General features: G+C 37.3%; 2 protein-coding genes across 2 annotated transcripts; both read right to left on the bottom strand.

Moving 5' to 3' along the window:
• Positions 1 to 12,800: 12,800 nt before the first annotated feature.
• Positions 12,801 to 44,130, bottom strand: LOC129263967 (inositol-3-phosphate synthase 1-A-like). The gene is made up of 8 exons (XM_064101274.1): positions 43,850 to 44,130; positions 41,248 to 41,409; positions 40,665 to 40,794; positions 37,772 to 38,169; positions 36,489 to 36,731; positions 35,878 to 36,151; positions 34,905 to 35,043; positions 12,801 to 17,169 (listed from the first exon to the last, which is right to left on the bottom strand). Exons 1-8 carry the CDS (start codon positions 43,958 to 43,960, stop codon positions 16,887 to 16,889), a joined length of 1,740 nt encoding a protein of 579 aa, XP_063957344.1. The 5' UTR covers positions 43,961 to 44,130; the 3' UTR covers positions 12,801 to 16,886.
• A 21,139-nt stretch (positions 44,131 to 65,269) lies between these two features.
• On the bottom strand, positions 65,270 to 69,781 carry LOC135154364 (uncharacterized). The gene is made up of 3 exons (XM_064100506.1): positions 69,778 to 69,781; positions 68,664 to 68,867; positions 65,270 to 65,733 (listed from the first exon to the last, which is right to left on the bottom strand). The coding sequence occupies exons 1-3, from the start codon at positions 69,779 to 69,781 to the stop codon at positions 65,288 to 65,290; spliced, it is 654 nt and encodes a 217-aa protein (XP_063956576.1). The 3' UTR covers positions 65,270 to 65,287.
• Positions 69,782 to 72,089: the final 2,308 nt, after the last annotated feature.

Below are 72,089 nucleotides of genomic sequence, written 5' to 3'. Positions count from 1 at the left end.
AAAATGTTGAGCAATTTGCGATGCTATACCACAAAAATTATTCCCTGTTTAGTGTAAAAATGATAACCAATCTTGCAGTGAAGTCATTTGTAACTTACAAACAGATTTACAATATGCCCACCAGGGCCCCGTTATACAAAGGTTAGCAATTAACCTCTTAAATGAGAACGAAACCTTTGGACAAGTTGGCTTGTGTCGAAACAGAAAAATCAAAGAAAGTTTGAGAAAAATCAAACAAATAATGAGAAAGTTATGAGCATTTTAATATTGCAATCACTAATGCTATGGAGATCCTCCCATTGGCAATGCGACAAGGATGTGTGATGTCACATGTGAACAACTTTCCCTTTGATGGCCTAAAAAATACCGCCAAAATGTATCTTTTTGCTTTTTCTTATGGTAATACAAACTCTTCATCCATGATGTATTCTTTAAAAATCTGTATTACATGCCCTCCTATATAAAAAGAACACATGATCTACTGATGTGATAAAAGAGGCAATTTAAAGTGAAATATATACTAAAGTAATGGGGAGAGTTGTTCACAAGTGACATCACACATCTTTATCGCATTGCCAATGGAATGATCTCCATAGCATTAGTGATCGCAATATTGTCTGATATTTCTCAAACTTTCGTTGATCTGTTTCTTTGATTTTTCTGTTTTCATATAAGCTTTCTTGTTCCAAAGGTTTCATTCTCTAATTTGAAAGAATAAAAAATTTCCATTGGTTCCTAGTCAGTCTCATGACCCACATTGTCAGCGAGAGATGTTACAAGACACTGTTATAAGCTACTACAGCCTGCTGTTTGACTGGCCAAGATCAAGACTAATCTCATTCTTGGGTTTGTGAAACAGGGTCCGGGGACAAATAGAATAGAAGTGGAAACTGGCTTATAAGTGATAAAGAAAGATAAGAAGAAAATTGAAATAGCTGAATGAGAGTGGAAATGAGTACAAGAGCAGGGCCCCATTCCATAAAACTTGTTATATTAAAGGTCAAGTCCACCCTAGAAAAATATTCATTTGAATAAGCAGAGAAAAATCAAACTAGCATAATGCTGACAATTTCAAAATTGGATGTAAAATAAGAAAGGTATGACATTTTAAAGTTTCGCTTATTTTTCACATAACAGTTATATGCACAACTCAGTGGCATGCAAATGACAGTCAATGATGTCCCCCACTCACTACTGTATTTTTTTTTTTTTTTTTTTTAATTATACAATATTTCATTTTTTACAGATTTGACAATAAGGACCAATTTGAACCACAAAATGTTAAAACACTGCTAATTCCACTGCTCAGGGAGGAATTCATCTTTGTTTCACTTGCCAATGAGGAGAAAATTAGAATATTTCATGTAATAAATTACAAAAGAAATAGTGAGTGGATGACATCAGTCCTCTCATTTGCATACCGACCAGGATAACCGTTTTTGAGCGAAACTTTGAAATGTCATAACTTTCTTATTTTATATCCGATTTTGATGAAATTTTCAGTGTTATGCTCTTTGGAATGTTCTCTTTTAATTCGAATCAACTTTTCGTTGGGATGGACTTGTCCTTTAACATATTTGCAATAACAGTATAGATCACTGAAATCATTGGATTTGATTGGCTGATAGTAACATTTTTATAAGAATCGTGCATTTGTTATTATGATGAGACTTTATGAAGCAGGAGTAATAAAGGATGTTGGACAGAATAGAAGAGAAAAGGAATTAACACGAAAGCAGTGAAAGAAATACGAGGGCTCGGGACGAATTCAACCCCCCCCCCCTCCTCCATTAAAAAGCCCCTGATTTCCGACCTATAGGGTCCACTGTGAACGTAATTCTCTTTATAGCCAATTTTGGCTTGTGAGCTTTCAACAAGTAGCCCCCAGAATAATATGTGTGTATATTTTTTTTTGCCCTGGATGAAAAGAATAATGGCGTATTGAGAGAGTGACCTGTCTAGTTTAAGGGATACTCCGGGCTGAAAATATTTATATGGTGTTAATTGGTGATGATTTTTTTACCTGATTGCTAAGAAAGCATGAATGCTTGCATGTATAAGCAAGCAACCAGGGGACTGACGGTCCCTCTCCAAGGGACCTGGTAATGAGGATTGATGCATTTCCAAAGGGATCTAGCTTAAAGCCCCATCACACTTATTCGGAATCAGCAGGAATCAAGCAGAAGCTGGAAAGAAAAAAATATTCCAAAAATCTAGAAATTTTTGAGAGGAACTTATGAATTCACCAAACTGGAGTTGAAATTCAGTAAATTGACCAGGTGTATCATCATACACTAGTCAAAATGAACCGCAATGGAGTCAGATTGATAATTCGTGCTACATTCTTGAACATTCTAGGCGCATTCTAAATTGACTGCATTCTGAGTGCATTCGAAATATTTTTGTAATTTCATTTGGCCGTCCCAAAGGTTTTGGTCATGTTCAAAACATTCGAGGGATATTTTCGAACGGTGTTCGAAGTAGATTTAAATGACCAACTGGTGGTCAAACAATAGTCCTTTCATTCAGGCCAATTCTGCTTGATTCGGAATAAGTGTGATGGGGGCTTTACCAAGTTGGAATCGAACCCGGGTCAACGGAATCTGAAACGTACCCCCGTTGTACCGACTTAGTTATTGTGCCTCCTCGTATCTAAATAAATAGTCTAAAATTCACCAAGCACGATGCTGAAAAATTTGTCAAAATCTAATAAATTACGAAGATAATGCATGTTTAAATATATAGCAAAATGTGATTTGTTCAACTGATAAACTATAATGTTTATTCAGATAGAGGGGCATTCATGTTTTCTCGAATAGGTACTTTTCCTATTTCAGTATCAGAATACAAAAAAGGGAGAGAGAGAAGGTATTTGTCAATTAAATACATTTTTAAATATAGTGACATCATCCCACTTTAATCTGTGACAGCGAATCATTCGTTCTGGTCTTCTAGTTTTGATTATAACGCAATTTTTTTAAAAGAATTAATGTATTTTTTCTTAAATTTCTTTCTTTTCATTATTTTTCAATTCATTCATTCATTTTTCTATCAACGATTCGTTCATTATTCACATGGTCTAATTGCCACTTCGTCTAATAATATCCAGTTGGTCCAATAACAATTAAGTCCATAAACCATTTGATCTATGATAGGATAAGTGTTAATTGGGCGAAATAAATGAAAAGAAAGTAAGTATTAGATTAAGTGGTTATTAGACGAAATGGTAATAGACAAACTGGTTATTAGACGAAGTGATTATTGGACCAAATGGTTGTTAGACGAAATTTTGATTGATGCAATGGCATTAGACCAAATGAAGGTAGACCTTGTGATGAGTGGAGGAGTTGGTAATAGACGAATCTACAGTTAACCTCCATTTGTTTCTTCTGCTTAGCAGTCACAGTTCCGCTTCGGCGGCCGTACCAGTCGAAAACTGTCGTTTTATTAATTTTTAATCAAACTATACCTACATATAGCTGATACAAAAATGTTAAAACGGCTGGATTTTTACTCGCCGTAGGGGATCTGCGCCATGAATCTCTCTTTATACTGGGTAGGCCTATGTTATTCTTCGAAGGCGATTGCTGGAAAATATGAATCTGTTAGAGATTAATTCAAACAGTCTTTCTTCCCCCTCAATGGGTAATGGACTCCGCGCTGAAAATAATCATGTTTAGATAATCAGAGCAAAATGCTGATAATTTCACAACAAATATGTACGAGGTTAAGCAATTTTGTGAAAACACTGTAAGTACGTACACCGTCATGGATATAAAAATAGCTTGCAGCATCACACAGTAAGTTTTATTTTTAATTTTCTTCTCTGATAACAAAATTTGTTAACTCATTTCATAAAATACAAATAATAGATAGGGATATGGCATCAACAGCTTCTTCATTGCATATTCATGAAGACATGCATAACCGTTCCAGGGGAGCGCTTTTACATGTCATAACTTTTTTTTATTTCTTGCGTTATTTTGTTGAAATATTCAGTGTAATGTTTGTCCGTTTTTAGTTTATTTTTAATTTTTCAAATCACATAATTTTCAGCCAGTGTTATTTTGATGAAATATTCAGTGTAATGTTTGTCCGTTTTCAGTTTATTTCACATTTTTCAAATCACATAATTTTCAGCCAGTGTTATTTTGATGAAATATTCAGTGTAATGTTTGTCCGTTTTTACTTTATTTTTTAATTTTTTTAAATCACATAATTATATGTTTCTTGTTATTTTGATGAAATATTCAGTGTAATGTTTGTCCGTTTTTAGTTTATTTTTGATTTTTTAAGTCACATAATTTTCAGCCTGTGTTATTTTGATGAAATATTCAGTGTAATATTTGTCCGTTTTCAGTTTATTTTACATTTTTCAAATCACATAATTTTCAGCCAGTGTTATTTTGATGAAATATCCAGTGTAATGTTTGTCCGTTTTTACTTTATTTATTAATTTTTTTAAATCACATAATTATATATTTCTTGTTATTTTGATGAAATATTCAGTGTAATGTTTGTCCGTTTTTAGTTTATTTTTTATTTTTTAAGTCACATAATTTTCAGCCTGTGTTATTTTGATGAAATATTCAGTGTAATGTTTGTCCGTTTTTATTTTCTTTTTTTAAATATTTCAAATCACATAATTTTCAGCTTGAACCCCCCCCCCCCTTCGTTTCGTGATACTTGTTATCGTGGCAATCATAATTATGAAGGAATCCAACATCGACGATCACGTTGGACTCCCGCTTCAAAAAAACAAGGTTATTTTTTTAAGAATTCGAATAGTGTAGAGAGCATCAATCACCGCTCATATCTTATTTAACCTTTGCCAAATACTGGTTAGTAAATACATAGTATTGATCTTGTAATTTTCGATATGATATTATATTGATGATGTCAGTTATTGATTACTTCAATGGAAAAAAAAAAAGGTGAGTGATAGTCATGTATGTAAAGCGCAGTACGTAGGAATCGGGATAAATTAATATGAATTCAGCAATTAAAATATCGTGGCGGAGGGTTTAGTATGTAATCGATTACAAAATATAAATGGAGGTGCCGTGGCCGAGTGGTCTAAGGCGCTAGACTGGAGATGGGAGGATCGGGGGGTTCGATTCCCGGCTCGGCACTAATGCCCTTGAACAAGGCATTTTATCCACATTGCCGTTTTATCGTATATCAAATAAATGAAAATGCTATATGCATTACGACTACCAATGTGTGGTCTTGAAAAAATGCTAGGGAATACACAAAAGATTTTGGGGATTTTTGTTTTAAATGTACCAACGGTAACATCTCAAAATTCTGAAAGCTGAGAAGGAGATATACTAGAAGAGGAGTGTGTTTCGGCACTGAAAGAAATGAAGCAAAACAGATCAACTGGAAATGATGGGTTAACAGTTGAATTTTATTGTACATTTTGGGCTGAAATAAAGGATGTATTTATAGGGGCATTCAATGAAGCCTTTGCTCTCGGAGAACTTTCTGCATCACAAAAATAAGCAATTATTATTTTATTAGCTAAAGAAGGGAAAGACCCAAATTACGTAAAGAGGTTCGAGTTTGACAAAATGCCATTGCACATTATAGTATGTCAAATTATTTTCTTTCTAATTATGAAACATTTTTTGTTTTAACTTATTACTTTTTTAAATATGTTATATCTCTTCAATAGGCCTATTGTATAGTTTGAGTAAACTCTTTTTGAAATCTCGTTACATATTCCGACGACTGTTGAGTGTTTTTTTTTGTATTAAGTAGTTTTTATTGAGAGCTTCAAATCATATACAAAATAAAATATATATAACAAATAGAAGTTTGATGTCTTTACAAATTGATAAATACATGTACCTTGACAACTCATAAATTTAACATCATTTTTTTTCTTGAATGTTACAATAAAACACACTGTCAGACATCTTTCAATACATAATTATAAATAACATTGATGATAATAATATACATTAAGAATAAACTTCTACAATAAATTCAACATATTGAATTTTTTTTCAGTGTCAAATAAAAACATAAAAAAGAAATTTTCCAAATACACAAAAATAAATAATTAATAAAACCTAAACGAATTGAAGCCATCATCATATTTTTTTTTAAACCCATCGCCTCGGCCTCTTCACTCAAATAAATTCAATCTCAACAACAAACTCAGCCCTGGACCCTACCCCCCCCCCCCCCGACCCTCCCCAAAACACCCCCATCCCCTATCCGGGGGAGAACTGGCTCTGGGCTCCAATAAATGGTCTAATATTTAAGTTTTTGGTTAGGATCGATTATTAAACGATCACACAAAATCGATTACGCAAGACGGTCAATGAGCAGCTCATTTGGTTAGTTAGAGATTATGTTAGAATCTTCACTTCAATATTCATATTAATAATGTTAAAAATTCACAATACCTCATTTTTGCCAAGAACTTGTAAATCACGCTTGTTAGATATAATATAGTGTATTTTATTGAAATATTAACTTATTTAATTGATTGAATGTATAAATATATATTTCGGCAATCGGCTCTTTCGTTTGCACCCCTTGGCCGCTACCTACTTTAGCCGAATGAACGCTGAAGAAGCGTTCATTCATCAATTGATCTTTTTGTGACGCACCGTCGGTAATTAAGTACTGCTCGGTGCCAGTGCAAGTGTTTCTACTGAACCACGAAGGAAAATTCCTGAAATCTGGATTATTTCAAATTCATTAAACCTTTTAGCCGTTAAAAGTCAGGACTAATTTTATTATTTCATTATTTTCATTCTCATCATTATTTGCATTGCTGTTATGATTATATACAAAACAAAAAAAGTAAGTCCCCCCTACATCAAAATGCTGTAACTTTTGAATGGAATAATTTTGAAATATAATATTTCGTAGGTGGTTTTTTACACTCATTAAGCAACTCCGGGGGGGGGGGGGGTGAGATTGATCAGTTGGGTCATGCATGAGTAATCAAAGATTGAATTAAAAATGACCATATTTGAAAGTCACGAGAGTCGTTTTTCAGATTGTGTAAATACAAGGTTTGGCGAAGGATGTTTTTTGGTGAATTTTATGTTGCTAATGCTATTTTTATTATCCATCATTTAGACACTCCACTCAAAATTTTGATAACGTATGTTCATGGTTGAGTGAGCACATTTTTTTGGTGACGTATCATCAGGGGTTTATGGTAGTATCCTCTATAACTTAAAAAAAGAACATTAAAATTGTAAAATGTTAGTGGCTCCCCTTCCCCAATTGCTCGACCCCCTCCCCATTTTCAAATTGTGGATTCACCACTCACTAGTCCATTCAACTGATCCTTAGAAATTGTTAGGAAAAGAATGCATTATGCAATATAAAGAGCATTCATTCCTAAGTTTTCAAGTGTGCTCGCTCAACCATGAAAGTGTAAAAAGTTCGGAAAGTGTGTGATGATGATAAAGATGATGATGGATGATAAAAACAACAGCAATTAGGTCACATTTGAAACTGAATTTGCCCCCACTATTCACTTTATAACCCCTCAAAATGAGTCTTTGACATTGAAAATGCCATTTCTCCCCCCCCCCCCCTTTGATGTGTGCTCACTCATCCATAAATAAACAAATCGATTTCATTTTTGCACAAAATTCTGCCCATGGGTTGATCAACATTACTGCCAAATGACATTGCTAAAGACAGCTTTGAAAAAAAGTTCCACCATTTTGAACAAGGGGTTACTTATTCTGAAACATAATTATGCACCCATAGTGTACACAATGTCTATGGGATAGGAAATCAACATTTTAACAAAAGTGAAAAAAAGGGTTTGTTTCACGGACGGTTTTTGTTACTTCTGCCATCAGTTTTTTCGTGAAACTTCGCACATGGCTTCAGAGTGACACTATCCAAAAGGTGCGCACAGCATGATCATTTGATACGGCACAAAGTGGGGCCAAGGCCTTGAACTTTCTTCTCATTTGCATAATTTTCGAATATTATGTGCTCACTGAAGCATTAGACTTCGGGATTTTCATAAAAGTCAAATCAAATGAACTATGCAAGGTTTGTGACAGATATCCATAGTTAGCAATTGCATTTTTTCCAATAACGTAAAAAAGAGCTATTCACATCTTCCACATGTTCATTCAAGCGTGAATGTTTAATTAAACCTCATATTTTGAATTTCATAGGCTATTTACCCTTTATTCCAGTTCAAAGTTCTAACTACGCATGGGGAGTAAAACGTCATTTGTAATTCGATGATAATCCATAATTCTCTTTCTAAAAAATATTTTCGTAACATACTGAAGAGTAATACCTCAGTCACAATTGATCTCCGGCGGCCGTACGAGTTGAAAACAGCCGTTTAGACATTTTTTTGTATAGGCTATAGCTATACATAGTTGGTTTGAATAAAAATGAATAATACGACTGTATTCGACTCGCGGCCGTAGAGCAAATGTAACCATTGGCATTAGACAGTAACCCAAATATTTTAGTCAATGTGCCAGAGCGAACAATACCACAAACATGGCATGTTTTTTATTATAAATCAGTAAATTGTTTGCATTTCCAAACTTGATCACCCATGAACTATTCTGGTCTTTGTCTCAAATAAATTGAATATCATATGGTGCTTTATCAGGCAAGCTTATCAACTCAACTCGCCTAAACCCCGCATCACCCAACCCCCTCAAATTCAATGAAATACATTTCTCACAATGATAAACTGCAGTATATTAGTCATTATTTATTCCTTCTCTTTATACAGCACATCAATATGATAATTTCCATAATTATCACATAATCAAATCAATTACATCATACATTCAAGTATAACCATTCACATCACCATGGCCGTACGCAGTGGGGGGAGGGGGCAGTTGCCCCCAGAAATTTTCACAAATTTACATTTTTAATGAAAATTTTGCACATAAGTAATCACAGGTGTGAATAGAATTCAATTTCACTTTAGAAAATGCATTAAAGGTCAAGTCCACCTCAGAAAAATGTTGATTTGAATCAATAGAGAAAAATCAGACAAGCATAATGCTGAAAATTTCATCAAAATCGGATGTAAAATAAGAAAGTTATGACATTTTGAAGTTTTACTTATTTTTCACAAAATAGTTAGATGAACAAGTCAGTTACATGCAAATGAGTGAGTCGATGATGTCACTCACTCACTATTTCTTTTGTTTTTTATTGTTTGAATTATACAATATTTCATTTTTTACAGATTTGACAATAAGGACAAACTTGACTGAACCATAAAATGTTAAACAATGGTAATTCCACATGTTCAGGGAGAAATAAAACTTTGTTTCACAGGACAATGGGGAGAAAATTAGAATATTTCGTATTTCATATAATAAAATACAAAAGAAATAGTGAGTGAGTGATGTCATCAGTTCCCTCATTTGCATACCAACCGAAATGTGCATATAACAGTTTTGTTAAATGAAGCGCAACTTTAAAATGTCATAACTTTCTTATTTTACATCCGATTTTGATGAAATTTTCAGCGTTATGCTTGTTGGATTTTTCTCTTTTTATTTAAATCAAGTTTTTGTTGGGGTGGACTTGTCCTTTAAGTGCCCCCAAATGACAAGAGTTGTCGCTTCACTCCCTCACCATCAAATTTCTTCTAAATTGTCATGCCTCCTGCCCCCCCCCCAGAAAAAAAATTGTGCGTATGGCCATGCATATCATTGATGTGAATGGACAACATGCAACATTCACAATTAAAATTCATTTTTTAAAGAACCAACACGATACTGATAGGATTATTGATGACAAATTATCTGCAATATGTTTGAATATCTGTAAATACTAGTGCCATGTTCGAAACTGAAACTAAAATAATTGACTCTTGGGTTCTAGACAGAGACAAGAGTTGCGATTGATCAAATCAACCAAATCTATGGAAAGCCATCAGCCACGTCAACATCTAAAATGCATGTTTATTCAACTCATTTTCTAGATATGATGTATATTCATACATTCACCGTTTTCTTGACAAAATTCCAGTGTGCTTCTCTTTGTTCACAAAGAACATTGTGCAAATTGTCTGAAGAAAAATGATGACATTGATGGATTTCCATATAGTTGACGTTGATTGGATCAATCGTAACTCTTTGTACGACGGGGCCCAGCAGAATTGCATCAAGAATCATCCGAGAGACCCAGATGGGACACGTGCAGGGAAATTATTTTATTAATATGGGATGCAGTTTGATAAAAGCCAACAGAAAAAAAAAAATGGTTTTCACTCCAAAACGAAGATGATTTTGCATCATTTTGATTAGAAAAACATTGACAAGGCCCCCACCCCCTCCACAAAAAAAAAAGAATAGAAAAGTTTTCACTCAAAACGTGAATGCGATTTTGTCTATAAACAAATGAAACAAGCAAAAAAAGGGGTTATTGTTCCAAAATGACATTTTGTGGCATGCCAACTTAATTTACAGGGGATGTCGCATGTATAACATACTCGGCGCCCTCACTTCCAGGGCCATGGTCATGTGTACCACATTTAAGAAAAATAAAACTCATGGAACAAGTTCAGCTTGTGCGAAACCAGAAAAATTAAAGAATCAACAAAAGTTTGAATAAAATTGAACAAAAAATAAGTTATGAGAATATAAATGACGTTATAGAGATCCTCTCTTTGGCACTGCAATCATGATCTGTGATTTGAATATACAGTAAACATTTACCAATGAAATGCAATACATTATATTGGCCCTCAGTTATAATAATAAAAATTAATTTATTATATTGCTCATGAAAACATTCATTTAAATAAATTAATACAGCAAGGCAAAATTTGAATAACTAGAAATATTTCTTATTTTCTCTTTCGAATATTATGCTTAATTCAGCTCAATTCTCTTAAAAATTGTAGGATTTACTAAAATGGTAAATTAATCAAGAAACAAATGAGGATTTATTTCTATTTTTTGAAAATATAAATTAGTGCTGAACAGCATGAATACATGTACCCTATAAATGATATAAATATTTAAATATCCTTTAAAAAATTGCTTCTTAATGAACAATTTCCAATTCAGGAAAAAGTAAAAATTGTCATTTGGCCTAAAAAAAAAAGAGGTCCTCAAAGTCACATTAAAAAATATATATATACTGCATCCAGTTTTATTGCATTACAGAAAGCCTAAATCTTCCATGTAATGTTTAAAAACAATGAACAGGGGAAAAATCACTAAAAATTGTTGAATAGGCAATTCAATGCAGTAGTAATATTTTTTTCAAATTGAAAATTAAAAACATGATAGCGAACACAACCTTTCCAGCCTTTTCCATAATCAAATCCACAAGTGATATTAATAGCAAGAAAATATGAAGAACTTATGAATAAATAAGTAAATGTAAAAAAAAGGGTTATGCTATGTACAAATCTCTTTTAAATAGCCTTAATATTACACACACTGCAAAAAATTTGGTGTTGATTTAACACCCGCCTGGAATCTGTCCACACCAGAGAAGTGTTAAACACTATTTTCGTTTTGTTCTACAACACCAATGAGTATTAAAACAGCATAGGTTTGATTCCGAACCGGTGTTGTTTCAATACTTCTCTGGTGTGGACATATATAGATTCCGCGCTGGTGTTAAATCAACACCAGAGTATTTGCAGTGCACTTGGGTTAAATTGAAGCCAGCTAACATTGGAGTGCTAGATTTACATTACATAGAGAACATTTTTAATGTACAAGGTCCTGTTTCATTAAGACTCAACAAACGCACAATTTCTAGAACAAATTTACTATCAGCCAATGAGAATGAAGGATTTAAGAAGCTTTTCACTCTTACTGTAAATTTGTTATTATGAAAAGTCTTCAGGAAATGAGTCCAAGATCCCAGGGGCGGATCCAGGATTTTCCAAAAGGGGGGGCGACATTTTGAAAAAAATTGACAGGCAAAAAAAAAAAAAGGTCTTCACTTTTATATAAATGGCATTTTTACATGACAAATATGAATTGTGCTTCTCAAAGGGGGAGGGAACGGGTCGGCTGTGCCTCCCCCCCCCCCCCCTGGATCCGCCATTGCAAGATTCTCTTCTTAATTGCATCATGAAAATTTGCCTAAAATTGTGATGGAAAGGGTGATCTCTATAGCACTGTTTCCCTAAATTTGCACATTTTGAACTTTGAAATCAATTTTTTTATTATTTCAGGAGAATAAACATATGCAGTAATAAAATTTTTAAAGTACAGCCAGTGTTCATTGAAAGCGCAATATGAGGTCAGATAATTCTTCAAACCAAATATTTCTTGAGAATATGACTGTATCGAGTGTGTTAATGACACAAACAATAATCCACAATACTAATTTCAAGTAATTAAACCTGGTGGATGTTTCATTAATCTGTTAGTTACAATCAACTAATGAATGATTGGTGACCTTTGTCTTAAGAGCTAAATCAAAAAATGTTGGTATACGTCAATAGTGACAAGATAGGCTCACCAGGGCCCTGTCCTCCAAAGAGTTACAATTGATCCAATCAATCGGAACTCTATGGTAATTCATCACTGTCATAATTTTTTTCTATAGGAAATTTGCACAATGTCCTTGGTAAACAAAGAGAAGCACAGTGAATTTTCAAGAAAACAATGAATGCATGAATATACATCATAGTTAGAAAATATTGTGAACAAACATGAATAGATGTTGACGTTGCTGGCCGTCCATAGTTGCGATTGATCGGATCAATCGCAACTCTTTGTAAGATGGGGCCCAGTTGTTCATAACATCACTCTTAACTTACAGACAGCTCTGTGTAATGGCTCCCACTAATCATTCTGTGCTCTAATGACCACATTAAAACTAATTCAATCTTGTTTTCAATATGATGCTTGATTTTGCAGTTTCCTCTTCTTATTATTAATTTTATGTTATTATTACTATTATTTACAACTTCTTGGCAAGAGAAAGAGAGGTTTAGTTAATAATCTCAAAACCCCAAAGTCAAAATGCCCACAACGCATAATAAAATTGAGTTAAAAAAAAAAAGAATTTCCAGAATATATCATTAGCAAGGGTTATGAATACAATGTCTGTTGATATACCCAACACATTGGAAAATGCTTATTAAAGCAATGTGTTTTTCAAAGATCACAAATCTTCAAATGCCGTTTTCCCCAATCAAAGCCTGTCACTCTTAAGATCAGGATTCACAGATCAGCTGCAGTGAAATTTTCTTTTCTTAGACACCGTAGCAAGGTCTTCATGTTTTTTTTTACTGTGTTGGGAATTCATAAAGCCGGGGGGGGGGGGGGGGTCACAAAGAGTGAAGTCCAATTAAGAGTCGCACTTAAATGCCTTGTAGCGTGCGATGTAAAAGGCTTGACCACATTGGTCAGATAATGCTAAGAGGATACACACTACTGCGTATTGATCAATAAGATTGCGTGTTTCATACCTTGTACTCTTCAGCATTTAAAGGTAAAAGACAGTAGTTGCAGCAAACAACTATTTTACAAGAAAGTCACTTAAATCAAGTTCATTGTCAAAATATCTTACATCCAGATCTGGTACATTAATGCAATTTTATCTTTGTAAAATCATGAAATCTTAGCTCAAAATCGATAATTCTGATGATCACTAACACAGAAAGGCATATGAGGGACAGTGTATTAATATTGTTTCGAAAAATACCCGGCATTTGATGGATTTCCATGCTTATTTTAATAATTTCTCAGCAATGACACATTTTCTCCCAGAGCTATTTGGAACATATTTTTCATTCAATACATACAAACACTTTGGTGGTAATTTCATTGGATTCTGTTCGAACTCATTTTGAAGTCAATACCACAACTGGTATTTATCTTTAAGTGCAACTGTAAGTCATCCTTTGTGAACCATTCCCCTGGTGTCAACGAGGCTCAAAAATGTTCTATGAGGGATTCTTAAAGGAAGCTCTTGTTAACTAATGGAAAGTCCAACATTCGCAAAACAGGTGCTCGAGGTCTGGAAGCTTCAAAATCTGTTGGGGAGGATTTCTTCAAATTTTTTAAAGACTACTTGCGGACAAAAATAAATGATTTGTGCACGTTTGCCACAGTTTGGTTCCATAAAATGCAAATTGGCTATGTTTTGGCATTTAATGTCCTTTGCATAAAACACTTGTGAGCCCTAAGAAACCTGACTTAACCATTAAAAGAAATATCTTCACCAAAGGCACAATTTTCTTTCTTTGATTTTCTCTGCTCCTTCTCTTTCCACATCAAACACAATTATAATAATACACATATACATGTAACAATAAAAGGGCACTGATATCACGAAGGTTGCCAGCACTGACAATTTCACTTGAATGCTCCAGGTACGTTAATACGTAACTTGTAAAACAAAAAAAATGATGTTGAATTTCCTCTTATCCAGTCACAAAAGAAATTCAGCAGCTTACAAATAATAACAAAAACAATACAGGAGTTGTTTAGCGCACGTATCCACCTTGCTAGGTGCTCAAGGCGCTCCTATATTACCCCGGCTAAGCTAGTCTACCGATTCTGGTGCGCACAGCTTTTGAGGAATTACTTCCTGCCCGTACCCATTTACCTCACTTGGGTCGAGTGCAGCACAGTGTGGATACATTTCTTGCTGAAGGAAAACACGCCATGGCTAGGATTCGAACCCACGACCCTCTATTTGAAAGGCGAGGATCAGAACCACTAGACCACGACGCACCCACTTGTGATCAAGATAATAGCTGTCAGTGTACATCGCTTCATATAATGGTCCCTTCGGTGGTGGTTCACTAAATAATGCTTCTGGCAAGATACAAGGAGGTAGGCTTACGCACAGATTTTTAACATCATACCATGGCCCGTCTTATAAAAAAGTTACGATTGATCTGAACGGATCAACCTCTTACAATGTCCTTTGTAAACAAAAAGAAGCACTTTGAATTTTCAAGAAAACAATAATTGTATGAATGAATATACATCATATTTAGAAAATATTTTGAACATATGTCAATTTTTATGTTGACAATACTGGCTTTCCATAGTTGAGGTTGATCGGATCAATCATAACTCTTCGTAAGACAGGGCCATATCTATCCCTAACATCCCCTATTTTTTTAAAAACAAGTTAAACAATAGACATCACTCGCATACATCCATGACGTCATACTATTCAAATGTGGGGAGGACGCCTATTACTGCATACTGATCAATTTCATGAAGGTTCCTGTCAGTGACTTTTCACAGATCAATTCAAATTCAGCCAATCGTACGCAAGAATTTCAGTAGTTTGTAACAGTTGTTGGTGAAAACCCCACTGAGTGCTTCGTGAAACATCTCCCAGGTTTCACCAAAGCCAATACTGAAAACAGGAATGCCTGGAGAAGCAATACAGAGATTACATGTAATAACCAAGAGGCACCAGAGGATTCTCCTAGGAAGGGTAATAGCAAGATGTGACAGTTAATCTAAAAAAAAAAAAGCTTTATTTTTCCGTTTTCCTCTGTTGTGTGTTTTCATTAAGTCGGTTATTAACTACAAAAATTACTGGGTTTAGGGGGATAGTCACCCCCCCCCCCCTCCTTCCTAAATTCTTGTCAGGACAGAAGTTGAGTGGACAAAACCTCTGTCAAAGAAAAAAGATCATTGCATAGTGTCTTTAGAGTGATTAGCACTGACAAAATTGATCTCAGCCAATCAGATCTATGAATGTCGGGGAAATCGATGACAAATTATATTGTGAATCACGTCTTTGATAATAGCCACTGGAAAGTAGTCAAGTGGCATGAAAATATGTTGACTCTTTTATTTTTATTTATTTATTCATTTATTTATTTTATTTTTATTTTTTGTTTGGGGGGGGGGGGGCTTTGTGCCAACATTACATATCAGCAATGTTATATTAGCAATGTTCTATAATGATGATTGGATAGCATGCCCTGAAATAGACTTAGCACTTTATTGCACCAAGGTACCACCCTGTAATAACATCACTTACTGAGAAGATTGACATAGTGCCAAAAAGGTTACAATGCCAGATCACCAGATTTGGTACATTCAACCTCTGCATTTACATGATTGAAAACTTCCAAGGTATATGTACACTTAATGTAATTTCTGCACGATCTCATCTTTGTAACATGGAAAGGAATATATACACCAAAGAGCACAATTTCATCCAGCCCATGATTTGGAAAATATGTTGAAGAAACCGAAACTCAGTCCTTTTGAATTCTTACCTACCTACCAGGGATGCAGTCAATGCCGGCCTCAAGGCCACATTTTGCCAGCCTTGACCTTAAACATCGAGGCCACATTTTGCCAGCCTTGACCTTAGCCTCAAGGCCACATTTTGCCAGCCTTGACCTTAGTGTTGATTCATGTGTACAAAGTCTATGGGGGAAGGTTTTCTCCAGCAGCTTTATTGACTGGGAAGTGGGAAGTACCGACCTTGACTACGATTCCTGTACCTACTGAGGTAATAATTTGGACTCAATACAATATGCCACTGCAATGGTTAGATATATAGCAAATTGGGTTGAAATAGGGCAATTTAAATACTAATGCTTGCCCTTCGAAGAGGGATTGGTGGTGTTATTACAGCGCATACTGCCATAAACAAAATCATTTGAATTACCGATGATAGAATGTGGTCTCTGGTTGTCCCAGCTCCTCCAGCAAGACCTCAACACGGCAAGGCAATTTTATTTTATGAATCGCCACAACCAGTCAGTAATTGGGGGATTTTGAAGCCAGCAAGGGCAATCAAATTCATTGCCTTTGGGTAACACACGTCTCAGGTGGTGATGTCAGATGAAACTGCCATTCACGAGTGTATTGATATTACTGACCGTCGATACTGGTAGAGAGTCTTTGGTGGTGGTGGTCGCGTCAGCCGTAGTCGCCTCCATCTCGTTAATGAATCGCTGCCATACCATTGTGCAGAACACCGTTGCCGTTGACGAACTCGGACGTTGCGACTTTTGCTTTCTTGCTGATCGGTTCAGGCTCTATGACAAGGCTGCCATTCTGCAGGGCGTGGCCGTTTGTAAGGCCATTGATGTACAGTTCTGAGGAGAGGCCATTGGTGCACAGTTCTGAGGAGAGGCCATTGGTGCAGAGTTCTGGGATGGACTTTGGATTGCTAAGCTTGTGTTCCAGTAGCATGTTATTCTGTGGAGGAAGTCCAATACAAGCCCTGTGTGAAAGATAAATAGAAAATATCAGAAACGGGAGACAAGGTGCTTTAACAAACAAAAGATGGTCAAAATGAAATGAACTGTTTTATCCAGATGGGAAAGCTGCATAGCCACTTTGTCTAATAACCAGGGGCGGTATTCTGAAAATCGTGTTAACTTTCGTGTTAAATATCGTGTTATCTCTCTAATTTAACACGCCCCTAACATACCCCCAGATCGGTATTCTGAAAACCGTGTTATCTGCGTGTTATCTCATTTCAGCTCCTCCCACTCTGCATCTATTTAATCCAATCAAATGCACTGTTATAAAGGAAAGATCGTGCAGAATTTTTAGGGAAAAGAGTGCGTGCGCGGTGACACAAAGCCTGCATTGTGACATCATTATGTCAGCGCATACAGCTAAATAAAAGTTAGAGCTAGAAAGGGACGTGGGGAGGGGTTAGTGGCAATTAAGAATATATTATTTCAGACAGCATATGGGTACGAAAACGGGAGACAGACGCCTCGATCGATTGTGGACATGGTGGAGGGGGCAGTATATAGACGATTATCCCCCAAATAAGAGGGAGCACAGTTAATCTATATTATGTCCCCCAATTATTTTGAAAACTTTAAAAAATAAATATGCAATGCAAATTTTTTTAAAGCATGAAAAGCAGTTTAAGAAAAATTGAACCTGACATAGAAATATTATCAAACCTTAAAAATTGTAATTTTTCGGTGCGCTCCGCACGCATTTTTTTTATTATTATGATTTAATACGTAGAGTGATCAGCCCCCCCTCAATATTTTTTTTTCACTTTTGCCCCCCCGCCATCCGAAACATATAGATTGACTGGCGGGATAATCTAGTAGCATTGAGAGTTGAAAATTTTGATCATTGGAACTATAACTATTGAAAAGGGGTAAAAATTTTGTCATTAGCTAGAGAAGAGTTCCCAAATCCCTAATCCATTCTTTTTAATTGCTGTTTGGGCTTTTTAGACGGTTTTAATATTCTTCCTCTCTTTTTTGTCCTCTTTTTTAAAACGTTATTGTGGCAAAAGGGAACCAAATAAATAACTCATGATTATGATAACAATTTAAATTAATCAAAATTAAAGATGCATTTGAAGTGCATTTTCACAGGAAGTTCCGAAGAAATTGCTGTTTGATCATTGTTTGTAGAGAGAAAGGTAAGATGGAAAATAAAGCTGGAAAATGAAAGAATCTTCCAGGAAGTGCTGCCAGACAATAGCTATGCCCCTATATATGTTCTTTTATTGACGTTTGTGTCTGCCAGAAAAGTACAGCCATCGTCATTTCCAACTTAACCCCTCCTTAGCGCAGTGTTAAATGTTCGTGTTATCTTAGAACCAAATTTTAGCTAACACCATTTTCAGAATACCAAATTTCGTGTTATCTTCCTCCCTAACACCGCGTATGGGGTTGCGCGTTGCGCACTGCGCATTTCATGACCATGCGCGGTGTTACCACTTGGGCCACGTGTTTTTATGCTAACACAATTTTCAGAATACCAATCGTGTTAGCTAACACCGTTTTTGTGCTAACACGGTTTTCAGAATACCGCCCCAGTAGTCTAATTCTCAGATAGTCTTAACACCTCTATGTCCACATGTAAGTTCACTTGGTCCAAACATCACTTAGTCTACTGCTGCCAAGATCACTTAATTTCCATTACGTCTACTTATTACATTGGAATTAAGTCAAATAAAATTTGGTTCATTAACAGATCATCTAATCATATCCACTACATTGTTGTGGTAAATGGACTATTTCACCAAATGGTTAGAAGACAAACTATATGAACTAAGATTAGACACTGGGGGATGACACCAAACAGAAAGTGGTTGTAGGGGGAAGCCCCCCCCCCACGCTTCGAGCTATATTTCTGGGACCCGTCTTACAAAGAGTTGCGATTGATCCCATCAATCATAACTATGGTCGGCCAGCAATGTCAGCATCTTAAATGTACAAATGTTCAAAAAAAATTCTAGATATGACGTAAATTACATAAATTCATTGTTTTCTTGACAATTTGGTGTGTTCGCCTTTGTTTACAAAGGACATTTTGAAAATTTTATGTAGAAATAAATATGACACTGATGGATTTCCATAGTTACGATTTATTGGATCAATCATAACTTTTACAAGACAATGTCATGCCGAAAACGGCTCATTTTAATACTCAGTGAACATATTCTATGGGAGTTGAAATTCATCAAAAGGGTGATTATTTTTCATTTCAATTGGTTCGCTTAATTCATTTAGTTGCAAAATGGCTTAAAATAAATTCCAATGGAAAAAAAAACATAAAAAACACAGAAATGCATAAGAAATTCTAAAAACAAAGAAATACACGAGGAAAAATTTGGCTTTATGGAAACCTTTAAATAAGATTGCAAAGATGACATCAGGGAAAAAATGAAAATCTGAAATTAGGCCTTAAGTATGCAAATGTTGTTTTTCACAAATAAATATTCATATTTTATTCATAATACATTTAAAAAATTATTTCCAGAATTTTTTTTCTTACCGTAGTTAATGTGGTAAAGAATGTGCATGCCAAATTTTGGCGCATCGCGCAAATGGTGGCCGAGATCAGAAGGGGGCCCTCATGGCCTATCCCCCTCAGTCCTCAATACATTTCAAATAGCCCAGTCCTTTTAGGGTTAAATGCAGACCTGAATATGTTTTCAATGCAAGACCTCTGTTTGAATGAAGCATTGACGAGTGGTGTACGTTTAGGAACTAAGGGCGCTTTGCTTACCTAAAAATGTTTTCAATGCAAGCCCTCTGTTTGAATAAAGCATTAACGAGCGGTGTACGTTTAGGAACTAAGGGTGCTTTGCTTACCTAAAAATGTTTTCAATGCAAGCCCTCTGTTTGAATGAAGCATTGGCGAGTGGTGTACGTTTAGGAACAAAGGGTGCTTTGCTTACCTAAAAATATTTTCAATGCAAGCCCTCTGTTTGAATAAAGCATTGACAAGTGGTGTACGTTTAGGAACAAAGGGTGCTTTGCTTACCTAAAAATGTTTTCAATGCAAGCCCTCTGTTTGAATAAAGCATTGACGAGTGGTGTACGTTTAGGAACTAAGGGTGCTTTGCTTACCTAAAATAATTTTCAATGCAAGCCCTCTGTTTGAATGAAGCATTGACGAGTGGTGTACGTTTAGGAACTAAGGGTGCTTTGCTTACCTAAAAATGTGTTCAATGCAAGCCCTCTGTTTGAATAAAGCATTGACAAGTGGTGTACGTTTAGGAACAAAGGGTGCTTTGCTTACCTAAAAATATTTTCAATGCAAGCCCTCTGTTTGAATAAAGCATTGACGAGTGGTGTACGTTTAGGAACTAAGGGCGCTTTGCTTACCTAAAAATGTTTTCAATGCAAGCCCTCTGTTTGAATAAAGCATTGACGAGCGGTGTACGTTTAGGAACTAAGGGCGCTTTGCTTACCTAAAAATGTTTTCAATGCAAGCCCTCTGTTTGAATAAAGCATTGACGAGCGGTGTACGTTTAGGAACTAAGGGCGCTTTGCTTACCTAAAAATGTTTTCAATGCAAGCCCTCTGTTTGAATAAAGCATTGACGAGCGGTGTACGTTTAGGAACTAAGGGCGCTTTGCTTACCTAAAAATGTTTTCAATGCAAGCCCTCTGTTTGAATAAAGCATTGACGAGCGGTGTACGTTTAGGAACTAAGGGCGCTTTGCTTACCTAAAAATGTTTTCAATGCAAGCCCTCTGTTTGAATAAAGCATTGACGAGCGGTGTACGTTTAGGAACTAAGGGCGCTTTGCTTACCTAAAAATGTTTTCAATGCAAGCCCTCTGTTTGAATAAAGCATTGACGAGCGGTGTACCACTAGGAACTAAGGGTGCTTTGCTTACCTAAAAATGTTTTCAATGCAAGCCCTCTGTTTGAATGAAGCATTGACGAGTGGTGTACGTTTAGGAACTAAGGGTGCTTTGCTTACCTAAAAATGTTTTCAATGCAAGCCCTCTGTTTGAATAAAGCATTGACGAGCGGTGTACCACTAGGAACTAAGGGTGCTTTGCTTACCTAAAAATGTTTTCAATGCAAGCCCTCTGTTTGAATAAAGCATTGACGAGCGGTGTACCACTAGGAACTAAGGGTGCTTTGCTTACCTAAAAATGTTTTCAATGCAAGCCCTCTGTTTGAATAAAGCATTGACGAGCGGTGTACCACTAGGAACTAAGGGTGCTTTGCTTACCTAAAAATGTTTTCAATGCAAGCCCTCTGTTTGAATAAAGCATTGACGAGCGGTGTACCACTAGGAACTAAGGGTGCTTTGCTTACCTAAAAATGTTTTCAATGCAAGCCCTCTGTTTGAATGAAGCATTGACGAGCGGTGTACCACTAGGAACTAAGGGTGCTTTGCTTACCTAAAAATGTTTTCAATGCAAGCCCTCTGTTTGAATGAAGCATTGACGAGCGGTGTACGTTTAGGAACTAAGGGTGCTTTGCTTACCTAAAATTATTTTCAATGCAAGCCCTCTGTTTGAATGAAGCATTGACGAGTGGTGTACGTTTAGGAACTAAGGGTGCTTTGCTTACCTAAAAATGTTTTCAATGCAAGCCCTCTGTTTGAATAAAGCATTGACGAGCGGTGTACCACTAGGAACTAAGGGTGCTTTGCTTACCTAAAAATGTTTTCAATGCAAGCCCTCTGTTTGAATGAAGCATTGACGAGTGGTGTACGTTTAGGAACTAAGGGTGCTTTGCTTACCTAAAAATGTTTTCAATGCAAGCCCTCTGTTTGAATAAAGCATTGACGAGCGGTGTACCACTAGGAACTAAGGGTGCTTTGCTTACCTAAAAATGTTTTCAATGCAAGCCCTCTGTTTGAATAAAGCATTGACGAGCGGTGTACCACTAGGAACTAAGGGTGCTTTGCTTACCTAAAAATGTTTTCAATGCAAGCCCTCTGTTTGAATAAAGCATTGACGAGCGGTGTACCACTAGGAACTAAGGGTGCTTTGCTTACCTAAAAATGTTTTCAATGCAAGCCCTCTGTTTGAATAAAGCATTGACGAGCGGTGTACCACTAGGAACTAAGGGTGCTTTGCTTACCTAAAAATGTTTTCAATGCAAGCCCTCTGTTTGAATGAAGCATTGACGAGCGGTGTACCACTAGGAACTAAGGGTGCTTTGCTTACCTAAAAATGTTTTCAATGCAAGCCCTCTGTTTGAATGAAGCATTGACGAGCGGTGTACGTTTAGGAACTAAGGGTGCTTTGCTTACCTAAAATTATTTTCAATGCAAGCCCTCTGTTTGAATGAAGCATTGACGAGTGGTGTACGTTTAGGAACTAAGGGTGCTTTGCTTACCTAAAAATGTTTTCAATGCAAGCCCTCTGTTTGAATAAAGCATTGACGAGCGGTGTACCACTAGGAACTAAGGGTGCTTTGCTTACCTAAAAATGTTTTCAATGCAAGCCCTCTGTTTGAATAAAGCATTGACGAGCGGTGTACCACTAGGAACTAAGGGTGCTTTGCTTACCTAAAAATGTTTTCAATGCAAGCCCTCTGTTTGAATAAAGCATTGACGAGCGGTGTACCACTAGGAACTAAGGGTGCTTTGCTTACCTAAAAATGTTTTCAATGCAAGCCCTCTGTTTGAATAAAGCATTGACGAGCGGTGTACCACTAGGAACTAAGGGTGCTTTGCTTACCTAAAAATGTTTTCAATGCAAGCCCTCTGTTTGAATGAAGCATTGACGAGCGGTGTACCACTAGGAACTAAGGGTGCTTTGCTTACCTAAAAATATTTTCAATGCAAGCCCTCTGTTTGAATGAAGCATTGACGAGTGGTGTACGTTTAGGAACTAAGGGTGCTTTGCTTACCTAAAAATGTTTTCAATGCAAGCCCTCTGTTTGAATAAAGCATTGACGAGCGGTGTACGTTTAGGAACTAAGGGTGCTTTGCTTACCTAAAAATGTTTTCAATGCAAGCCCTCTGTTTGAATAAAGCATTGACGAGCGGTGTACCATTAGGAACCAAGGGCGCTTTGCTTACCTAAAAATGTTTTCAATGCAAGCCCTCTGTTTGAATAAAGCATTGACGAGTGGTGTACCACTAGGAACCAAGGGTGCTTTGCTTACCTAAAAATGTTTTCAATGCAAGCCCTCTGTTTGAATGAAGCATTGACGAGTGGTGTACGTTTAGGAACTAAGGGTGCTTTGCTTACCTAAAAATGTTTTCAATGCAAGCCCTCTGTTTGAATAAAGCATTAACAAGTGGTGTACGTTTAGGAACAAAGGGTGCTTTGCTTACCTAAAAATATTTTCAATGCAAGCCCTCTGTTTGAATAAAGCATTGACGAGTGGTGTACGTTTAGGAACTAAGGGCGCTTTGCTTACCTAAAAATGTTTTCAATGCAAGCCCTCTGTTTGAATAAAGCATTGACGAGCGGTGTACGTTTAGGAACTAAGGGCGCTTTGCTTACCTAAAAATGTTTTCAATGCAAGCCCTCTGTTTGAATAAAGCATTGACGAGCGGTGTACGTTTAGGAACTAAGGGCGCTTTGCTTACCTAAAAATGTTTTCAATGCAAGCCCTCTGTTTGAATAAAGCATTGACGAGCGGTGTACGTTTAGGAACTAAGGGCGCTTTGCTTACCTAAAAATGTTTTCAATGCAAGCCCTCTGTTTGAATAAAGCATTGACGAGCGGTGTACGTTTAGGAACTAAGGGCGCTTTGCTTACCTAAAAATGTTTTCAATGCAAGCCCTCTGTTTGAATAAAGCATTGACGAGCGGTGTACGTTTAGGAACTAAGGGCGCTTTGCTTACCTAAAAATGTTTTCAATGCAAGCCCTCTGTTTGAATAAAGCATTGACGAGCGGTGTACCACTAGGAACTAAGGGTGCTTTGCTTACCTAAAAATGTTTTCAATGCAAGCCCTCTGTTTGAATAAAGCATTGACGAGCGGTGTACCACTAGGAACTAAGGGTGCTTTGCTTACCTAAAAATGTTTTCAATGCAAGCCCTCTGTTTGAATAAAGCATTGACGAGCGGTGTACCACTAGGAACTAAGGGTGCTTTGCTTACCTAAAATTATTTTCAATGCAAGCCCTCTGTTTGAATGAAGCATTGACGAGTGGTGTACGTTTAGGAACTAAGGGCGCTTTGCTTACCTAAAAATGTTTTCAATGCAAGCCCTCTGTTTGAATAAAGCATTGACGAGCGGTGTACCACTAGGAACTAAGGGTGCTTTGCTTACCTAAAATTATTTTCAATGCAAGCCCTCTGTTTGAATGAAGCATTGACGAGTGGTGTACGTTTAGGAACTAAGGGTGCTTTGCTTACCTAAAATTATTTTCAATGCAAGCCCCCTGTTTGAATGAAGCATTGACGAGTGGTGTACGTTTAGGAACTAAGGGTGTTTTGCTTACCTAAAAATGTTTTCAATGCAAGCCCTCTGTTTGAATAAAGCATTGACGAGCGGTGTACCACTAGGAACTAAGGGTGCTTTGCTTACCTAAAAATGTTTTCAATGCAAGCCCTCTGTTTGAATAAAGCATTGACGAGCGGTGTACCACTAGGAACTAAGGGTGCTTTGCTTACCTAAAAATGTTTTCAATGCAAGCCCTCTGTTTGAATAAAGCATTGACGAGCGGTGTACCACTAGGAACTAAGGGTGCTTTGCTTACCTAAAAATGTTTTCAATGCAAGCCCTCTGTTTGAATAAAGCATTGACGAGCGGTGTACCACTAGGAACTAAGGGTGCTTTGCTTACCTAAAAATGTTTTCAATGCAAGCCCTCTGTTTGAATAAAGCATTGACGAGCGGTGTACCACTAGGAACTAAGGGTGCTTTGCTTACCTAAAAATGTTTTCAATGCAAGCCCTCTGTTTGAATGAAGCATTGACGAGCGGTGTACCACTAGGAACTAAGGGTGCTTTGCTTACCTAAAAATATTTTCAATGCAAGCCCTCTGTTTGAATGAAGCATTGACGAGTGGTGTACGTTTAGGAACTAAGGGTGCTTTGCTTACCTAAAAATGTTTTCAATGCAAGCCCTCTGTTTGAATAAAGCATTGACGAGCGGTGTACGTTTAGGAACTAAGGGTGCTTTGCTTACCTAAAAATGTTTTCAATGCAAGCCCTCTGTTTGAATAAAGCATTGACGAGCGGTGTACCATTAGGAACCAAGGGCGCTTTGCTTACCTAAAAATGTTTTCAATGCAAGCCCTCTGTTTGAATAAAGCATTGACGAGTGGTGTACCACTAGGAACCAAGGGTGCTTTGCTTACCTAAAAATGTTTTCAATGCAAGCCCTCTGTTTGAATGAAGCATTGACGAGTGGTGTACGTTTAGGAACTAAGGGTGCTTTGCTTACCTAAAAATGTTTTCAATGCAAGCCCTCTGTTTGAATAAAGCATTAACAAGTGGTGTACGTTTAGGAACAAAGGGTGCTTTGCTTACCTAAAAATATTTTCAATGCAAGCCCTCTGTTTGAATAAAGCATTGACGAGTGGTGTACGTTTAGGAACTAAGGGCGCTTTGCTTACCTAAAAATGTTTTCAATGCAAGCCCTCTGTTTGAATAAAGCATTGACGAGCGGTGTACGTTTAGGAACTAAGGGCGCTTTGCTTACCTAAAAATGTTTTCAATGCAAGCCCTCTGTTTGAATAAAGCATTGACGAGCGGTGTACGTTTAGGAACTAAGGGCGCTTTGCTTACCTAAAAATGTTTTCAATGCAAGCCCTCTGTTTGAATAAAGCATTGACGAGCGGTGTACGTTTAGGAACTAAGGGCGCTTTGCTTACCTAAAAATGTTTTCAATGCAAGCCCTCTGTTTGAATAAAGCATTGACGAGCGGTGTACGTTTAGGAACTAAGGGCGCTTTGCTTACCTAAAAATGTTTTCAATGCAAGCCCTCTGTTTGAATAAAGCATTGACGAGCGGTGTACGTTTAGGAACTAAGGGCGCTTTGCTTACCTAAAAATGTTTTCAATGCAAGCCCTCTGTTTGAATAAAGCATTGACGAGCGGTGTACCACTAGGAACTAAGGGTGCTTTGCTTACCTAAAAATGTTTTCAATGCAAGCCCTCTGTTTGAATAAAGCATTGACGAGCGGTGTACCACTAGGAACTAAGGGTGCTTTGCTTACCTAAAAATGTTTTCAATGCAAGCCCTCTGTTTGAATAAAGCATTGACGAGCGGTGTACCACTAGGAACTAAGGGTGCTTTGCTTACCTAAAATTATTTTCAATGCAAGCCCTCTGTTTGAATGAAGCATTGACGAGTGGTGTACGTTTAGGAACTAAGGGCGCTTTGCTTACCTAAAAATGTTTTCAATGCAAGCCCTCTGTTTGAATAAAGCATTGACGAGCGGTGTACCACTAGGAACTAAGGGTGCTTTGCTTACCTAAAATTATTTTCAATGCAAGCCCTCTGTTTGAATGAAGCATTGACGAGTGGTGTACGTTTAGGAACTAAGGGTGCTTTGCTTACCTAAAATTATTTTCAATGCAAGCCCCCTGTTTGAATGAAGCATTGACGAGTGGTGTACGTTTAGGAACTAAGGGTGTTTTGCTTACCTAAAAATGTTTTCAATGCAAGCCCTCTGTTTGAATAAAGCATTGACGAGCGGTGTACCACTAGGAACTAAGGGTGCTTTGCTTACCTAAAAATGTTTTCAATGCAAGCCCTCTGTTTGAATAAAGCATTGACGAGCGGTGTACCACTAGGAACTAAGGGTGCTTTGCTTACCTAAAAATGTTTTCAATGCAAGCCCTCTGTTTGAATAAAGCATTGACGAGCGGTGTACCACTAGGAACTAAGGGTGCTTTGCTTACCTAAAAATGTTTTCAATGCAAGCCCTCTGTTTGAATAAAGCATTGACGAGCGGTGTACCACTAGGAACTAAGGGTTCTTTGCTTACCTAAAAATGTTTTCAATGCAAGCCCTCTGTTTGAATGAAGCATTGACGAGCGGTGTACCACTAGGAACTAAGGGTGCTTTGCTTACCTAAAAATGTTTTCAATGCAAGCCCTCTGTTTGAATGAAGCATTGACGAGCGGTGTACGTTTAGGAACTAAGGGTGCTTTGCTTACCTAAAATTATTTTCAATGCAAGCCCTCTGTTTGAATGAAGCATTGACGAGTGGTGTACGTTTAGGAACTAAGGGTGCTTTGCTTACCTAAAAATGTTTTCAATGCAAGCCCTCTGTTTGAATAAAGCATTGACGAGCGGTGTACCACTAGGAACTAAGGGTGCTTTGCTTACCTAAAAATGTTTTCAATGCAAGCCCTCTGTTTGAATAAAGCATTGACGAGCGGTGTACCACTAGGAACTAAGGGTGCTTTGCTTACCTAAAAATGTTTTCAATGCAAGCCCTCTGTTTGAATAAAGCATTGACGAGCGGTGTACCACTAGGAACTAAGGGTGCTTTGCTTACCTAAAAATGTTTTCAATGCAAGCCCTCTGTTTGAATAAAGCATTGACGAGCGGTGTACCACTAGGAACTAAGGGTGCTTTGCTTACCTAAAAATGTTTTCAATGCAAGCCCTCTGTTTGAATGAAGCATTGACGAGCGGTGTACCACTAGGAACTAAGGGTGCTTTGCTTACCTAAAAATATTTTCAATGCAAGCCCTCTGTTTGAATGAAGCATTGACGAGTGGTGTACGTTTAGGAACTAAGGGTGCTTTGCTTACCTAAAAATGTTTTCAATGCAAGCCCTCTGTTTGAATAAAGCATTGACGAGCGGTGTACGTTTAGGAACTAAGGGTGCTTTGCTTACCTAAAAATGTTTTCAATGCAAGCCCTCTGTTTGAATAAAGCATTGACGAGCGGTGTACCATTAGGAACCAAGGGCGCTTTGCTTACCTAAAAATGTTTTCAATGCAAGCCCTCTGTTTGAATAAAGCATTGACGAGTGGTGTACCACTAGGAACCAAGGGTGCTTTGCTTACCTAAAAATGTTTTCAATGCAAGCCCTCTGTTTGAATGAAGCATTGACGAGCGGTGTACCACTAGGAACTAAGGGTGCTTTGCTTACCTAAAAATATTTTCAATGCAAGCCCTCTGTTTGAATGAAGCATTGACGAGTGGTGTACGTTTAGGAACTAAGGGTGCTTTGCTTACCTAAAAATGTTTTCAATGCAAGCCCTCTGTTTGAATAAAGCATTGACGAGCGGTGTACGTTTAGGAACTAAGGGTGCTTTGCTTACCTAAAAATGTTTTCAATGCAAGCCCTCTGTTTGAATAAAGCATTGACGAGCGGTGTACCATTAGGAACCAAGGGCGCTTTGCTTACCTAAAAATGTTTTCAATGCAAGCCCTCTGTTTGAATAAAGCATTGACGAGTGGTGTACCACTAGGAACCAAGGGTGCTTTGCTTACCTAAAAATGTTTTCAATGCAAGCCCTCTGTTTGAATGAAGCATTGACGAGTGGTGTACGTTTAGGAACTAAGGGTGCTTTGCTTACCTAAAAATGTTTTCAATGCAAGCCCTCTGTTTGAATAAAGCATTGACAAGTGGTGTACGTTTAGGAACAAAGGGTGCTTTGCTTACCTAAAAATATTTTCAATGCAAGCCCTCTGTTTGAATAAAGCATTGACGAGTGGTGTACGTTTAGGAACTAAGGGCGCTTTGCTTACCTAAAAATGTTTTCAATGCAAGCCCTCTGTTTGAATAAAGCATTGACGAGCGGTGTACGTTTAGGAACTAAGGGCGCTTTGCTTACCTAAAAATGTTTTCAATGCAAGCCCTCTGTTTGAATAAAGCATTGACGAGCGGTGTACGTTTAGGAACTAAGGGCGCTTTGCTTACCTAAAAATGTTTTCAATGCAAGCCCTCTGTTTGAATAAAGCATTGACGAGCGGTGTACGTTTAGGAACTAAGGGCGCTTTGCTTACCTAAAAATGTTTTCAATGCAAGCCCTCTGTTTGAATAAAGCATTGACGAGCGGTGTACGTTTAGGAACTAAGGGCGCTTTGCTTACCTAAAAATGTTTTCAATGCAAGCCCTCTGTTTGAATAAAGCATTGACGAGCGGTGTACCACTAGGAACTAAGGGTGCTTTGCTTACCTAAAAATGTTTTCAATGCAAGCCCTCTGTTTGAATGAAGCATTGACGAGTGGTGTACGTTTAGGAACTAAGGGTGCTTTGCTTACCTAAAAATGTTTTCAATGCAAGCCCTCTGTTTGAATAAAGCATTGACGAGCGGTGTACCACTAGGAACTAAGGGTGCTTTGCTTACCTAAAAATGTTTTCAATGCAAGCCCTCTGTTTGAATAAAGCATTGACGAGCGGTGTACCACTAGGAACTAAGGGTGCTTTGCTTACCTAAAAATGTTTTCAATGCAAGCCCTCTGTTTGAATAAAGCATTGACGAGCGGTGTACCACTAGGAACTAAGGGTGCTTTGCTTACCTAAAATTATTTTCAATGCAAGCCCTCTGTTTGAATGAAGCATTGACGAGTGGTGTACGTTTAGGAACTAAGGGCGCTTTGCTTACCTAAAAATGTTTTCAATGCAAGCCCTCTGTTTGAATAAAGCATTGACGAGCGGTGTACCACTAGGAACTAAGGGTGCTTTGCTTACCTAAAACTATTTTCAATGCAAGCCCTCTGTTTGAATGAAGCATTGACGAGTGGTGTACGTTTAGGAACTAAGGGTGCTTTGCTTACCTAAAATTATTTTCAATGCAAGCCCCCTGTTTGAATGAAGCATTGACGAGTGGTGTACGTTTAGGAACTAAGGGTGCTTTGCTTACCTAAAAATGTTTTCAATGCAAGCCCTCTGTTTGAATAAAGCATTGACGAGCGGTGTACCACTAGGAACTAAGGGTGCTTTGCTTAGCTAAAAATGTTTTCAATGCAAGCCCTCTGTTTGAATAAAGCATTGACGAGCGGTGTACCACTAGGAACTAAGGGTGCTTTGCTTACCTAAAAATGTTTTCAATGCAAGCCCTCTGTTTGAATAAAGCATTGACGAGCGGTGTACCACTAGGAACTAAGGGTGCTTTGCTTACCTAAAAATGTTTTCAATGCAAGCCCTCTGTTTGAATAAAGCATTGACGAGCGGTGTACCACTAAGAACTAAGGGTGCTTTGCTTACCTAAAAATGTTTTCAATGCAAGCCCTCTGTTTGAATGAAGCATTGACGAGCGGTGTACCACTAGGAACTAAGGGTGCTTTGCTTACCTAAAAATGTTTTCAATGCAAGCCCTCTGTTTGAATGAAGCATTGACGAGCGGTGTACGTTTAGGAACTAAGGGTGCTTTGCTTACCTAAAATTATTTTCAATGCAAGCCCTCTGTTTGAATGAAGCATTGACGAGTGGTGTACGTTTAGGAACTAAGGGTGCTTTGCTTACCTAAAAATGTTTTCAATGCAAGCCCTCTGTTTGAATAAAGCATTGACGAGCGGTGTACCACTAGGAACTAAGGGTGCTTTGCTTACCTAAAAATGTTTTCAATGCAAGCCCTCTGTTTGAATAAAGCATTGACGAGCGGTGTACCACTAGGAACTAAGGGTGCTTTGCTTACCTAAAAATGTTTTCAATGCAAGCCCTCTGTTTGAATAAAGCATTGACGAGCGGTGTACCACTAGGAACTAAGGGTGCTTTGCTTACCTAAAAATGTTTTCAATGCAAGCCCTCTGTTTGAATAAAGCATTGACGAGCGGTGTACCACTAGGAACTAAGGGTGCTTTGCTTACCTAAAAATGTTTTCAATGCAAGCCCTCTGTTTGAATGAAGCATTGACGAGCGGTGTACCACTAGGAACTAAGGGTGCTTTGCTCACCTAAAAATATTTTCAATGCAAGCCCTCTGTTTGAATGAAGCATTGACGAGTGGTGTACGTTTAGGAACTAAGGGTGCTTTGCTTACCTAAAAATGTTTTCAATGCAAGCCCTCTGTTTGAATAAAGCATTGACGAGCGGTGTACGTTTAGGAACTAAGGGTGCTTTGCTTACCTAAAAATGTTTTCAATGCAAGCCCTCTGTTTGAATAAAGCATTGACGAGCGGTGTACCATTAGGAACCAAGGGCGCTTTGCTTACCTAAAAATGTTTTCAATGCAAGCCCTCTGTTTGAATAAAGCATTGACGAGTGGTGTACCACTAGGAACCAAGGGTGCTTTGCTTACCTAAAAATGTTTTCAATGCAAGCCCTCTGTTTGAATAAAGCATTGACGAGCGGTGTACGTTTAGGAACTAAGGGTGCTTTGCTTACCTAAATATGTTTTCAATGCAAGCCCTCTGTTTGAATAAAGCATTGACGAGCGGTGTACCACTAGGAACCAAGGGTGCTTTGCTTACCTAAAAATGTTTTCAATGCAAGCCCTCTGTTTGAATAAAGCATTGAGGAGCGGTGTTCCACTAGGAACCAAGGGTGCTTTGCTTACCTAAAAATGTTTTCAATGCAAGCCCTCTGTTTGAATAAAGCATTGACGAGCGGTGTACCACTAGGAACTAAGGGCGCTTTGCTTACCTAAAAATGTTTTCAATGCAAGCCCTCTGTTTGAATAAAGCATTGACGAGCGGTGTACCACTAGGAACCAAGGGTGCTTTGCTTACCTAAAAATGTTTTCAATGCAAGCCCTCTGTTTGAATAAAGCATTGACGAGCGGTGTACCACGAGGAACTAAGGGTGCTTTGCTTACCTAAAAATGTTTTCAATGCAAGCCCTCTGTTTGAATAAAGCATTGACGAGCGGTGTACCACTAGGAACCAAGGGTGCTTTGCTTACCTAAAAATGTTTTCAATGCAAGCCCTCTGTTTGAATAAAGCATTGACGAGCGGTGTACCACTAGGAACCAAGGGTGCTTTGCTTACCTAAAAATGTTTTCAATGCAAGCCCTCTGTTTGAATAAAGCATTGACGAGCGGTGTACCACTAGGAACCAAGGGCGCTTTGCTTACCTAAAAATGTTTTCAATGCAAGCCCTCTGTTTGAATAAAGCATTAACGAGCGGTGTACCACTAGGAACCAAGGGTGCTTTGCTTACCTAAAAATGTTTTCAATGCAAGCCCTCTGTTTGAATAAAGCATTGACGAGCGGTGTACCACTAGGAACTAAGGGTGCTTTGCTTACCTAAAAATGTTTTCAATGCAAGCCCTCTGTTTGAATAAAGCATTGACGAGCGGTGTACCACTAGGAACCAAGGGTGCTTTGCTTACCTAAAAATGTTTTCAATGCAAGCCCTCTGTTTGAATAAAGCATTGACGAGCGGTGTACCACTAGGAACCAAGGGTGCTTTGCTTACCTAAAAATGTTTTCAATGCAAGCCCTCTGTTTGAATAAAGCATTGACGAGCGGTGTACCACTAGGAACCAAGGGTGCTTTGCTTACCTAAAAATGTTTTCAATGCAAGCCCTCTGTTTGAATAAAGCATTGACGAGCGGTGTACCACTAGGAACCAAGGGTGCTTTGCTTACCTAAAAATGTTTTCAATGCAAGCCCTCTGTTTGAATAAAGCATTGACGAGCGGTGTACCACTAGGAACCAAGGGTGCTTTGCTTACCTAAAAATGTTTTCAATGCAAGCCCTCTGTTTGAATAAAGCATTGACGAGCGGTGTACCACTAGGAACCAAGGGTGCTTTGCTTACCTAAATATGTTTTCAATGCAAGCCCTCTGTTTGAATAAAGCATTGACGAGCGGTGTACCACTAGGAACCAAGGGTGCTTTGCTTACCTAAAAATGTTTTCAATGCAAGCCCTCTGTTTGAATAAAGCATTGACGAGCGGTGTACCACTAGGAACCAAGGGTGCTTTGCTTACCTAAAAATGTTTTCAATGCAAGCCCTCTGTTTGAATAAAGCATTGACGAGCGGTGTACCACTAGGAACCAAGGGCGCTTTGCTTACCTAAAAATGTTTTCAATGCAAGCCCTCTGTTTGAATAAAGCATTGACGAGCGGTGTACCACTAGGAACCAAGGGTGCTTTGCTTACCTAAAAATGTTTTCAATGCAAGCCCTCTGTTTGAATAAAGCATTGACGAGCGGTGTACCACTAGGAACCAAGGGTGCTTTGCTTACCTAAAAATGTTTTCAATGCAAGCCCTCTGTTTGAATAAAGCATTGACGAGCGGTGTACCACTAGGAACCAAGGGTGCTTTGCTTACCTAAAAATGTTTTCAATGCAAGCCCTCTGTTTGAATAAAGCATTGACGAGCGGTGTACCACTAGGAACCAAGGGTGCTTTGCTTACCTAAAAATGTTTTCAATGCAAGCCCTCTGTTTGAATAAAGCATTGACGAGCGGTGTACCACTAGGAACCAAGGGTGCTTTGCTTACCTAAAAATGTTTTCAATGCAAGCCCTCTGTTTGAATAAAGCATTGACGAGCGGTGTACCACTAGGAACCAAGGGTGCTTTGCTTACCTAAAAATGTTTTCAATGCAAGCCCTCTGTTTGAATAAAGCATTGACGAGCGGTGTACCACTAGGAACCAAGGGTGCTTTGCTTACCTAAAAATGTTTTCAATGCAAGCCCTCTGTTTGAATAAAGCATTGACGAGCGGTGTACCACTAGGAACCAAGGGTGCTTTGCTTACCTAAAAATGTTTTCAATGCAAGCCCTCTGTTTGAATAAAGCATTGACGAGCGGTGTACCACTAGGAACCAAGGGTGCTTTGCTTACCTAAAAATGTTTTCAATGCAAGCCCTCTGTTTGAATAAAGCATTGACGAGCGGTGTACCACTAGGAACCAAGGGTGCTTTGCTTACCTAAAAATGTTTTCAATGCAAGCCCTCTGTTTGAATAAAGCATTGACGAGCGGTGTACCACTAGGAACCAAGGGTGCTTTGCTTACCTAAAAATGTTTTCAATGCAAGCCCTCTGTTTGAATAAAGCATTGACGAGCGGTGTACCACTAGGAACCAAGGGTGCTTTGCTTACCTAAAAATGTTTTCAATGCAAGCCCTCTGTTTGAATAAAGCATTGACGAGCGGTGTACCACTAGGAACCAAGGGTGCTTTGCTTACCTAAAAATGTTTTCAATGCAAGCCCTCTGTTTGAATAAAGCATTGACGAGCGGTGTACCACTAGGAACCAAGGGTGCTTTGCTTACCTAAAAATGTTTTCAATGCAAGCCCTCTGTTTGAATAAAGCATTGACGAGCGGTGTACCACTAGGAACCAAGGGTGCTTTGCTTACCTAAAAATGTTTTCAATGCAAGCCCTCTGTTTGAATAAAGCATTGACGAGCGGTGTACCACTAGGAACCAAGGGTGCTTTGCTTACCTAAAAATGTTTTCAATGCAAGCCCTCTGTTTGAATAAAGCATTGACGAGCGGTGTACCACTAGGAACCAAGGGTGCTTTGCTTACCTAAAAATGTTTTCAATGCAAGCCCTCTGTTTGAATAAAGCATTGACGAGCGGTGTACCACTAGGAACCAATGGTGCTTTGCTTACCTAAAAATGTTTTCAATGCAAGCCCTCTGTTTGAATAAAGCATTGACGAGCGGTGTACCACTAGGAACCAAGGGTGCTTTGCTTACCTAAAAATGTTTTCAATGCAAGCCCTCTGTTTGAATAAAGCATTGACGAGCGGTGTACCACTAGGAACCAAGGGTGCTTTGCTTACCTAAAAATGTTTTCAATGCAAGCCCTCTGTTTGAATAAAGCATTGACGAGCGGTGTACCACTAGGAACCAATGGTGCTTTGCTTACCTAAAAATGTTTTCAATGCAAGCCCTCTGTTTGAATAAAGCATTGACGAGCGGTGTACCACTAGGAACCAAGGGTGCTTTGCTTACCTAAAAATGTTTTCAATGCAAGCCCTCTGTTTGAATAAAGCATTGACGAGCGGTGTACCACTAGGAACCAAGGGTGCTTTACATAAATAGCTCAAGATTGAAAGTACACTGTGGAATTGTTGGTATTCACTTTGGCAAGCTGTGTGGGGACAGAGAAGAAAGTTAATCATAAATCAATGCCTTGAAAATATAACTAAAAATGACCCCCCCCCCTTCCCTGATAGACACAATCACTTGAAAAAATTTGGAAAAAAAAACAAAAACTAAAAACACCAGCAAGCCAAATAAAAACTGTGCACCGTTTCATGAAAGGACTTGTCGGGCGCTTTATTTGACATGTCCTGTTTTATCTGACAGTTACCATCGTAACAGTGCTTCTCAGCCAATCAAAATCAAGGAAAACTATGTTCATTTGGCTGATAAAGCAAACATTTGTACTTGTGAAATGTTGTGACCACAAAGAAATATAAGCTTTTACTATATAAGCTTTTGTTATATCTGTATATTGTACTTTATGATTATTTGTAAATTAACCCTTTCAGCATGTGCTGCTGGTAAATATTTATGTGCATATTTACCAATAAATAATACTTTGCAATTTTCAAGATTCAAGATTTACAAGATTAAAAACTGACTTCCTAAATATTGAATTGACACTCCTGAAGACGTTAAGTCAACCTGCGCGAAACGTCGAGTCTACTCTCTTGCTCCTGCTACTACTCTATTCGCCGACTAAAGCCAGCCTTCTCTCACCTACTCAAGACTTTTACTCACGCCTGCCTACTACTCAACTTTCCATTCCTTCTGGTTTACAGTCATTTTAAGGACTATATTCATTTAGAAAATACTATACTTTCAAACCTCCACTTTCTCGCCTTTCCAATTCACCTCTATTTCTATCCCCTTTCTTGTCTTAGCCCCTCCAGGACTTCACACATGGTGTATCGTAAACCTCTTCTGCAGTCACACTTACCTGATTTGAACTCTATTCTCTGGCACAGCTCAGTGAGAATAACCAGGTCCAAAATGATGGGGGTGGCAAGGAGGGAATCTTCACAGGTATTGTGGAGTGATATAGTGTTCCTACCGCCCATCATGATCTCGGAGGTGTATTCGTCTAGCGCCCTCTTGCTGTCTGCAACGTAAGGGACGTACTTGATGACGACACAGTGGTCGGGTTTCTTGCCGTCCGGGTAGAGGATAGGGTTGGATGCCACCACGTCATCGACGACATTCGATTTAGAAATCTGAAAGAGAAAAAAATGAAATGTTCTGATTCATGCAATCAAGGACTCTCGCCATCTGTTGCTATTCCAAGATTTAACAAAAGTAGAGTTTCTTGTGGGGACGTTATGGTCTAATAGTTCTGCATTTTGTCTTTCAATGGGGGGGGGGGGGTTATCGCCAATGGGTTTACTGTACTCCACCCATGTGAGGTAAATGGGTACCGGGCAGGATTAATTCCTTGATTTTGCACTGAACGCTGGAAAGTAGCTCAAGTTTAAGGCATGGAAATAATAAAAGATAATTTCTAGATAGATGGCGCTGTACAAATGCCTGTTATTCTTAATATTATTTACTTGCCTCTTTTGACCTGAACTGTTTAGGAGCTGATAAGTTCTTGCCATCATTGTTCCCAAGATGGTTGTAACTGACGATCGACACCGGCTTGATTCCTGCACCAACAAGAAAGTCCACCAGGACAGATTTGATCTTGGTCTGTCCTGACTTGAAGTCGTCTCCACCAATCATCACCCCTCGTCTCTCTGCCATCTCAATGACGCCCGGTACAAAGGTGTTCTGTGGAGAGCCGTTGATGTATGCAACCTGCAGCGTGAAGGATACATAAGCAATATCAACAAGAATCCAAGTTTTTATGATTCATCCCTTTTGAATAGCATGATAAATGGAATCAAATTTTTTTCAAAAAAACGAAAATGAAATTTTGCAGATAATGCCAAGGACAACATGCGAGCCAATTATCGGCACGATTACACGTTTGACAGCCAAGATCATAAGGCTAGCCTGGGAGACACCTCCCAGGCTTTATTAAAAGGGATCCAACCCAAAAAAAAACTTTTTGGTAGAGGAAAAAGAAAAATCACACAAGTTGATAAGTGAAAGTTTGAACAATATCGGACAAACAATAAGAAATTTATGAATTTTTAAAAGTTGTAAATATAGGTAATCACTATACAAATGGAGACTTCAAATTTGCCACATATGTGATGTCATAGTGATGTAAGGCAAGGACTATTCATCCATGTACTCCAATACATAAAATGGCTAAGATGTCATTTTTTTTTTCAAAAGTTTTACTTCAAATAATTTTTTTCTTTTATGAGGATATAAAACAATATACTACTCGGGTTATATTTAGATTACTGCCCCAGGGGAATGGTTACTTAGGAGAAAATCACAAATCCCTAATAATTAAGTACATGGCCTATGGGAAAGTTGTCCTTGCCCCTTGTCATAATTTACTTACCCAGTTGCCAATTTGAAATACATAGTCTGAAGGATCTCAATTTTAAAGTAGCCATAACTTTCTTATTGCTAGTCCGATTTCTTTCAAACTTTCACCATTCTGTTTCATTTATTTATCTCCTTTCCAACACAACATTTTATGACCAAGGCTGGATTCCCCTTTAACTACCAAAAGAGCCTGGCTTAGTTAGGGTTAAATCAGGGTCATTAAAGGCCCTTGTCATAGATATCCCGTTGACCGACTTTGATGCCTCTCTTATTGGCCTCCGGGATTTGTTTTGCCCTTCTATTTCTAATACATTTGTGCTGTACAAGTATAGAAATGCCTAAATGGAAAAGCAGCCTCGCCCTAAAAATATCAAAATTGAAGGCCTGTTTACCCCTTCTAATATTGAAGCTACTGCAAATAGCGTTGATGGCGACACCTCCGCAGCATTGGTCTCTATTGACCTCATGAGGGCGTGCTCTGTAACGTTCAGTCCTTCACCAACATCACAGAACCTCTCTGTGTTCGCGGTCCATAGCACTATCACCTTATCAACCTTCTGTTTAAAGTCACGGATGTCGGCACGGAGCTTCTCGACGAGCTCCGACTTCGTTCCGGAGAGGACATTGTCGGCGCGGTCCTCTTGGTTGGCTGCGATGAAGTCGGGGATATAGACGGACGGGCGGGGCTTGAGGGTCGCCATGTGTGGGCGGAGTTGTTCCTGCAGACTCCAGTCCAGGACCTGGGCCCGTTCCATGGCTTCGGCAAGATTGAGGCGAGAAATGTCCCAACCTAAACAGGGAGAGAGAGAGAGAGTGAAAGAGAATCATTTCTATTTAGGTAAAATACATGGAGGAAGATTAACAGCTTTGTGAGTGAATATTCCCTTACAATAAGGCGGATTCTCCTCTTTAATTACATGAGTCGCTAAAATTTTGTTATTCTGACAGAGAAGTAGTGGTGGATAAGACATCTAGAAGGTGGTGTCAGTTGATGTCTGTTCTGTTACAATTGAATAACATTTTCACAACTCAGATCTCTCTTGGAAACAGGCAAAAAAATGTTTTGTTTTTTTCAGGGGGCTACTTTTCACCACTTACTACATAAAGGACTTGCAACTGTTGGCAACCTTGATTTTGATTGGCTGCTGAGCCCTGTAGTTGCCATAATGGCAAAGTTACAACAGTTATGACTCTTTATGAATCGGGCCCAGCCCCAGGGCTCTTTTCAGCATTTTGGGGGCAAAATCGCCCCGAGCACCCTGCTTGGAAATTAGTTGGAATACTTCTTCACTTTTCTTCCGTTGAAAAAAAATTAGTGAAACCTATCTGTAGTGACTACCCAAGGTAAACACAAAATGTGCAGACCTGCCAACTTCTGGGAATGAAAAATTGTATTCTGTGATAAAAAAACCCTGTATTTTTCCCAAAAAAGTGTATTTCATAATAAAATGTGTGGCGCACTCGCTCATCACGGCGCTCAAGCTGTATGCAAGCTACAATGTGCACTGCTCTTGCAGATGTTAAAAAAAACATTGAAACATGTGTATATCTCACCCTGGTTTTAACAAAATGGTTGAAAAAAAAAGCAAGTTTCCTGAAATTACATTGATCTAATAACCATATTTGTGTAAGTTTTATGAAATAGAGACATATAGAGATGATTTTTCTCAATGAATTACGAATTTTTTTCTTCCAAAAACATATTTTTTTAAAGAAAAAATGTACTGCCGTAGTTTGGTTGCAAAAACGTACTAAATACGTCAAAAACGTACTGGTTAGCAGGTCTGAATGTGGCCTTCAGCTGCTATAGGCAGCATGTTCCTGTACACACAATCTGCCTCCATGGAAGCAATTTTAGTGGTCACTATAAGCAGGTGGCTGCTATAGAAAGGCGGCCACTAATTTGGGTTCGACTGTACTATACAAACAATCCATTCTTCACAGTGCCATGAAGATCACCTTCACACCAGAAGACAACAAACAAAGATATCATAATTGCCTTTATCATGGCTCATTATATTTACTTTACACTTGTCGTGTTTACACACCAAACTATCTGCACATCACGATTCATTAAATCGTGTAGATTTGTTATTGATAGCAGATGTGTAAACACAGCCAGACCCTATTTCTTTTGTGAATAATATTTTTTCTAATATGAGTGACCAGAGTCTAAATATACTTTTAAAAGTTTTTTTTACTGCATTGTTTACAATTTAAATATTATCTTTAATTATCTTAATTTAGGGGGTAGTTTGGTTAAAAGTTTTCTCAAGATCACATTCAAAGATGACACATTATCAAGCTGACTTTGTTTTTGTTTCAATTTTGTCAGGTCAATATTAAATTTAAAAAAGCCATCATCATATAGTATTCTGCCAACGAGTCCTAAAGCATTACAATCTGTAAACATACTATAATAAAGCAACCCTTGTGAATGAACATTATTATTTCTTACACTGTAAAATAGATCTAGAGCATTTTATTTGAGAAAATTCTCGAGAGCAGGCAACAGGTGGGAAATAATTATAATTTTTAGGGGCTATCTTTTTTCCGATGGGGGGGGGGGGCTTATTCTTTAATTTCAAGGGTGACTTTTTAGGGGTAATAAGCAATTATAAAGTACACTGTAAATGCAAATATAATTATTCTGCCAATTTTCCAGAATTTGATTTTCTAAATAATCTATACTGTTTTTGAGAGAATGCAAGATTTGGGGCAACCATTCTCTCTAGACTCGCCCCACAACATGCATTTTGTGGAATTTAAGGGGCGATTAGGGCAAAATCGCTGGTCGCCCTCGTCAGACCAGCCAACCTTCTACAACCAAAATAAGTACCGGTATTCTTATAAGGAAAAAAAAGTTATTTTTTTACAAAAAAATACTATTTTTAAAAACTTGTCTCAACGTCACAATCACCAGCCTGATGTAGTGAGATCGATGAAAAAACATGTGAAATGACTCCACTTGAAAACTTGATAATTCACCCTTTTAAAAATGTGCTCGTAGGCAAGAATTTACTTGTTCTTTTCATGCAACAAGTTACTGGCCTGACAGTGATTTTTACCGGTCTGGGACTGTAGGACTGGCACAAGTGTCACGTGCTGTGTATCATATATACTCCATAATCAGAAATTATTTTTTTTAAGTAACAAATCATACAAAAAAAGTATTGGTGTATTTAAAGCAAAAAAGAGGAACAAATACTTTCAAAAGGGAACAGTTGGAATGTCTGCCTTGTGTATTTCCTACATTGCTCCAAAGTAATGACAGTTAAAACTTACCATCAAAGACAATATCATTGGGGTCCACCATGGGTAATATATCTTTGAATGGGATGTTGAGATCCCCATCCGGTCCAGATCCCAGGTTTAGTGTTGATGCCTGAGTCAAGGACCCAAAGTAGTCTGCATGCTGCAAAGAAATACAAACAAAAAATGAAGTCTTTCAAAATCTGGCATTTTTTTTAACAATCTCAAAATGAATTTTTTCATAATCCAATATAATGACTACCCAAGTGCCTGTTTGTATGAATGAAAAATATGTGCCAAAGGATCTGGAAGAAACTGTGTAAATGCTGAGAAATAAGCAAAATAAGCGCGGATTTGTGCACTTCCGTCGGGTCTTTATTCCAGCAATAATAATATACACTGTCCCATGTGTGCCTATCTGTGTTGGCGATCTTCAGTGTGATCGTTTTTCAGCTTAGATTTTATGATTTCACAAAGTTCAGTTTATGTAACTGTACCAGATCTAGATCCACGATGACATAGTAATAATTAACCTTTGTTTTACAGACTTTCTCATGAAATCAGCATTTTACTGCAACTACTTTCATTTAGCTTTAATATTGAAGTTTTTTCTTACCCTAATTCCTTCTTTAGTTCTCCATGACATCTTCATCTTGTTGGCGATGACTGCTGCCGTCACGGTGCTTCCATTGTTCCCGCCCCACCCCACCAGCATCACACCCAGACGTGGAACCTTTCTCCCCGTTCTGAACTTCATTTGGACGTCGATGGGTTTCACCTGAAAATATAAAATAAAAAAGATGGCCGAGTTTGATACTATGGCCCAGCTCCACCCACGTGTTGTCAAATTTTGAAAGCTTTTTGGCACCCTCTCCTCCGTCACTCGACCACAAAAGTATTTGGTATGTGACGCGCGCGAGAAAAAAAAAAGGGGGCTTTGGAACGGGCTTATTGTAAAAATGAGTCTTCAAAATGGGCTTCGGAACTACACACGTTTGTGAAAACGGGGGTCCTTAACGGTCCGCCTGTGTGTGATTACTTATATGCATCCCTATGTAACTGGCATACGTGCATGCAGCTAGCCCGGCGGCACGGGTGCGCTTGCGCAGAGGCGGTGGTCGCCCACTTTTCACCAAAAATGCAACTCATTGTAGCGATTTTTTTCTTTTTAAAAATAAGAAAATGCTATGCTTTGGAACGGCTTTCTTTGTTCAGTGTTCTTTTTTAAAATGCTATGCCTTGGAACGGTAATGTGAGTGCCTCCGCGGCATGCACATACCCACCACACATATATACTGAATGCGCTCCCCGGGCTGTGAATTGTGAGTCCTCTTAGTCTCATGTCATGACATGTCATGAGGGCTGCTGGCTGAGCCTGGGCTGAGGCCGAGGCCCATCTGGATGTATGAATGGTTTAGACAGGAATAACCATCGTTTCTGGGGATTTATTTAACAATTTCTGACATTTTACTATGATTGAGTGGAGCCAATGCAGTTCAGCGGAACAGCCAAAATACATGTACAGAGACTGAATGAAGCTTTTTGGGATCTATTCATGGTTTTGCTGCCTTTTTAATGCTGCCTTGTTGAAGAACTTGTTCATACAACCATCATTCTTGCCTGGCCCTAGACCAAAAGCTTCGGTCTCTGTTATGTTGGTTGTTCCGCTGAACTCCGTTGGCTCCACTCACCAAAATACAGAGACCGTAGTTCTAGCGCGATCTGTACAGGGGACTCAATGCCATGGTCATATGTTTCTGTGTAAAGTTCGGATAAAATATGGAAGTGAAGTAGCGCGATAGCCGATGTAAGTCAGTTTTTTCCCCTTTAAAGTTTATTTTTCCCCGTTTTGGTGCATTTCAGGCCAAAACGGAATAATAATCTTTATTTTTGTCCAGTTCTTTAGATATATATATATTTTTATGAAATAATGACGAAAATCGATGAGCCCCGTCGGGGGGGATTTTGCATTGTTAACCCCCTATTGGTGGCTGCACGATAGCAAGCCGTCTGTGTAAGACTAAGAGGAGAAATTTTAAAAAAAAATTAAAAATGTTATTGTTAAATTAAAAAACTCCTCGAAACAGACGGCTTCCAGCTGTCTACAGTAGAGGCGCACGGCCAATATGGGAGACTCTCTCCAATAGGGGAGACAATCTCCCACATTGGAGACTTGCTTTGCAAAAGGACAAAAGAAACAACACCAACAAAAGCATGATTTTTTCCACCCAAAATGTTGTCTCACTGAGGTCAGAAGCCCATTTGTTTTGTGTGTGATTGACAATAAAAAATCCTTATCAAAACAAAAATAGACGGTGAATTTTTAAAGTAGACGGTGAAAAGGGGTAATTTTTCATGAGGAATCTGCCAATATCACATTTTTATTTGCCGCCAAGGTAATCCTTTTGCAGCAAATGTAAACAAAGGAAATTGGTATCCAAAACTGGAGACTGTCTCTGAAATTGGATACCCAAATTCTTTACAATTAAGTCTCTGATATTGGAGATAATCTCCCACATTGGTCTTGGAGACAGTCTCCAATATTGGCCGTGCGCCTCTACTGGTCTAGCCTGGCCCAGAGTGGCCCTTGACTTGTCTCAAGCTCGAGCTCACTTGGGGTGTTGCAAGAAAATATTTGCAATCAAATGAAAATTTTCTGTTGCAATTTTATAATAATCAATAGATCAATTTCAGCTGTAACTTAGGCCTAGCAAATCTTGTTTAAACAAGAAGCAGATTACTAATAAATACTAATCAATCAATCATGGATTTACACAATTAATTACAATACATATGATTGATTTAGGAACTGAAAACAGTCTTGCAATTGATTGCAAGTATCTTGCAACGCCCCATTAGGCTCATTCTTCGTTTGAACTCGAACTTGAAAAATATTGAACATGCCATAAATTGAGGCTGATGTTTGAAATGAACCGCGGCCGCGCCCACATATTCGCAAGGCCAAGACTCGACTAGCGGTGACACGGCTCAACTACCGGGCCAGCGACGGCCAACACTTAAATTGAGCGCCGCAGGGTGCTGGAGATATCAAAGTCGACTCAGGTAATGCGCGTCGGGTTTTAATTTGATATAACTGTGAAATATGCACAGTTAGCTCACTTATTCATAGCAATACAGTTTCAAAAGATTCATTATGGATCAATAGATATGGACATGAAATATAGATAACTGGAAGATGGATTTTCTGGAGAAATTACCTTAATATTCTGGCTATTTCTCTCCACTTTTGTCGTCTGGTAAACATATTCAGATTCGATGTGGTCAGGAAAATACCGAACATTCGGGCTTTCTACGGTAAAAGAAGTCATGATTCCGCTGAACACACTCTGCAAAATCTTCGATACTAATCTAAAGCTGAAATTAACCTCAATTTAGCAAGTTTCCGTACCAATTTGACGTTTTTCAGAAATTACAGTCAGCTGAGTCAGTGAGTGATAGAACGGGTAGATGCAACGTGTGAGCAGCTTCGATATGATGCGATCATGGTCGCGTCGATTCAAAATAGGGGACGCGAATATAATCAAAATTGAAACAGTATAATTAGTCAATGAATGAAAAGAAATTTCGGTATTAAATTACTATAATATAATTTAAGAATGCTATTTAAGTTAACTGAGTTTAAAAAAACCTGTCCAAAATTTTAAAATACCACCAATATAAATATATTAAGTAATTATCTCCCCTATATGTATAGTCTGATGTCGGATACCAACATTATTATTGTAGGGGTGTTTTTGGCTTTTGAATTGGAGGGATCAATGCAGGCCCTCTTTCTGACATTCAAGTTTTCAACAGCTTTGCAAAAATGGGAATGGTATTGGTCCGGGGTAGGGGGATACATGCATGGACCTGGGAAGTGGGGGTGCTGAAGGGTGCTGCGTGTATTATTTTCTGTAGGCAGCACCCCCACGAAATCAGGTTCCCCTGTATTTTTTCAAATATGTTATAATGTACATTATTATCACATCCAACAATCACAAATCATTTACTAGTACTACTACTGTTTTTCACATATTCTAATAACATATGTCCCTCCTAACGCGACTCAATCAAGCTCCGGCACACCGAAACCATGGACCTACAAGCCAGGGGCCGCGGAAGCGGGGGGGGGGGGGGGGGGGGGGGGGGGGGAAGGGCTTCATATATATATATATATATATATATATATATATATATATATATATATATATATATATATATATATATATATATATATATATATATATATATATATGTGATTATTTTATTCCATATGCCGAAGCAGACTATTTATATTTATATATGACGATATTATATATATATATATATAATATCGTCATATATAAATATAAATAGTCTGCTTCGGCATATGGAATAAAATAATCACAAATGGTTTAGAAAATGCCGTAGAAATAAAATCGTAGATTGTGTGTGTGTGTGTGTTTGTGTGGTGCTCAATGGAAAACTCAATTGTCCCCTCCCCCACGTATGAGGAGAGATTTCAGCACCCCCACTGAAAAAATCGTTCCCCAGGGCCCAGTGGCGTAGCTACGGGGGGGGGGGGGCCTGGGGGGCACGTGCCCCCCCCCCCCCCTGAGATTTGGTGTGCCCCCCCAGGTGCCCCCCCAGGTGCCCCCCCCCTGAAAAAATTGGCAGAGCAAAAAAAGAAAAAAGGGAAAAAGAAGAAAAGGAAAAAGGAAAAGAAGAAGAAAGACAGAAGAAAAAAGAAGAGGAAAATAAGATGAGGAAAACGAGTTAATGAAATAATGTGAGGAGAAGACTTGCAAAAAAAAAATCTTTCATGTTACTATAAAATTGTTGCTTGCGCTTCGCGCCAGAATTGCCTGTTCGATGAGATTCAAATCTTGCTCAATAGGCTGATATGGAGCAAGTTTTGAAGTCAATATACAAAACGTATTTTTGCTCGGACATCGAGCTTTCATTATTTGTTTTCATTTATAAATTTAAGTGCTCTGTAAAACGTCCGTTTTATGGTCAACATATCAGCTTTTCAAGCTCACGCTGCGTGGTCACATTTTGGATTTGCCAAGTTCCTATTGTCTACGTGTATTCCATAATGTTCCATTAAACAAATGTATTCAGAATGCCCAGATTCTAGGTCTGAATCTAAAACATGCGCGATAGCCTGCATGTTCTTTATTTAAAATGTACTTAAATTATCCAGTTTCACATCAGAATATCAATAATTGTCTGCTCACGCTTCATGATCGCATTATTAATGATACCAAATTAACTATATCCTATTTATGATTTACAAAATACGAATAGAGTGTCCCGCTTTTAGGTCTAAAATCTCAATTTTCTTCCTCTCGCGCTTCGCGCTCGCATCAATTGTTTAGTTACATACCTATCCCATTTATTAATACAAAAAGTGCTTAAATTGACAAGTTTTTAGGTCGGAATGTCAAAAAAATTGCTCGCGCTTCGCAATATATACCGTCTTCGTGGGTAACTGTAAGCAATCCTTAACAGGTCCCTTTTCGATAATGCTAGCCTAGAACAGTTAATAAAAATTTCTGCTCGCACTTGGCGTTCGCAGTAACCATCTAGTTACATACGAATCTTGTTCAGGATCACGCATAACATTGCCAAGAATATTCAATTTTCAGGACAAAGAACATGAAAATAAAAATAAAATCGCTCGCGCTTCGCGCTCGCACTTTTTATAAGGCTTATGTGATAATTTCATGTTTATGTTGTTTTATAAGAAATAACAAGTGACTGATCGGAGAAAATATAGGTGAAGATAATTTTGGGCCCCGTCCCCTATTGGCGAAAGTCGGATCCGCCCTTATGACACATACACACACACCGGAAAAAATGGTGCCCCCCCCCCTGAAAAAGCAAGGACCCCCCAGTGCCCCCCCCCCCAGGAAACAAATCCTAGCTACGCCACTGCCAGGGCCCTGCTGAGATCCACATGATAAAGTTGAAATGCTACCCCAAAAGTGTAATTTTCTGTTCACTCATGCATTAAAGTTCAATTTGATGACTTATGAAATTTGCTTAAACAACCAAAACTGGTCACAGTTGATCATCAGTTTATCACAACGCCCTTAGGATTTGCCTCTCAAAAACTGAATAAATTGGAAGGCTGATTCCGGCCCGGCCCAATTTTCATACCCTTTGTTTCAGTGGGCAATGCTCGCTCAAGCATGAATAGTTTTCCAACTTTTTGGTGTCATTTAAAGGACAAGTCCACCCCAACAAAGAGTTTATTTGAATAAAAAGAGAAAATTCCAACAAACATAACACTAAAAATTTAATCAAAATCGGATGTAAAATAAGAAAGTTATGACATTTTAAAGTTTCGCTTAATTTCACAAAACATTTATATGCACATCCTGGTCAGTATGCAAATGAGGAGACTGATGACATCATCCACTCACTATTTCTTTTGTATTTTATTATATGAAATCTGAAATAGACCAATAAATTTTCTTCTCATTGTCAAGGGAAACAAAAATAATTCCTTCCTGAATATATGGAATGAGCATTGTTTAATATTATATGGTTCAGTCAAGTTAATCCATATCGCCAAATTTGTAAAAAATGAAATATTGTATAATTCAAACAATAAAAAACATAAGAAATAGTGAGTGAGGGACATCATCGACTGTCTCATTTGCATTTCACTGAGTCGTGCATATCAATGTTTTTTGAAAAATAAATGAAACTTTAAAATGTCATAACTTTCTTATTTTACATCCGATTTTAATGAAATTTTCAGCGTTATTCTAGTTTTATTTTTCTCTATTTATTCAAATCAACATTTTCCTGTGGTGGACTTGACCTTTAAAAGTTGACTTTATTGGCTTCCATATATGTAAGTATTTCCACCCAAAGTGATATAGTTTTTATTTGGCAGCCATTTCAAAAGTGTAGTTTTTTGGGGACGCACTGTATAGCGGATCCGAGGCACAATTAAAATTTGTAAATGTAAAAATACCGTTAAAACAGAAGTGTGCCCCCCTTTTGAAAGTGGAGACCTTTTTTCTAATTTTAATTTTTTTTTTTACTTCAAATTTTTTCGTGGACGAAATGTCCTTATTATTTGTTGAAAAACCTTTTTTTTGCTTGTCGAATTTTTCATCTGGAAAATGTGCCCCCCCCCCCTCCCTTGGAAAATCCTGGATCCGCCCTTGGACAGACCGATTTATCCTACAACATGTATTAACTGTTGACTAATGCTAAAGTCACACCAAACCATTTCTAACCCGACCCGATGGAATGTCATTGGCAGTGCATGCATGGTGGATCCAGGTGGGGGCACATCCGGCACGTGCCCCCCCCCCCCCTTGGGAACTATGAAAAATGTACATAATTTTATAATAGGCTCAAATCTTTGCGGTTTGTCAAATTGTTCCTGACATAAATCAGCATCATTCAGGCGGGGCGTGAAGAACGGCCCGGCTGGTCAAAATTTGTTCAACAAAAATGCCCCCCCCCCCCTGGAAAATCCGCGGATCCGCCCCTGGTCATCGGTGTTTGGTAATAAAATAAAAGATTTGGTCGGTCTGATCTGGAGTAGTATCAGCAGCTAGGTTTCGTCTTTGTGATTGTGACCATGAGCTCACAGTGATGGCCATCAAGCACATCAAGAAAATAATGTACACTGCAAAAACTCCGGTGTTGATTTAACACCAGCCCGGAATCTATATCTGTCCACACCAGAGAAGTGTTAAACAATACCAGTTTGGTTTTGGTCTAACACCAGATATGTGTTTATACTTTAACACCAATTAGTAATTAAACAGCATCGGTTTGATTCCAAACTGGTGTTATTTCAATACTTCTCTGGTGTAGACACATATAGATTCCGGGCTTGTGTTAAATCAACACCGGAGTTTCTGGACTGTAGTGTAGTTACCAATTAAATGAAAGCTTTATCAACGAGTCCAGTTGTCAAGCTCATTGGCGGCGGAAGCCAAAATAAATTTTAGGGGGTGACCACCAAAAATTTTTGACAAGCAAAAAAAAAAAAAAAAAAAAAAAAAAGGTAATCAGCTAAAAATTATTTAGGGGGACACGTCCCCCCCCCCCCCCCGCTTCCGCCGCCTATGGTCAAGCTCAAAGCAAAGGTAGGCGCTTATTGTGTCCGATCATTGTCGGAGCCGGGAATTAATATTGTTAGTGAGAGGGTATTTCACGAAGAATCTTCACAGTGATCTTCATGACAACCGTGTTACAAGCTATCAATATCCTTGCATCTGATTGGCCGGTACCAACTTTGTCAATGTAAATCACTGACGTGTGTCGTGAAAATCTCTGGTATAATTATTACAACCGGGACTTTTGAATTGAATTCGGTATATAGGTCGACGTAAAGGCTCCTATAGGCGATGTACAGCTTCGATATGCTCTCTCTCAATTAGCTGATCCCTCCACTATTTGGAGATTCCTAGGGTCCAAGGAAAACAGATTTGTTCCATATACACTGTCATTCTGGCTTAGGAGGTTTGAACCATATCAGAACGGAATACGTCAATATTATTTTGTGGAGAAAAAAGAATAAAAGTACGTGATCTTCTCCTTCGTGACTCATTCATCTGGTGTCAATGTAAGTCAACTCTCATCCATGCACTGTATAGGCCTATCGTAGTTTGAAAATATAGGCCCACTAGCGTACCTAATGGGGGAGGGTAGGGGGGGCAGACTGCCCCCCCCTGATGAGTCACAACTGATGCAGGGGACGTACCCCTGCCCCCCTGACGAATCACAACTCATCCATTGGACGTGCCCCCCCCCCCTTTGAGAAGCAAAATTAATAATTTGTAATGTGAAAATGCAATGAAAACAGACGTGTGCCCCCTCTTTTATTGTTTGTCATTTTTTTTTTCTGGTACGAAATTTCCTTTATTTGCGGTTGAAGACTTTTTTTTTTTTGCTTGTCAACTTTTTTCCTGGTAAGAAATCCTCTATTTGTGTGGTTGAAGACCCTTTTTTTTGCTTGTCAAATTTTTCGCGGACGAAATATCCTCCAAAAATTTGCCCCCTTTTGGAAAATCCTGGGTGCGCCGCTGTATAGGCCTATATATTCATTTAGAGAGAGAGGGAGGGAGGGATCGAGATGGGGAGAGGGGATCCTGCACTTATCAAATGACAGTTTTGCAGTCTCTCATTTCATCATCACCATTGTTAATTAATTGATATAGGCCTACGTATACATAGGCCTATAGGTACAGTTTTCGAAAATCATGAATTTCCCAGGATTTTAGGCATTTTGATCCTTGTTTTATTTTTTAAATACTTTATTGCACATTATGATAATTTAGTTGATTTTGCAATTCATTTAGACCGTTGCTTTTTTTTATATATATATGCCCACTATAGCTCACTGCAACCATCCTTCCTGTGGGGAATCTACAGGAAGGACTATGGTATGCCAATGCTGTACAGAGCACACACTTTAAAAAATCATTAAAATATCACTTTTGTGCTCAAAATTACTAATTTCCATACAGTTGCAATTTATTTTTCATTAGTAACTAATTGGGAATAATTTTTGTATTCACCAGAGCGCTCAAAAACTTGAATTTTTGGCATATTTTTGTGTACGCCCTCTATTGGTGGAAAATAATATGGCAAGAAAATTTTCATTTTTCAATCTCTATTTTTAATTATGAAAAAAATAATTTAAAGAATCAAATTTACTTAAGAGCCATTGCAAGTTGTATGATGAATAGGTGTAATGGAAACTGTCAGTGTAAAAAATCAAGCATTTGTCCTAAAGAAAAAGAGAAAATAAGCCAAACATTGCCACCCTTATTTTGCCACACATGGAGATATAACAGAGAACAAGGTTATATCATATTAAACCTTGTTCATTATCGAGTGCATAGGCCTAGATAAAAACGGGCCTACACTGTAAAAACGCTGTTTAAAATTTTAAGCACGTTGTTTAAGCCAGTCACTCTAACAACTACTGTTTAAACTTTTTAAACAACTGTTGTTTGAAAATTTTAATCAATTACATAAAGTTTAAACAAACAACGTGCTATTTTTTTTTTTACTGTGTATGGTATCTAAAAGTCCTTGTCATTGGAAATTATTTAATTTCATAAAATATTCAATCTTGTTATGGTTTCAGAAAACAGTGTATGGAGACCACGGTGATAACATTTTCCAAGAATTACTAATGATTAACATATAATGTCAGTTAATGACATTGAAACAATTTTCATTCCTTTTTTCCATCAAAGTACCATGAATGTATTTGTTTGTGCAGAAATATATATCCACATTTTGTTGTCGATTTTAAGGTATTCATCTGTATGGAAATGTATCAGACGAAAATAACAATCACTTACAATTATTATGTTTTCTAAGATAATAGGATTACTTGAATATTGGCATAAATTCCGGGAGATGGGGATATTACCCCCCCCCCCTCCTCCACCTTTGGTAATGTCTTGTACACCCCTACACTTTCGAGACAGAAACGACAAATTTTAAAATCAAATGATTGATACTACAGATTCATCTGCCGTTATGCTGCTTAAATTTATCAAATTTTGCATTTATCAAAATCGCAAATTTCTCTGGCAGTCTCTAGCATGTCTAGCTGTATTTGGCCATTGGAAAGGTTACTTACAGCATCGTACCACTGTAAAAACTGTGGTGTTAAAACTGACACCAGTTGGTGTTAATAGAGGACCACACCCTGAGGTGTTAAAATTACACCCTAGAGATTGAACATAACACCAAAGAGTGTAAATTTAACAAGCAAAGGTGTTGTAATAACACCTATAGGTGTTAGACTAACACTGTCAATTTAACACCGGTGTAAAATAACTGGTGTGGTCCTCTATGTACACCGGTTAACACCACAGTTTTTGCTGTGTGGTTGTATTGAGTCTTTAATGAATAATATGTTAAACGAATTTTAAATAAAGTTATAATTTTACACATAAACCAATCGAAGCATCCTTTAAGTAAAAAGGGGATCATATCATCATGATCATGGTATATGTAGGAAGGCACGGTTCCAAACTATTTTTTGGGGGGGTGCGGGGGGCGAAATTATTTTTCCCACCGTGTTCTGGACCGACATATGAATATTCATGACTTGCGTCTTCGGATTGAGAGTACGCATGCGCGTGGACTTGGCCTCGACCAGTTAGTGCCGATCGTAAGCATTCACGTTGCTCAGAAATAAATTAGCATCGTCAAATTACCGGTACCCTTACATAGTTACATAGGCCTTATAGGCTTAAATCTATATATACATCCAATTCTTAAACACTTATCAAACTAGCTGCCATTAATGGGAAGACATGTGCTAGGGTAGGGCTAGCTTAAGCTAGCGCATTAACTTTACCTCAAATCTGGACATGTCTAATGCCTAATATATACTAATAGGAATAGCCGACTAATGCCATGGTTAACTTCGAACTTGTTAATTCCGAACTTTACGTTTGATTAGGTTTGGACCAATATTAGCTTATTTACCATGGTTTAATATGTCTATAGTCCGTATACAGAACCAGTCCTAGATCTAAAAAAAAATCTTAGTTCTAGTCTAGTCTATAGATCTAGACTCTGATCTACGCGCTATCAACATGGAACCACTAGTGTACCAAAGGGGGGGGGGCAGACTGCCCCCCTGACGAGTCACAACTGATCCAGGGGACGTGCCCCTCCTTGAGAAGCCAAATTAATAATTTGTAATGTCAAAATGCAACGAAAAAAGACGCATGTCCCCTCTTTTGAACGTGAAGATCTTTTTTTTTTCTTGTCAAATTTTTTTCAGCTACGAAATCCTCAGTAATTTTGGGTGAAGACGGTGATCAAGATCACTGACGTTAATTTGTGCCTGACGTTAGAATACGTTCCATGCACGCACTGGTGTACCTAGGATTTTCCAAAAGGGGGGCAAATTTTTTAGAGGATATTTCGTCCGCGAAAAAATGTGACAAGCCCCCCCCAAAAAAAAAAAGGGTCTTCACCCCAAATTATGGATTTCTTAGCTGAAAAAAAAAATTGACAAGCAAAAAAAAAAGAAAAGATCTTCACGTTAAAAAAAGGGGACATACGTCTTTTTCATTGCATTTTTACATTACAAATTATTGATTTGGCTTCTCAAAGGGGGCACGTCCCCTGAATCAGTTGTGACTCGTCAGAGGGACAGTTTCCCCCCTCCCCTTGGTACACTAGTGGTTCCATGCTGATACAGCATAGATCAGAGTCTAGATATAGAGACTAGACTAGAACTAAGATAATTTTTTTAGATCTAGGACTGGTTTTGTATACGGACTAGACATATTAAACCATGGCAAATAAGCGAATATTTGTCTAAACCTAATTAAACGTGAAGTTCGGAATTAACCAGTTCGAAGTTAACCATGGCATTAGTCGGCTATTCAGTGTTGTAGTCAAGGCTCAAACCTCCAAGGCCAAGGCCAAGGCTTTAATACCCAAGGCCAAGGCTTCAGTACCAAAGGCCAAGGCCAAGGCATGGAAACCCAAGGCCAAGGCCTGAAAACCTCAAGGCCAAGGCATTTCAAACTTACGATATACAGAACAATGAACTAACAATACTTAGGCGGCAGACATCACACATGTAAAATGTATGTGAGCGAGGGGACTGAGCGAGAAAAAAAAAAACCTTTGTACATTTAAAACAAAAATAATTTCATGATAGAGACATATTAAAATAATGATATAGTTACCTGTGTACACATAATCAATAATTTTTCTATAGGCGATTTACATTGCAATAATTATTATTACCACGGTCATCTGATCCTGGCATTCTCAACGTATGTTTTTCTCCACTCCCTGGGACAGGGACAGCAGACAAATGATTATGGGGGGGGGGGTCAACGCCAAAAAGGCACCCATTTATCAAAATGAGTTTTTTTGTGCAAACAGATACATGTATTTTCAAAATGAGATTATGAACTGCGTGAAGTAATTGTGTGTTTTATAGAAATTAAGTTGAGCAAAGGCTTTCTAAAGTGATTTATAAGATAGATATTTTGTTTTAGGTTTTACTTCTCAGCGAGAAAGCATAGCCAGCAAGCGGTTTTGAAAAAAAAAATCCATTCTGATGTTGTAAAACTTGATTTATGGTCAATTATGGGGCTAATCATTGTTGAAATTTCCTTGCGCGATGTTGCTAGCGCGAATCACCAGCTCAAACTTCTTGACATGTCGTGTAATAAGACATGGAGATTATTTTATTCTCAGCTGGTTTTGTAATCATGAAAAAGATGTGTATTTAACTAAAAATAACTTTGCGCTCGCTAATTCTTTTTATATACTGACCAGTAAAGGAAGCAGTTAATTAAGCAGTTAATTACTGCATTTTAAATAAGATACATAACTCACCAATAAAAAATAATGCGAGCGCAAAGCGCGAGCTCAAAAATTTGTGATATTCCAACCTGAAAACTGGACATTCTAAGCATTTTTTTGTGAACGGGAAGAGAACGTCTACAATAATTGATGCGAGTGCAGGAAGCGAGCCAAATATTTGTGATATTTCAACCATAAAGCAACATTCTATGCATTTTTGTAACCATTAGCAGTACTGTACTAAACAATAATTGATGCGATTCAAAATCTGTGATTTTCGAACCTAAAATGTATTATGTTTTATTATTAAAGAAGGTATTTCTATTTTAAAAAGGGCATATTTCATTTGGAAAAAAAAATCATACAGGGATTTTTTTTTTTGGGGGGGGGGCAAGAGAAAACAAAGCGCAAGCTAAAATTTTCAAATGCTTAAACTGAAAATGAGTCATTTTTAGGACTCTTGTCAGTTTTCATATTTTTTTCTGCTTACAACCAATTTTATTAAATAGTTAATTAATCATTAATTATCAATACTTATTGATAATATTAATAATTATTTAATTATTTTTTGTTAATTATTATTTCTTGAAACCATATTGACACAAAAACAAATACGTTGTTTATTTCCTTGAAACTGTAGAGAAATGAGATTCAATGTTGAACGATATATGATTAAAAAGAAGTAAAATTTTTTTCCCCTTTGTTTTGTCAATCTGACCCAAAACAAATATAAAATTTAGAAGAGAGATATTAGAGAGAAGAAGAAGTCCCACCACCAAGAATAAACTTAGACAAGGGGGAAAGGGAAAGGAAAAGATGGAGTAAATGTGATATTATTTTTTAAACAATCTATTGCAAAATTAGCTTTTCTTATAGAAAGAGGGGGACAAATTTTGTTCACTCGCTCGCTTCAATTGCTTTCTTCTTTTTTTTGACAGAAAATTTGCTCTATATATGCCATGCTTGGCCCCTCAAAGTTTCTGGCTCATCATGCCATTGACATAACCCATTTGGATATGACAAAATTGGAGACTGTGTTCAAGTTTACCAAATCTTTTCAGAATATCATTAAGACTTAAAACATTCTTGTTGGCCAAAGAAAATAATACAAGGAAAATCCTAATGGAATAGAAATCAACCTTGTTATCGTTCTTTAGAGTTAGCTATGTTTAAAGAGAAATTCCAGTAGTTGCAGTAAACACTGATTTCATGAGAAAGTCTGTAAAACCAGGCTTAATTGTCAGTATATCATCGAGGATCTAGATCTGGTACAGTTACATAAACTGAACTTTGTGAAATCTTGAAATCTACGCTGAAAAATGTTCAGACTGAACTTCCCCAACACAGATAAGCGCACGTGTGACAGTGTATAATTATTGCTTTGAGCGTCGGGCCCGACGCTCTACCCGAATCCTGTGCTTATTTGCTGATTTCTCAGCAATTACACAATTTCTTCCAGAATCCTTTGGCACATGCGTTTTATTTATACAAACAGTTACTTTGGTGGTCATTTCATTGGATTCTGTACGAACTCATTTTGATATCGTATGAAAATTGTTGTCAAAATTGCAGTCAGATGTAAAAATTATTCTTGTCATCAAAGCACTATTATCTTGATCATGACCATTATTATTTACTGTCATTATCATCATATATGATTACAACACATTACCAATACATAATGCTATTTTTCATAACTGATGTATTCTTTGTTTGAATTTCTTGATAATGGTGACAATTACAATTGATGACACTGCTAGTACACTTACTACTGCTGCTGCTACTGTTACTGGTGATTGGTAGTATTGACCATTAGTGTTATTAAATATATATTTTAAAAAAAATTGAAACATTTATAATTACTTATTTAAAACAAATGAAAATACAAAATGCCTTGAAAAAGCCTTGAAAATGCCTTAAAATTTCAAGGCTCAAAATCCTCAAGACCAAGGCCCTCTCAAGGCCAAGGCTTTGAAAAAGTAGCTAGGCATTTACTACAACACTGATTAGTACTAGGCATTAATTAGACAGGTCCAGATTTGAGGTAAAGTTAATACACTAGCCTAAGCTAGCCCTACCCTAGCACATGTCTTGCCATTAATGGCAGCTAGTTTATTAAGTGTTTAAGAATTGGATATATATATATATATAGATCTAAGCCTATAAGACCTATGTAACTATGTAAGGGTACCGGTAATTTGACGATGCTAATTCATTCTGAGCAACGTGAATGCTTACGATCGGCACTAACCTTACTGGTCGAGGCAAAGTCCACGCGCATGCGTACTCTCAATCCGAAGACGCAAGTCATGAATATTCATATGTCGGTCCAGAACACGGTGGGAAAAATAATTTCGCGTGCGGGGGGGGGGGGCTTATGCACTGCAAAAACTGCGGTGTTGATTTAACACTAGCCCGGAATCTACATATGTCCACACCAGAGAAGTGTTACACAAGACCTGTTTGGTTTTGGTCTAACACCAGATATGTGTTTATACAACACCAATTAGTATTAAAACAGCATCGCTTTGATTCCGAACTGGTGTTATTCCAATACTTTTCTGGTGTGGACATATATTCCGGGCTGGTGTTAAATCAACACCGGAGTTTTTGCAGTGTATGGTTGCTTTAGGAAATTTTGACATTTACAAATAAACTACCTGCCATGGGCAGCGTGGGGATGGGAGACTATACCCACTGAGCGGATGGAATTTGTGTCTTGAATACAAGACCGCCCCAATGATATTTCAATATTAGTCACCTTTTCATTTTAAAAATCGTACATACACAACAATAATAAAAGCAAATAATAATTGTTGCATGGGAAGTGGAGTCTTGCAGGGGCCATAGATATAATGTAGCCTTTAATCTGAATGCGAACGATACGCCTACATATTTTTTTTAAGGACAAGTCCACCCCAACAAAAAGTGGATTTGATTAAAAAGAGAAAAATCCAACAAGCACAATTACTGAGAATTTTATCAAAATCGGATGTAAAATAAGAAAGTTATGACATTTTTAAGTTTTGCTTAAAGGAAAATGAAACTCTTGGAGCAAGTTAGCTTTTGTGAAAGCAGAAACATCAAAGAATAAGATCAACAAAAGTTTGAGTAAAATAGGACTAGCAATAGAAGAGTTATGAGCATTTGAATGTCGAGATCACTAATGCTATGGAGATCCTCCCATTGGCAATGCGACCAAGATCTATGATGTCACAGATGAACAACTCTCCCCTTTTGGACACTGAAAATATACCCCAAAACATCTCTTTTTGCTCATTCTAATCATATGACAAACGATTCATCAATGATATGATGTTGTGAAACCTCTGTACTTGTCCTCTCATAAAGAGAACACCTCACCTTCAATAGTGATAGACTCTGTAAAAATGAGAATATAAGTGAAATAAGTACTAAAGTAATGAGGGAGTTGTACGTTTGTGACATCACAGATCTTGGTCGCATTGCCAATGGGAGGATCTACATGGCATTAGTGATATCAATATTCAAATGCTCATAACTTTCTTATTATTCATTCAATCTTTCTCAAACTTTCAACAATATGTTTCTTTGATTTTTCTCTTTGATATGGATTCAGCTGGTTTCAAGGGTTTCATTCTCCTTTAATTTAAAAAAATAGTTATATGCACAATTTAGTCACATGAGAGAATCGATGATGTCCCTCACTTTACTTAATACAAAAAAACTCACTATTTCTTTTGTATTTTATTATAAGAAATATTCTAATATTCTCCTCATTGTCCTGTGAAACAACATTTTATTTCACCCTGAACATGTGGAATTAGCATTGTTTAACATTTTATGTTTCAGTCAAGTTGGTCTTTATTGTCAAATCTGTAAAAATTGAAATATTGTATAATTCAAACAATAAAAAACAAAAGAAATATAGTAAGATTTTTGTATTAAGTAAAGTGAGGGACATCATCGATTCTCTCATGTGACTAAATTGTGCATATAACTATTTTGTGAAAAATAAGCGAAACTTTAAAATGTCATATCTTTCTTATTTTACATCCGATTTTGATGAAATTTTCAGCATTATGCTTGTCTGATTTTTCTCTATTGATTAAAAAAAACTTTTTTCTGAGGTGGACTTGACCTTAAAGTTTCTCTTAATTTGACAAAACAGATATCCCCCATCCTGATTGGTATGCAAAATTCTCAAGGTTGCGCGAGTGGAAACATTCAGATTTGGAACCAGCACTCTCGAATTGACAAGAAACCATCAAACAATATTGTATGAATTGAAAAAACATGCTTTGGTCCATTTTGTATGGGGTATATCCTGGTCGACCAATACAGCCGGCTTCATTGAACGAATTGTAACTTGTCCTTTAAGGATTGTGAGCACTGCACTGGCGTAATGATGGGGATGGATTGGGAGCTATGTCATAACAAGTTTCACGATCAAGGAATAAAAGGACAAAAAGAAATCAAAAGGAAATGGAAAAGGTGAAATTATTCTATTTATTCAATATTATGTCAAAATCAGTGAAAAGAAATGATTTCTTATTCAAAAGGTTGAAAAAATATGCTTGCTCGCTCGCAACGTTAGAACTCTTGCTTCATCCGCCATGTCGGTTGGTCCCCTCAAAAGATTTTGCTCATTACGCCACCGATTGTGAGAATAGAGATAAATTCTCTCTTGCATGGATATGGTGCACAACAAAAACTGTGGTGTTAACCGGTGTACATAGAGGACCACACCAGTTATTTTACACCGGTGTTAAATTGACAGTGTTAGTTTAACACCTATAGGTGTTATTACAACACCTTTGGTTGTCACATCAACACCCTTTGGTGTTATGTTCAATCCTTAGGGTGTAATTTTAACACATCAGGGTGTGATCCTCTATTATTAACACCAACTGGTGTCAGTTTTAACACCTCAGTTTTTACAGTGTGTCATGGTGAATTGCCAATCCCACTATTGCCAACTCGTCCACTCATCACATGGTCTACCTTAAATTAGACAGGTCATATACCGTCCATCAACATTTCGTCTAACAGCCATTTGGTCCAGTGACCATTTGGTCCAATCATCACTTCGTCTAATCACCAGTTTGTCTATGATCATTTTGTCTCATAACCATTTGGTTTAATATACATTTTATTTTAATTCATTTCGCCCAGTTCAAACTTAGTCCAATTAGACCATGGTATATGAACTAAATGGCTATATTGGACCAACTGGTTAAAAGAAGAAATGGTGAGTGGATGAAATGGCAATTAGACAATAAATATAATGGACAAACAAATGGCAGACCACATGATAGTGAGAAGTTGGTAATTAATAATAATGATAGGCATTTCTGTATCACCATCTATCTAGAATAATCTAATCCGAGGCGAATTGTTTATTATTATTATTATCATTACCCCGGCTTTAGCGCGAGCTGCCTTTCAGCGCTCAGTGCATTCAAGGAATTCATCCTGCCGGTTACCCATTCACCCCACCTGGGTTGAGTGCAGCACAATAAATTTCTTGCTGAAGGAAATAACGCCATGGCTGCATGGGATTCGAACCCACGACCATCTGTTTCAAAGTGAGAAGACTAATCCACTGGGCAACAACGCTCCACAATTAGACAAATTTATATTAGACCAATTGAACATTTGTAAAATGTAGTTAATTTCTGTCTGGGAGATGGTATCCTGCGAATGATGAGCCTACTGGGCTTGCCCCTTAAAGTGTAGGAGAACGGAACGCCCAGACAGATTATTATTATTATTTTTAAGTTTTAGTTTTTTTTCCAATGTAGTTAATTTCTGTCTGGGAGATGGTATCCTGTGAATGATGAGCCTACTGGGCTTGCCTCTTAAAGTGTAGGAGAACGGAACGCCCAGACAGATTATTATTATTTTTTATGAGTTTTAGTGTTTTTTTTCGAATGTAGTTAATTTATGACTGGGAAATTGTTTGCCGTGAATGATGAGCCTACTGGGCTTGCCCCTTAAAGTGTAGGAGAACGGAACGCCCAGACAGATTATAATTTTTTTTTTTTTTAAGTTTTAGATTGTTTTCAAATGTAGTTAATTTCTATCTGGGGGATGGTATCCTGTGAATGATGAGCCTACTGGGCTTGCCCCTAAAAGTGTAGGAGAACGGAACGCCCAGACAGATTATTATTATTTATTTTTAAATTATAGTTTTTTTTTCAATGTAGTTAATTTCTGTCTGGGAGATGGTTCCTGTGAATGATGAGCCTACTGGGCTTGCCCCTTAAAGTGTAGGAGAACGGAACGCCCAGACAGATTATTATTATTATTTTTAAGTTTTAGTTTTTTTTTTCAATGTAGTTAATTTATGACTGGGAAATGGTATCCTGTGAATGATGAGCCTACTGGGCTTGTCCCTTAAAGTGTAGGAGAACGGAACGCCCAGAGAGATTATTATTATTATTTTTAAGTTTTAGGTTTTTTTTCAATGTAGTTAATTTCTGTCTGGGAGATGGTATCCTGTGAATGATGAGCCTACTGGGCTTGCCCCTCAAAGTGTAGGAGAATGGAACGCCGAGACAGATTATTATTATTTTTTTATAAGTTTTAGTGTTTTTTTTCGAATGTAGTTAATTTATGACTGGGAGATGGTATCCTATGAATGATGAGCTTACTGGGCTTGCCCCTTAAAGTGTAGGAGAACGGAACGCCCAGACAGATTAGTATTATTTATTTTTTATTTTTGTATTTGTAAAAGTGTAATTAATTTCTGACTGGGAGATGGTATCCTGTGAATGATGAGCCTACTGGGCTAGCCCCTTAAAGTGTAGGAGAACGGAACGCCCAGAGAGATTATTATTATTATTTTTAAGTTTTAGGTTTTTTTTTCAATGTAGTTAATTTCTGTCTGGGAGATGGTATGCTGTGAATGATGAGCCTACTGGGCTTGCCCCTCAAAGTGTAGGAGAACGGAACGCCCAGACAGATTATTATTATTTTTTATAAGTTTTAGTGTTTTTTTTCGAATGTAGTTAATTTATGACTGGGAGATGGTATCCTATGAATGATGAGCTTACTGGGCTTGCCCCTTAAAGTGTAGGAGAACGGAACGCCCAGACAGATTATTATTATTTTTTTTTTAAGTTTTAGTTTTTTTTCCAATGTAGTTAATTTCTATCTGGGAGATGGTATGCTGTGAATGATGAGCCTACTGGGCTTGCCCCTTAAAGTGTAGGAGAACGGAACGCCCAGACAGATTATTATTATTATTTATAAGTTTTTGTTTTTTTCTTCCAATGTAGTTAATTTATGTTTGGGAGTCATGCACGAGAGAGAGATTTAAAGGCCAAGTCCACCCAAGAGAAATGTGGATTTGAATAAATAGACAAAATCAAACAAGCATAACGCTGAAAACTTCATCAAAGAAAGAAAGTTATGACATTTTAAAGTTTTGCTTATTTTTTCTCAAAACAGTTTTATGCACAACAGAGTGATATGCAAATGCGAGAGTCTACTATGTCAATCACTCACTTTATTTCTATTGTCTTTTTTTATTGTTTGAATTATACCATATTTCAATTCATACAGAATTGACAATAATGTAAAACTTGACTGAACTACATCATGTTAAACAATGTTAATTCCACATGTTCAGGGAGGAATAAAACTCGATTTCAAATGACATGGATGAGAAAATCAGAATACAATAGAACTTTAAAGAAATAGTGAATGCGTGATGTCATCAGTCCCCTCATTTGCATACTGGCCAGGATGTGCATATAACTGTTGTGTGAAATTAAGCGAAACTTTAAATTGTCACAACTTTTTTGATGAAATTTGCTTGTTGGATTTTTTCTTTTTTTATTATTATTTTTTCATATTCCAGTTTTTTTTCTTCATAGTAATGAATCAGTGTAAAATCTGTATTATGAGACTGTAAATATTCAAATTATTGTTCTGATTGTAAATGTAAGCTTGATTGGTTTTCTCCAATCAGGGGCGGGTCCAGGATTTTCCAGGGGGGGGGCACTTTTTCCCTAGGAAAAATTTGACAAGCAAAACAAGAAAAAAGTATCATTTTCAAGGGGGGACACTTGTGGGACACGATCAGGGAAAATGTGGCTGAAAAATCCCCCCCCCCCCTTTGTGAAGGCTGGATCCGCCCCTGCATATTTGCAGTGCTTTGGCTGTACCTCCGGAACCTCTTCAAGTTCAGTAATTTTATTTTTATTTTTTTGTCTTGGATGCGACTGTTATTGTATGAAATTTTAAAAGCTTTTAGACTTCATCCATAGGGGCCAATACGCCATCCCAATATTTCTTCTCGTTCCTTATTTCAATCCTCGGCAGCCCGGCCGAGTTCTTAACTTTAACTTGTTTACCTTTTCTTTATTTCCTCATTTTTCAATCAGTGTCGCATCTTATTTTCCCTATATAGCATTTTAGCTCTGAATTCCATTCAACCTCATTCTGTTACAATTTGCCTCTTTTCTTTCCATTTCCCGCCATAAACTCCCGTTCCGTTTTGCCATCTTTTTATTTCACCTTTATATTAGTAGTTCGGGATGATTTTGTTCTTTCTCACTTGCTCTTCCTCTTTCTTTTGCTCTTTCTTTCAATTTTCTTTTAACTTTCTTTTCTTCGTAATCTCAATTATTTTTTTTTTCAATTTCAATTCAATTTATTTTATTCAACCATCATGAGGTACAAACAAGTACATAAATACATACCAATATACCAATATTTCTTTTAACTTTCTTTTAACTTTCTTCTCTTCGTAATCTCAATTATTTTTTTTCAATTCAATTCAATTTATTTTATTCAACCATCATCAGGTACAAACAAGTACATAAATACATACCAATATACCAATATCTCTTTCAATTTTCTTTTAACTTTCTTCTCTTCGTAATCTCAATTATTTTTTTCAATTTCAATTCAATTTATTTTATTCAACCATCATCAGGTACAAACAAGTACATAAATACATACCAATATACCAATATTTCTTTTAACTTTCTTTTAACTTTCTTCTCTTCGTAATCTCAATTATACTTTTTCAATTCAATTCAATTTATTTTATTCAACCATCATCAGGTACAAACAAGTACATAAATACATACCAATATACCAATATCTCTTTCGATTTTCTTTTAACTTTCTTCTCTTCGTAATCTCAATTATTTTTTTTCAATTCAATTCAATTTATTTTATTCAACCATCATCAGGTACAAACAAGTACATAAATACATACCAATATACCAATATCTCTTTCAATTTTCTTTTAACTTTCTTCTCTTCGTAATCTCAATTATTTTTTTTTTCAATTTCAATTCAATTTATTTTATTCAACCATCATGAGGTACAAACAAGTACATAAATACATACCAATATACCAATATTTCTTTTAACTTTCTTTTAACTTTCTTCTCTTCGTAATCTCAATTATTTTTTTTCAATTCAATTCAATTTATTTCATTCAACCATCATCAGGTACAAACAAGTACATAAATACATACCAATATACCAATATCTCTTTCAATTTTCTTTTAACTTTCTTCTCTCCGTAATCTCAATTATATTTTTTCAATTAAATTCAATTTATTTTATTCAACCATCATCAGGTACAAACAAGTACATAAATACATACCAATATACCAATATCTCTTTCAATTTTCTTTTAACTTTCTTCTCTTCGTAATCTCAATTATTTTTTTTCAATTCAATTCAATTTATTTCATTCAACCATCATCAGGTACAAACAAGTACATAAATACATACCAATATACCAATATCTCTTTCAATTTTCTTTTAACTTTCTTCTCTTCGTAATCTCAATTATATTTTTTCAATTAAATTCAATTTATTTTATTCAACCATCATCAGGTACAAACAAGTACATAAATACATACCAATATACCAATATCTCTTTCATTTTTCTTTTCCCTTTCCCATTTCTCCCCTTCCTCTTTTCTTCGTTTTCTTTTCCTTTTTTTATTCACTTTTTGTTTTTATTTCTCGGTGAAATCCGCCAGGGGTTGGGAAGACTGCTCCCCTGCTCCGCCCCCACTAATTCTTTGGGGTCGCTGCCGATGGCCAATTATTATAAAGGCAGGTATGGGGCCGAACGGGAAATCCCCCCCCCCCTCTCTCTTTCTTAGCTCTCTCCCCCTCCCAACCCCTTCTTCCGCTCTATCTCTTGTTGGTAAATCCTTGATCCGTCCCCGAATGTTTTTTGTTCATTTTTCCCCAACACGCCAGGCGCTCAATGTTGATTAAAAATTTAATAAATATGACTTCAAATTGTTATTTTCATTGAGATGAATCTATCTTTTTTATTATTATTATTAATGAACGGAAGACTAAATCTTCCTATGATTGCATAGCGCATTTTCTATTTAGATTAACATTACGTATGGGGATTTATGCTGCAGTCACATTTTCCTACGTAGGTCGTACGGTGAGTCAAAAAATCCCGTTTAATTCATTTATTTTCATCTAAACCAAAAATTGTATTTGGTACAAAACTGTTAAAATGTTAAGACACCAATTATTGTTTATTAAGGTAGTCATTCTGTTCCTGGTTAAATGAAATGCCTAGAACATGTAGAATGTCCAGTTTTCTGGTTTGAATATCACAAATTTTCAGCTCGCGCTTCGCGCTCCCATTATTAGATTGGTGAGATATGTAGCCCGTATCCTATTCATGACTTTAAAAGGTTCTTTTTCTGGTCAATATATTAAAAATTTCAGCTCGCGCTTCGCGCTTGCGTTAATTATTTAGTTAGATTCACATCCTTTCATGATTACAAAAAATGCTTGGAACGTTTACTTTTCAATGTCTTATTACCCAAAATTCCAAAAAATTGAGCTCGCGCACTCAACATCTCGCAAGGATGCCCTTTTTGCAGTAATTAGGTCCACAATTGACAAAAAAGCGAATTTTACAACTTCAGATTTGAAAATTATTCCAAACCGCTCCCTCGCTACGCTACTCGCGAAAAATATGACTCTTATCAATCAGAAATCAGTTTAAAAAAGACTTTGCTCAACTTCATTAATACAAAACACACACAACTTCTTCACACAGGTGATAATCTAATGGTGAAAATATCCGTTTGCACCAAAATGCTCTTTTTGGCATATAAGTGCCCTGTTTTGGCTTTGCCCCCCCCCCCCCGAAACGAAAATACATTCCGCCGCCCTTGGTACAAGGCCTTAATTGCCATGGTTTCTTCAACCTATCAATCAATGTCGTTTATTTGGCCTCTTTTGCTCTTCTCATCCAGCGAAGATTCCAGTCCACTTCCCTGCCTCCCCAAGCTCCTCCCACTTACTCCTATACCCCTCCCCCCTCGTGAGCTCGATCCATGACTCTATGGACTGGGTCTACGACCCCGTTGTCTTTTCCTTCTCCGATTGCTCCTCCCTCTCATCTTCCCCGTCATCCTCCTCCTCTTAGCTCCGCCCTTCTGCCTCCCCTTTCTCTGTCTTCTTGTGACTCCTCCCCTCTCTCCCGCATTGACTAATTCTAATGGCGTGGCTCCTTCATTCTCTTGCGTGTCTAATCCCGTATCTTGCTTTCCTAATCTTTTCCTCTTGACATGCGTTCTTCCAGCATTACTTCTCCTCTCCGAATTTCCCCTACTCGTCATCTGAGTGTTCTCCCCCTGGAGCCCGTCCTGGGTCCCGGGCTTGGGCCTGGTCTGAAGCTGGTCCTTGTTCCCAGCCCTTCGCTTCTTTCGACTCCTCTTCTCTTCACCGGAAGTGGGTATCGATCTTAATCTCGTGATGACGTCACTGGACACTTCTTGCGCAAACTCTGTCATATAGATTTATGAAAAATATAAACAACAAAATAATATATCAATTTGTTGATTTAAAAAATGATAAATGCTCTAACGTACGTAGCAAGTAAGCGGTAGATGTAGTAACACTAAAAGTCATGGTAGTATAGAGGTAGTAGTCGTATAGTTGTAGTAGTAGTAGTCGTAGTAGTCGTAGTAGTAGTAATAGTAGTAGTAGTAGTAGTAACAGTGTAATAGTGTAATAGTGTAATAGTGTAATAGTGTAATAGTGTAACAGTGTAATAGTCGTAGTAGTAGTAACAGTGTATACTGAATCATTTATTTTTGTCTCACCTGCATAGCAGAGTGAGACTATAGGCGCCGCTTTTCCGACGGCGGCGGCGACGGCGACGGCGGCGGCGGCGTCAACACCAAATCTTAACCTGAGGTTAAGTTTTTGAAATGACAGCATAACTTAGAAAGTATATGGACCTAGTTCATGAAACTTGGCCATAAGGTTAATCAAGTATTACTGAACATCCTGCCTGAGTTTCATGTCACATGACCAAGGTCAAAGGTCATTTAGGGTCAATGAACTTAGACCATGTTGGGGGAATCAACATCAAAATCTTAACCTAAGGTTAAGTTTTTGAAATGTCATCATAAATTAGAAAATATATGGACCTAGTTCATGAAACTTATACCTAAGGTTAATCAAGTATCACTGAACATCCTGCATGAGTTTCACGACACATGACTAAGGTCAAAGGTCATTTAGGGTCAATGAACTTTGGCCGAATTGGGGGTATCTGTTGAATTACCATCATAACTTTGAAAGTTTATGGATCTGATTCATGAAACTTGGACATAATAGTAATCAAGTATTACTGAACATCCTGTGCAAGTTTCAGGTCACATGATCAAGGTCAAAGGTCATTTAGGGTCAATGAACTTTGGCCAAACTGGGGTATTTGTTGAATTACAGCCATAAATTTGAAAGTGTGTTGGTCTAGTTCATAAAACTTGGACATGAGAGTAATCAAGTATCACTGAACATCCTGTGCGAGTTTCAGGTCACATGATCAAGGTCAAAGGTCATGTAAGGTCAAAAAACTTTGGCCACGTTGGGGGTATTTGTTGAATTGCCATCATATCTCTATAAGTGTATTGGTCTAATTCATAAAACGTGGAAATACGAGTAACCAAGTATCACTGAACATCTTGTGCGAGTTATAGTAGTTTTCAAAATCAGCACTGCTGCTATATTGAATCGCGTGATGCAGGTGAGACGGCCAGAGGCATTCCACTTGTTATTATTATTTATTTGTATTTATTTTTATTTTTATTTGTTTATTTTTTTATTCATTTTATATATATATATATATATTGTTTATTTCTTTATTTTATCTTATCTTTTATTCATAAAATTTACTTATAAAAGGGGGCCTTCATCCTACAAGCTCTGCTTTTTAGTTGGTCTCCTTCCCTTTCGATTTCATGGTATTATTGTATTATAAAAAAATAATTTAAATGTTATATTTTGTAAATATGTATATTGAACTATCATTGTAAATGTAAAAAGATTGAAAGAGAAAATAAATGAATTGAATTGAATTTAATTGAATAGTAGCAGTAGTAGTCGTAGTAGTCGTAGTAGTAGAGTAGTAGTAGTAGTAGTAGTAGTAGTAGTAGTAGTAGTAATAGTAGTAGTATAGTAGTAGTAGTAGTAGTAGTATAGTAGTAAGAGTAATTTTGTAATAGTGTTGTTGTTTTTCTAGGTCTGAAAAATAGCTACTTTACCAGATTGGAAGTTATAAGTTTTATTTCAAAATCAATTGTTTCTTGTAAAAGCGGCAAATAAATATCTTGTCGTCTAAACGATTGGAATCTATTTGTTTTAAGTATATATATTTTTATATACATTCCATTAATAATAAGTCATATAAATAAATTCACATAAAATCAATGATGCACATTCCAAGAATTTTTTTTCGCACGGATATAAATTGGGACTATTACTGCTTCAGATAAGTCCAGTTAAAGGACAAGTCCACCCCAACAAAAAATTGATTTGAATAAAAAGAGAAAAATCAAACAAGCATAACACTGAAAATTTCATCAAAATCGGATGTAAAATAAAAAAGTTATGACATTTTAAAGTTTTGCTCAATTTCACAAAACAGTTATATGCACATCCTGTTGGGTATGCAAATGAGGAGACTGATGACGTCATCCACTCACTATTTCTTTTGTATTTTATTACATGAAATAGGGAATATTCTATTTTTCTCCTCATTGTCAAGTGAAACAACGATTAATTCATCCCTGAACATGTGAAAAGAGCATTGTTTAATACCATATGATTCAGTCAAGTTGGTCCTTATTGTCAAATCTATAAAAAATGAAATATTGTATAATTCAAACAATGAAAAACAAAAGAAATAGTGAGTGAGGGACATCATCAACTTTCTCATTTGAGTTGTGCATATACTGTTTTGTGAAAAAAAGCAAAACTTTAAAGTGTCATAACTTTCTTATTTTACATCCGATTTTGATGAAATTTTTTCGTTTTGCTAGTTTGATTTGTCTCTATTTATTCAAATAAAAAATTTCTGGGGTGGACTTGACCCTTAAGTAGTATATATATATCATTTGTTCATTATACATGTATTAGTTTCCCAATGATATATAATATTGCTTCAGTGAAGTTTCAGAGCCTGGTTTCGGACCTATTACCGAAAGAAAGAGCAGGAAAACATATTATCATATTCTAAGAAAATGAAGGATATTTTGATGATCTCTTAATGACAAAGCTATGCATTTTTTTTCATTATCAACACATGAGCCCATTAATAGTTAGTGATTTACCCTCAGATAAGGTATCTATAAATGGACGTAGATGGCGTCATTGCAACACTGTCTGGTGGCAGAACGCATGTAGCTTGTGATGTTGAAAAAGACTTACTTTGGGCCAACTCGGGTCGTTCTATCTCTTGAAGACCAAGAAAAAGATAGGACCAAGATCCAGTGTCTCCCTTGGTCCAATTTTCCAGTCTCTGAAGACATGATGGAGCGTCATGGTCCAGGGACTGGTCTTGGGATTGGACTATAATATGCTTGGTCCAGTCAAAAGAGTGGGCCTTCAATGCGTCAATCAGCTCATTGCATTCTGCATCGTGAAATACAGGGGGGGTATTTGAATTTTGTTGATATCATACGCCTACGGATCTGGTGGGTGTTTAATGAAAGTTGTCAGCACTGACAATTCCTTGGTTTTTATTGGCTGAAAGGCACTGGCTCTGACTGTTACTATGGTAACTGTCGGAGAAAGACAACTTGTCAGTGCTGACAACTTTCATGAAACGATTCCCTGACCTACTGGGGAGCATTAACGGTCCCACAAGTTGTCAAATCTTACAGGTTTCCTTTATTTTGATTGGCTGAAAACCACTGTTACTATTGTAACTGTCAGATAAAAACAGGGCTTGTCGGATTAAACGTTTCAACAATTCCTTTCATGCAACGCTCCCCAGAATGTAACACTCGGAAACATCAATGGATCAATGCATTGAAAACAAGAATCTGATATTTCTTTTTAAATGACTTAATGAGGTGGAAGGGGTAGACTATAGTATTAAGAATTTAATTTGAAGTGGTTAATTTCATTTCTATATCATTTTCAACATGCAAATAAAACGAGTACACACTTAAAATGTTGTGCAACATATTAATCCTTTTTTGCCCACCCTTTTTGAAAAGTCTACATAAATGCGTATTTGCGCGATTCTAGTAAAAAAAAATACGCAACGAACACAGATTTTACACATGCAATACATAAACAGGTATTCATAAAAAAATCTGACTCAAAATGGTGGAAAAATAATGAAATGTTGGCATTTCATGTGACGGCCTCAAAATGCAGCCTTTCTCATCAAAATCCCCGAATCGTGTGCAAAGTGAATGAGTGCGCAGACATGGGGTACCATTTTTTTTTTCAATCTGAAAATGACTGCCCGAGGTTTTTTCAAGAAAATCTTATATTTTCTTTCATTTTTCAATGAGAAATTTGGTACACTTACTCATGATAATATAAGGAACCTTATGTACTGAAAGATTTTGTGAAATAAGAAGAAATTCATGTGAAATCTTAACTCAAATTGTTAGGTGCGCAGACTTGGGGCCCACCATCATAAATATTTGAATCAGAATTTGTTGTTTAAGATTTTAAACACTTAATTAAAGTGTTTAAACAACTACTGTGCGATTCACATAGTAAATAGCGTTGTTTAAACTATTTTTAAGTGTATATTCATTAGATTCTAGAAGATAATGAAAGACAAACGAATTGGCAAGCTTATGGGATGAGGGAGTATAGAGACAGTAGGGGGACTGAGTGAGGATGTGACGTACACTGGCACGGAGAAGGGGGCTTGGGGATCCCCCCCCCCAAAAAAAAAAAATAATAATGATAATAATGATAATAATAAAAATAACAATGATAATAATGATGATGATGATGAAAATTTCCTTCAAAGTTTCTTGAAAAGCGGCCTTAGCAGTCTATGTCCAATTGATCAATATGATAAATAATGATGACGAAAATAATAAGGAAGAAACATTGAATTTAAATAAATAAATAAATTAATCAAATGAAATAGAATAGAATAACAAAAGCATCAAAGAAAAATAGAAATAGGCCTAACCTTCTTAGGTCTAAATGAAATATGAAAATTAATATTAAAAAAAATATGATAATTAGGCCTATATACCATGTCTAAGTTAAACAAAAAGAAATGAATAAAAAACTAAACAAATAAATTGATTAATCTAATCATTAGATCAATTAATAGACCGGACACCAGTCATTGCCAGAAGATAAAAATTTGTCCGAGTTTGTTGAAATTATGATCGGCTTAATAATCACCTGCTGCTGTTGGTTAATATTCTACCCGGATTGGTTGGGTGTCCGGATGCAAGAGTTTTAATCTCAATTTTGAAAAGTTTATAAGGATTATTTCAGATTTTTTAGCACATAATGTAAGAAAATATTACAAAGAACAAATATTGATGGTGGTAAGAGCTATTCAACCTATATTTTTGCTTATTCCTGAGATTAAAAAAGGTCTTAATTTTTGTGTCCGGACACATCCCCCCCCCCATCCTACCTCTTAATTTTGTATCTCTTTTCCAATATGGGTTGTTTCACCTTCAAAATAAAACAAATAGAATAGCTTACCTTCCGCTGTTAACTCTGCTGTTATTTCGATTAATTCATGCCGATTTATCACTTCTCCAACAGAACAAGAAATGAAACAAAAAATGGACAAGAAACATAAAGAGAGATTCTGCTTTAGGAAAGCCATGATAGTCTCTTCCACACACGTGTTCTTTGAGACGCGCGCCAAACACCTTAAAAGAAATCAAAACTTGCGTTATTTTTTGACAACACCGAATGCGCGCTTGGTCGGAGGGGGGGGGGGGGGTCTCATCGGTCTCATCTCTGCGCGCACTGTGCAGGGGGTTGGCTCAAGCCCACCCCCCCCCCCCCCGGTCCCCTTTCTAACTATTACACCCGGCAGAGCGTTTCATCAATATTTTGTCCGGCAAGTTGGCAGACCTGAAAACTTTTCTTGATTATGATTTGCCAATAGAAAAACTGTTAGGCCTACAATGGTAACCGTATAGGCATAACAATAGCTGTATGACTATTGTACGAAAATGGTGTTTGTGGCACTCCAGTGTGTGCACATATATGTGTTCGTGGCACGTTAAGAGATATGAAATGGTGAGATACTAAAATGATCCAGCCGAAACCCCGTCAGATTAAAAGTTTTATTCTACGCGATGAAGATTGAAAAAAGGGAGATTTGCTGGTCACTGTTTCCGGAGTGAGAAAGAATTTATTTCTAATGTACTTTTATTGCGCCTCCCTCATACAACGAGAGGACGAAGATCTTTTAATATTGTTGATTACGTAATGTAGGGATATAAGTATAGTTTGATATATGATTTACCAACTTTCATTTCAGATCGCGAAACCTGGCGTATTCATTGTCGAATGCGTCCGATTTTTAATCTGTTTTAAGGTGATTGACAGGTCCCCCCCCCCCCCACAAAACATAGTTTTATGCGTGCATTTTAGCATGCAACTTGTTTTATCGAAATATTCGACTCCCACACTTGGAGTTGTGTAGAACAAATTCAAATTATCTGATTTCTTGTTGAATCTATGATTTCTAGACTTCTACTATCAAATGTTTCTTAAAGCCTTCTTAGATTCATGACAAATGAAGTCAGAGAACAGCTATATAGGGGCGGATCTAGCTTTTTACCAAAGAGGGGGTTTGACCGAGAAACCTGACATGCAAGAAAAAAAATCACTACCAAATGA

This window comes from Lytechinus pictus, chromosome 6 (assembly GCF_037042905.1).
Source record: "Lytechinus pictus isolate F3 Inbred chromosome 6, Lp3.0, whole genome shotgun sequence".
NCBI classification, from domain to species: Eukaryota; Metazoa; Echinodermata; class Echinoidea; order Temnopleuroida; family Toxopneustidae; genus Lytechinus; species Lytechinus pictus.
The sequence above is the reverse complement of the archived record's forward strand: the minus strand, read 5'-3'. Positions and strand labels throughout refer to the sequence as shown.

Excerpts from the sequence above, each read along its gene's own strand:
- LOC135154364 (XM_064100506.1), bottom strand. Across the intron at positions 65,734-68,663 it reads ACGACCCGAGTTGGCCCAAA|AGTTTGCGCAAGAAGTGTCC; the intron begins GTAAGTCTTTTT and ends TCTATATGACAG.
- LOC129263967 (XM_064101274.1), bottom strand. The coding sequence starts at position 43,960 with ATGACTTCTTTTACCGTAGAAAGCCCGAATGTTCGGTATTTTCCTGAC. Across the intron at positions 38,170-40,664 it reads CAATGATATTGTCTTTGATG|GTTGGGACATTTCTCGCCTC; the intron begins GTAAGTTTTAAC and ends CTCCCTGTTTAG. Across the intron at positions 36,152-36,488 it reads AACAGTTCAGGTCAAAAGAG|ATTTCTAAATCGAATGTCGT; the intron begins GCAAGTAAATAA and ends TTTCTCTTTCAG.